Source organism: Panthera pardus, unplaced genomic scaffold (assembly GCF_024362965.1).
Source record: "Panthera pardus isolate Hobbes unplaced genomic scaffold, ASM2436296v1 HiC_scaffold_21, whole genome shotgun sequence".
NCBI classification, from domain to species: Eukaryota; Metazoa; Chordata; class Mammalia; order Carnivora; family Felidae; genus Panthera; species Panthera pardus.
The window spans coordinates 34,799,223-34,871,311 of NW_026526777.1; the positions used below are offsets into that span (position 1 = coordinate 34,799,223).

General features: G+C 46.4%; 1 long non-coding RNA gene across 2 annotated transcripts; it reads right to left on the bottom strand.

The window, feature by feature from the left end:
* Positions 1-23,381: 23,381 nt before the first annotated feature.
* Positions 23,382-33,007, bottom strand: LOC109250644 (uncharacterized). Of its 2 annotated transcripts, XR_002073127.2 has the most exons (4): positions 32,754-33,007; positions 32,052-32,156; positions 29,577-29,740; positions 23,382-23,527 (listed from the first exon to the last, which is right to left on the bottom strand). It is a non-coding gene; the product is annotated as an uncharacterized LOC109250644 (long non-coding RNA). The 2 variants fall into 2 exon arrangements; XR_008424762.1 differs by lacking the exons at positions 29,577-29,740; positions 32,052-32,156.
* Between the last annotated feature and the right edge of the window lie 39,082 nt (positions 33,008-72,089).

Here is a 72,089-nt window from a genome sequence, read left to right on the forward strand (position 1 = left end):
AAAAATGCTTATTTCTATTTGACACAGAGAAAGTGCACGAGCAAGGGAGGGGCAGAGAGAGGCAGAGACAGAATCCAAAGTGGTCTCCAGGCTCTGAGCTGTCAGCACAGAGCCCGACGCGGGGCTCGAACTCACGAATGGTGAGATCATGACCTGAGCCGAAGTTGGACGCTCAGCCAACTGAGCCACCCAGGTGCCCCATCTGGGCTTATCTTCTAACCTCCCCTCAGACAGCACATTTTCTGGTGTATCTTGTTCACGGGGCATTGAACTCTTCCTCCTCACTGGTGAGCTCAGGAGGACCTCGGGTTCATCAGGTGCCTCTCAGGGTCCCATCTGCGTGTGATGGTTTCATGTATGCTCTTCTCCCAAAGTCGTTCTCAATAGTCCTATTGATCTTTTGGGGGCTAACTTCAGTGTGACCTGTTCCATACAGTTTCGCCTGATTTCTCAAGCCATTTCTGGTGTCTTTTTACTTAAACTCCCGTTCACAGAGACTGCACTCTACACCCTAGCCCTCAATCATACCGCATCCTGAAATGTTATTTAGTTTTGTACATTTCTTTGAAACAATGGTGTTAGAGACAAATAGAACCGAGTTTCAAGCCCCGGATTGACCAGTAATTCCCTGACATGTACTGAGCTCTTCCTTACTAGGAAGGGCCAGTATTTCAACTGCTTTATATTGGGCCTCATTTATACTTTTACGACTTTACGAGGAACCGTGTTACAGATGGGGGAAATGTGTCTCCAAGATACGAAATAACATGCCTGCCGAAACGCGGAGGGTCGGGTCACGCGTGAGCCGTGTGAACCCAGAACCATGCTCTCAGCTACTAACTATTGTTGGGTTTCCGTGAAAGCAAGCTTAAGTATGCTGTGACTATTTTCCAGAAGATCTCTTTAATACTCTACCGTTGATAGGAGTAGTGACCAAATCTTTCCATAAATTCTCTTCTCATTCTCTCATAATCCGCCCAGAATGTCTGAACAGAGCCCCGAGAGACCCCAGGCCCATTAGAGCTTGATGCTAATGTATCCTATGGCACGCTTGCCCTATGCCCGCCCCCCCCCCCCATCTCCCCGTTTGGCCTCAAACCATTGTAACCCCTCCCTCCCCCCCCCCCCCCCCCCCGCAAATATTTTATCTTTCACAAGCAGCTGGAAGGAGAGAGGCGCGAGAGCAGCAGACTGGGTCAATCCTGTTTAAATATTGATCACAAACATCGTTAAAATAAAAGTCTATCGACTCCGCCGGTGACTTTGCAGCTTCAACACTTTGCAGAATGCAATATTCCATGTGCGGCGACTCCAAGCTGCTTGCTTGAGTTATGATGTTAATAAGTGAGGCTCCTCCTCCGGGAGAGCGCTGGTGTCCTGAAGGCAGCTGCAGAGACGAGCCAGCCCTTTGGTCTGAGGCAATTACGGTCGTTCCCGGAGCCTTATAATCCCCGTAGGTCAGTGCTCTGGATGCTACCATTTCACCTTTGGAAGCTGAGTGGGCATGCTTCCAGGAGTTGGAAGTCCGTGTCTTTCGTGGCCTTGAAAACACAAGGGTGACGTGACGGGATGGGGATTGCAAGGGATCTGGCAAAACTGGGCTGAGTCCATTCCTCTGCAGCAATTTCCAGGCATTAGTCTCAGCTCGGTAACCTGGAGGACTTGTGAAAACACAGACGGACGGGGCCGCCTCTAGGGTCCGAACAACTGCGGCTGGGGCACCTGGGTGGCTCGGTCAGGGAAGCATCTGACTCTTGATTTCGGTTCAGGGTACGATCTTGCGATTCATGAGATTGAGCCCTGGGTCAGGGTCTACACTGACAGGGCGGAGCCTGCTTGGGATTCTCTCTTTCCTTCTCTTTTTGCCCCTCCCCGTCTCACGCTCACTCTCTCAAAATAAACAAACGTAAAAAAAAAAAAAAAAGAACGACTGCGGCTGGGTTCAGGAATCCTCATTTCTCACAAGTTCCCAGGTGATGGTGACGCTGTGTCTTCAGGGGCCACACTTGAGGACAGTACCAGCGTGAACAAAGACGGCCACTGGGCACCAAACCGGGGTGCCCCCAGCGTGCTTTCGGGTGCTAGGCAGCCTCCCATTTTTCAGCTTAGAGCTCATTGAGCCCAGTGATTTTCAGACTCTTTTACTGAAACTCATCACACATAAGATCCCACGTGGAGGTCCTTGCTGAGAGCGATAGACCGGTCTGCATTGGTCGGAGGGAAAGCAGAAGGCCAAGGACTTCCCAGCAGAGCCCTGTGACTCTGGGGAACCATGGTTTGCTCCAAACGCCCTCATTCTACAAATAAGGCAGCCAAGAACCCACAGGTAGATATGACCCATTTCCCTATTTCCCAGAGGATCTATTACATCTAACGGATAACCGACCACTCCCAGGAGAATAGTTACGGTGGGCGAAGGTACCTTCCAAGAGAAAACGCACCTACTCATCACTCTTGTGGGAAAACCTGTATTTTTCACACTTAATGGATGGAAGAAAGAGGGCAGCGAGGGCTCGAATTTCTGAAGGCTTTCTCAAGTGGCTTGGCTGTGGGAATTCACTCGGTTTCAAGAGTATGTCCAGGCTGCCTATGACTCGGACGTCTAGATAGACAGAGACTGCGGTAAAAGGGTGTAACTAAATGGAAGAATGAAGAGGGGTTGGCAGGCTGAGGCATAGCCCAGGAAGCCGGAGGTCCATCAGGCACGGAACAAGCACATAGTCATAACTGACACAAATTGGACAACGGACAGATTCTGACAAAAGGAAAATGAGAAGTTGGTCTGCTTTTCACGTCTTCCTATGTGGGAATGTAGGTAATTGGGCTGATTGGTTAGGAGTGGCAAAAAGGCTAAGTACCAGAGCAATTCAACAGAAGACAGTCAAGGGGCAAAATTCTGTTGATCTATCTCCTTTTCTCGCTCTGGTCCGTTTCTCCCTCCCACTACCCCTTGGAGTCATGGCAAACCCAGGGATCCTGAGTCAGCACATTCAGATAGTTGCCTTCTGGGTTCCCAGGAGGAAATCTGAGTAGAATCTCATGCATGAAAATTTTCCCTCTAAGAGGGAATGCGAAGACAACAGGAAGGTCACCATTAACTAGTTTAACACTGACAGAATCGCAAGGAGACTGTTCTTTTCTTTTTTAAGTTTATTTTTTATTTATTTTGAGAGAGAGAGAGAGAGAGCGAGCACATGTATGCAGGGGAGGGGAGGGGGCAGAGAGAGAAGGAAAAAGAGAATCCTAAGCAGGCTCCATGCTGTCAGCGCAGAGCCCGAGGCAGGGCATTAACTCATCAACCGGGAGATCATGACCTGAGCCAAAATCAAGAGTTGGACGCTTAACCACCTGAGCCACCCAGGCGCCCCCCAAGGACACTGTTCTATGCCCTGCGGTGCCAAGTGGCCGCGAGCCGGTGACTCAGGTGACAGAGAAAAGCAAGGAGAGTTTGAGCCTCACGTACATTTGTTCTGGGAGGCAGGACTGGCTATTTATGACGCTCTTGCCCCCATATGCGGAGAGGGGTGAGTGGCGTAAGTTGAGTTTCCGTCGTCTGGTTTAGAACGGGGGCTGCCTACAAAAACGACGATAAAGCAAGTGTGTGTGATCCCCCCCATCCAGCAGAGGTGATCCATTTTGTCCCCTTCTACCTTTCTCAGTCCCACAGCCAACCCTCTCTGCTGGGAATTTGTCAGGAGTCCTGCAATGTGTTGACGCGCCTTCCTGCGGCTCCTTTCCCTACGGTGTTTCCAGAAACTACCACTCCACCCTGAACCCTGAAGATAAACCTGGAGTTGAGACCTCAGGCCCAAACGCTCCTTCAGGGGTACGGGGCCCTTATTTAAGACAGCTGACACCCTGAGCTCCGTTTGAATGCCAAGTTTATGCTGCTGCTATATTACTCATAAAGAGTGAATAAATAATAATTAAAAGACCAAATCTCTTTTAGGGAGACCAAAAACAAACAAACAAAAAAATACTGAAAAGGATCCTGAGAAACCATTTCATCTGTACAGGGATGGGTATGCACTGCCGTGCTGGTCTTCAAATACATCAAGCATATTCTTGCCTCAGGCCTTTGCACTTTGCTTTTTTTACAGAACGCCCACCCCCCGCCCTCCCAGAAAGTCATATGTATTTCTCCCTTCCTTCATTAAACTTTCTGTTCAAATGTCAATGCCCCGGAAGGTTTTTCCCTAACCTTCTTTCCTAAAATGGCACCCCGAGTGACTTACTCTCTATCTTGTAGTGGTTATTCTAACACCTCGTTTGATTTTCTTCTTAGTACCTAACATCCCATTCTGTTTTCACATTTTCGAATTCTTTCTGGATCATCTCTACGTAAGCTCCCTGAAGAGAGGGTTTCTTTGTCTTCCTCCGCACAATACCCCGAGGACCTCATGGTGATTTGCACATGGTGGGTGCTCAGTAAAGATTTGTTGAGTGAATGAATTCAAGAGTTATTGCTGTCAGCTCCCTTTTTGGAAGCCTCCAGAGAAAAAGAACCTGCCTTTCTAAACTGTAACGTGCTACATAGATGTATATTATTACTAACGTATTTGTCTCCGGTTTTAAGCTCTTGACGTCGAAGAGTATTCGTCTTTAACTTTAAAGTATTCCAGTCCAAAAAAAATTTGTTTTTTTTTTTCATAAGGGAACACTCAAGTGGCAGTTAGCCTCCTCCTTCAAAGACAATAAGAGCAAACTCCCATTTTCTTACGACAGCTGGCATGTTTGATAACTTGCTTCCCAGTACGAGGGAGGGAGAAGGGAGCCATATTTCCCCCAACATTCCCAGAATTACGAATCACAGAAATGGTCTAATTCCATTTGTATACTACCAGGGATCCTATTTACTCCTCAGCAGCCCAAAGAGAGGCACTATTCTCCTCCTTATTTACTGGGGAAGGAAGCCGACTCGGAGGGCTTAAGTGGGCTGCCCAAGATCCCAGAACCTTGGCAACTGGAAACAGAGCCAGCCACTGGAAAGAAGCAGGCTTCCAACTCAGACATTCAGGCCGGGAGTCCAGGGCGCTTTCTTTCCGCACTGCCTCCTTTCCAGGGAGGGTGGAATCAGCTCTCCATTTCCTACCTGGGCGCTCACCTAAAAAATACCTCTGCATTTTTCTAGCCGCCCTCGGGATACAGAAACAAGCAAACGTTTTGTCTCCTCGCACCAGCCTCTTCAGCCAGAGTTCCAACAGTCCAGAAGGAGACAAGCATCCAGAAATCAATCAGAGACCATTAACAGACTGTGCTTGCTAATAGTCTAACAACAAACAGTAAATCCTGCTTGCAGCCTAGACTCACCATGCTGGCCCAGCAGGGTCATTTCCTCGGCGGGGGGGCTGGGGGAATGGAGAGACAGGGAGTAGTGTCGCTGAGAAGAAAGCCGGGCACAGCCTCAGAGAAGCCAAGGCCAGGGGGATGCCTCCCCGTCAGTGGTGCCCCCTCCAGCCTGGGGTGCTTCCTGCGGGAAGAGCATGAATTAACCAGGCGCGGAGCGGAGGCTCCGTCCCAGCTCCGCCGGGTGTGAAGCTGCTGCACCGTAATTGCCTGACTCAGGGCTTGTGGCCAAGGAGGAGGTCAGGTGCCCGGGGCCTTCTTGAGTTGAAAAGCACAGTTATCGCGGGCGGCTGCTGCTTTCCCGGCGGGTGAGATTCCTTTTAGGAAACGGCTTATCAGGTGATACCCCACACAGTCCGCGGGGCGCCGTTCTTCCGCTTCTGGTCTCCAATATTAATCGGGCAGGGGAGCTCGGTGATGGCCCAAACCCCAGAAGGGACTTGCGGGGGGTCCGAGAGGGAGGCAGGCTAATTTACGGAGGAGACTGTGGTCTTCGGAAGGCAGAATCCATAAAGTGGAAAGTAAACGCTGCCTCTTTTGAATGAGAATCATTAACTGAAGCCTTTGCGAAGACCTACCACGTGTCCAGGAAAATGCGCTATACGCTGGGGCGGGGGGGGGGGGGGGGTGCAAATAAACACGAAGCGTGGCCCTTGCCCTCAGGGAGCTAGAAGACTAGGTAGGGGGAGAAACTGACACATGGGCCGTATGTAAACAAAACACAAACGCAACCCGAGCCCTGAACCGATTCGTGGTAAGTGCCAACATGACATTGAAGAAGCGGACATTTGGCATATTTAGTAAAGGCCGAAAAGATTCAATGAACGGACAGGGAAGGCATGCCTCCTGGCGAGATGTAGCCCACACTGTCCACCTTGAATCGTGGATGAGGGTCGACCAGACGCAGACAGGTGGGGAGCCTTCAGGAGACAGGAAGACAACGATAAGACGAACGGAAGCCGGCCCGATGATGACAGTAGTAAATATTTCGACGGCTTTTTATCGTGTACGGTGCACTTTTATGTATTTAGCCCTCGTAGCTAAATTTGAGATACGCTCCTTTGAGTAGATGAGAAGTCTAAGGCTTGGGAAGTGTAGAAAAACATACTTAATATTACTCAGTTGATAGGTATCAGAGCTGGGGGGGGGGAATCCAGTTCCGTGCCTTTTCCTATAATAATTCAGAAGACGTTCCAGCCTTTTTTTTCCTTTTTTTTTTTTACTACAACCCAGAGCTAGAAATACATTTTTCATCATGACCTGGTACACACATGTTATCGCTTCGTATCCTAGTGCTTTTTGCCTTGACCGAGTGACGCGGTTCCTGATCTACCCTGTTGTAGACCATTGTTATGTCAGATAGTTTGGGTTGCGTCAAGACCACCACAAAACTTAATGGCGTAAACCAACGACTATGTAATTTGCTCATGATTTTGTTGGGTGATTTTTTCTACACCGGTAGTACTCAACTAGGAGTGATTTGACCCTTGGGGGACATATGGCCATGTCTGAAGATATCTTCCTTTTTGTAACTGGGGCAGTGCTGTTATTGACATCTAGCTGGGACAGACTGGACGTGCTGCGAAACATGTACAGAGCAGCCTGCACCCAAAGAATTACTGGGCTCCGAGGTCCACGATGCCAACACTGAATAACCCTATTCTTGACTGGGCTCGGATCCGCTGACCTTAGCTGGGCTCGCTCATGAATCTGCGGTCAGCTGGTTAGGCTAGGGGGTAGGGGGGTAGGCTAGGGGGGTAGGAGTTTGGCTGGTTCTGGATGGACTTCAGTCACATAACAGGTGGTCAGTTTGCAGTCCAGGGCACAGATGACTGAGGCATGTGTCTTTCTTCTTCTATCAGCTTGTCCAGGCTTATTCACATGGTGATGGTCTGAGACCTTTCAACAGCTTCGGAAAAGGACAAGTTCCAATGCCCAAACATTTTGAAGTCCTTGCCTGTATCGTCCTTGTATTGTTCCATTGGCCAACGAATCTCGTGGAGGCAAGAAAAGAATTGTGGGCCATGACTCTAGAAATCTACCACAATTTTGTTAAGAGAAAATGCTGGTCATGACCTATTAAATTTATCTCATGACTTACAAATGGATCACTACTTCTAGACTGAAAGATCCTATTTTATACTAGACCCTTTGCAAGCTATTCAGTGGGATTTTCTTTCTTTCTTTCTTTCTTTCTTTCTTTCTTTCTTTCTTTCTTTCTTTTTCTTTCTTTCTTTCTTCTTTCTTTTTTTTTCTTTTTTTTTTTAGTTTTCAGAATATTGGACAATGTCATAAGCATAGTAGGTGCTCATTATATATCTTATGAATGGCATTAGAAGTTAGAGGTGCCAGAAGAGAAACTTGCCCAACTCTGCAAGATAAAGTTGGCTTATTGAAGCAGAATCAGATTATGGCACCTGTAAAATGCCAAGCAAGGTAATATCATTAATTCAGTTGGCAGGATGAAGACTGGATCTACCAGATTCTTTTTCTTTCTTTCTTTCTTTCTTTCTTTCTTTCTTTCTTTCTTTCTTTCTTCCATCCTTCTTTTCTTTCTTTTCTTTTCTTTTCTTTCTTTCTTTCTTTCTTTCTTTCTTTCTTTCTTCTTTCCTTTCTTTCTTTCTTCTTTCCTTTCTTTCCTTCCTTTCTTTCTTTCTTTTTTCTTTCTTTCTTTCTTTCTTTCTTTCTTTCTTTCTTTCATCCTTCTTTCCTTTCTTTCTTCTTTCTTTCTTTCTTTCTTGAAAGAGAGAGAGAGATAGTGCACGCACGCGCATTCACGTGAGCAGAGGGAGAAAGAGAATCTTAAGTAGGCCCCACACTCAGCACAGAGCCCAACGGGGGACTCATGACTGTGAGATCATGACCTGAGCCAAAATCAAGAGTCAGGCACTTAACCAAATGAACCACCCAGAGACCACTGAATCTATCAGATTCTTAATCAGACTGACTCCTCTGGATTTTGTAGGCTCTCTCATAACTGCCTTTCCCTTCTGGTTGATTTATTCATTAGTAACTAAGTTAAAATTCCTCGGCCTTCCCTATCAAATGAGGATATATGACAAAAAGGAGGTTTTATACCTCCTGACAAAAAGATGGTTGGGAGAAAAAAAAAACTCTTAGAAAGTCAAGAAGTTGTGACCCTGTTAGCTTTCTCAAAGAAAAGTTTTGCTTCTTCTGGAGAAAACATGAAAACCCATGGGTATGAATCAATGAATGCTTTCTGTTAAAAGTTCAGAAAAGTTGGCTTGTGGTTAATGGAATTAAGCAAGCTGTATTTTGCTGTCATGGAGAAGTCAAGAGGCTCTCGGAAGGTGAGAGATGGGGAAAGAGGTCTGCTGTATTCTGGTTGAGCTGTGACCTGCCTTGTATTGTAGGGCAAGCCAGAGCTCCTGCTTAGGCCCCAGTTTCCTCCTCTGTAAAGTGGTGGGGATCCAATGGGCACGAGGGTCCCTTTATTGGGCGGTTTTGAGAGCGCGAGCACCTGTGTTTCTTGCGGCTGGGAAACCTTCTGACCTTGGCTCCTCCCTTCCGTCATTCTTTCGGTCACCAGGCACTGTCCTGGCTCGCGAGCAGAGTGAATTCTTGATGTCAGTCACAATCATCCTGCCTACCCCCTGCAGGAAATTGCAGGCAGAAAATTAACCCAGATCTTTACACCAGACCACCCTCCATACAGCATCTGACAGGGAAGGCCTCCCACTTCCCTTCTGGTTCCCACATGTCACAGAACCTGTTGCCACATGATTCAATCCCCTGTTCCCATTAAACTTAACCATCCCCTTGAAAATGAATGCACAGTTAACAAAGTGATAAGTTGATGCTTAAACTTTAAGCAGATTGCTTCCAGCTAATCTCAGTTAAGTGGCAGACAAAATCAGAGGCACTCTCGGCTCTCCATAAGCCCCGGCGCCCAAGAAAATGAGTGGGTTCCTAAGGGAAAATCTTGGTAATGTTTCTTCTTCCAGAAGCTGAAATGGAGTGGGCATAGGGTGGGGACAGGGAAGACAGGAGGACAAGAAGAGACGGCCTGCTACATTGTGGACAAAGGTAACTGTGTAGCTGCAGGAACACCATTTAACCTCTGTGAGAGTCAACTTCCCTTTCAGTAACACGGGAATAATGATATGTTTGTTTCAGGACTCTTGTTAATTTACGAGAAGTAGACAGCGAGAGAGCAAAGGCATTTATCCGATCCTTGCATTTCCTCATCACCAGTGGAAATCAAAGAGGAGACTGCCCCCCCCCGCCCCTCCCCAAGTGTATTTGAAAGTCTTTTTAACAAAGAAGAGGCAGAGTTGTTTGTATTTTGGGAGATTTCAGATTTTGAAGGGAAATATAGTGTGACTCAACATCTGTCAGATACCATACAAACCATGAGCTCAAGGTGGCTTATGCTTCAACATTAGATTGTGTTACATGTCCTTTGATGACGCTGCATCTTTTTTTAAAAAAAAAAATTAACATTTATTCATCTTTGAGAGACAGAGAGAGACAGGGTGTGAGTGGGGGAGGGGCAGAGAGAAAGAGAGGGAGACACAGAATCCGAAGCAGGCTCCAGGCTCTGAGCTGTCAGCACAGAGCCTGATGCGGGGCTCGAACCCACGAACTGAGAGATCATGAGCTGAGCCGAAGTCGGACGCTTAACCGACTGAGCCACCCAGGTGGCCCAACACTGCATCTTTTTTTATTTATTGTGGTAACAGAAGTTACAATTTTTTTTAACCATTTTTAAGAGTATAGTTCAGTGGAATTAAGTATATTCATGTTTTTGTGCAGCCATCCCCACTATGCATCTTGAGAACATTCTCGTCAACCCAAATTGAAACTCTGTACTGTGGAAGGTGAAATAAAATGGAGTCACTTTGATCAAGGGGTCTGAAATGCAGCTGGGCGACGTGCTTTAGGCAGGTCCTCACTGAGTGTAACTCTGACACTTTGACTGGCAAATGCCCCAAGGACTTTGCAAGAATACCTGTAATTTGCTACAGTAACCGATTTTTGCTTTGTGATAGCTTTGGCAATAAATGATGTTCAGCCAAGTGTAATTTCCTGCCACCAACCCCAATCAAAATTCTTTGTAAACGATGTATGCAAGCATGCCTTCTTTGTCTTTAAACACCCCTGACTTTTGCTTCCAAGTAGGGCACCATTTAAGTGGCTGCCCGGATCTGGGTACCCCCAATTGCAATTCTTTGATCCCAAACAAATGCTTTGGCTTCATTACTGCCTCCTGACAATTTTAGGTCGACCGTGTCTGTTAACGACTCCCATTCTCCCCTCCCTTCAGCCCCTGCTAACTACCGTTCTGCTTTGTGTCTCCATGGATTTGACTACCTAGGTGCCTCATGGAAGTGGAATTACGCAATAGTTGTCTTTTTGTGTCTGGTTTATTTAGCATAATGTCTTCAAGGTTCATCCATGTAGCAGCTCATGTTGGAGAATTTCCTTCCTATTTTTGTAAATTGTTTTTAAATGTTTTATTTATTTTTGACAGAGAGAGAGAGAGACAGAGCATGAGCAGGGGAGGGGCGGAGAGATAGGGGGACACAGAATCCGAAGCAGGCTCCAGGCTCTGAGCTGTCAGCACAGAGCCCTACGTGGGGCTCGGACTCACAGACCGCGAGATCATGACCTGAGCCGAAGTCGGACGTCAACCGACTGAGCCACCCAGGCGCCCCAGAATTTCCTTCCTTTTTAAGGGTGAATAATATTCCATGCTATGTCGATGCCACATTTTGTTTATCCACTCATCCGTAGAGGGACAGTTGGCTTGGTTCCATCTTTTGGCTACTGTGAATAATACTGCTATGCCCGCTGGTGTACAAATCTGTCCAAATCCCTCTTTCAATTCTTTCAAGTATGTTCCCAGAAATGGAACTGTTGGATCATATCATTCTATATATAACTTGTTGAGGAAGCACCGTGCAGTTTTCTGCAGCAGCTGTCTCCTTTTATGTTCCCACCACCCATGCACTGTCACACCATTGTGAAACTGTGTTTATAATAGTTACCACGATCATAAGCAAGCATTACATTAAAGTCAATGTGAAACAGGCAGCAAGAGTAGCAGTTATTTAATCCGACTTCAAGGTCTGAGAGCTCTGCACACGTCCCATCTATAAGTAAGGGTGGTCATTTAAGAATAAAATGCAAATATTTTTTTTTTCTGTCAGTTGATGTGCATTATTTTTAAATGGCTGCCTTTGATTAGTACATGAATATTATTGTTTTGATGTTTATTTATTTATTTGGAGAGAGAGAGAGAGAATGAGAGTGAGTGGGGGAGGGGAGCAGAGAGAGAGAGAAGCCCAAGCAGGCTGTATGCTCAGTGCAGAGCCCGACTGCGGGGCTCGATCCCATGACTGTGAGATCACGACCTGAGCTGATATCAAGAGTTGGACACTCAACCGACTAAGCCACACAGGTGCCCCAGGACATAAATATTATTGCGTATTTAACCTAACTTTAGGTATGTAATAACCTAACTTTAGGTATGTATTTAACCTAACTACTTGATAAGAAACAGGTCTTTTTCTTCGACCTGGAGACACCAAGAAAAAAAATTACGGGACTCTAAGAGTGCCACGAAGTAGGAAAGTCTGGAGACTTCTGGCTCAGAGCATGAGTGTGAAGGAGGCCGTCTTAGAAACCCTGGGGCTTTCTCCACTCTCTCCTCAATGGTTTAGGACAAGGTGCTGCTACCTGAATCTTCCAGAATAGAAACAGCTTCTGTCCCACTTCAAAGTGCTACGAAGCTGAGCGATGCCTGCAAGGCACGGAGCTGCTTTTTCAAATTGGGGCTAAATGGCTCAGTCCTTCTGCCTTTGGTAATTTGGGTTGTACGTGCTAATAATGATTATTAAATTAGCTAATAGTACAGGCAAGTACATCTTAAAACACATATAACCCCTGGGCTCTTTCTTCTGTGTTAGGAGAACTAGCTTTAACTACCTCAACAGCTCCGACTCGATCGGACATAACAGTTGTCTCTCCAAGACAAAGTGTCAAATCAAACTAATAAAAACATATTTCAGAAGTCAGTTTCTCTGCAATGTCCCTCACTCTCCCAGCAGAGAAGTGTGTTTTCTGCACGTGGGCCTATGGTTTTGCTCAGATGCCATTCCGTTAAAACACTTTCTCCACTGTATTTTGTTACTTGTCTGTACATACTTTCTTTTGCTCTAGCAAGTGAACTCCTGGGGACAGAGACTTCAACTTATTGTTACCACTAAGGTCCTTGTTCTAGCAAGTAGTCGTTTAATTATCTGGGGGGAAAAACAGTGGAAAAAAATAGTAACTTTAGACCTAGAAATTCTACTTGTGTAATTTTGTCACAAAGAAATAAGAGGAAATATGTAAGTTTTATGGACAAAGATGTTCTTAGCAGCATTATTTCTAATCTAAGAAAATTATACTTAACTTTAAAGGTTCAACAATAGGAAGATGTTTAATTAAACCATCATACATCTGTGTCATGATCAGGGGGCCATGAAAAGTGGTGTTGGTGCAGAGTTTATAATAACAAGAAAATGCTTATGTCAGTATACAAGTTTCAAAAAGTAGGACTCAAAACTGTGCTTACAATATGGTCTCGATTTTGAAAAACAAGCACCTTTGCACTAGAAGGGAAAAAAACCTTGGGAGAAAATAGATTAAATCTATTTTAACAACTATTGTCTCCAAATAACGAATACTTTTCTTCCTTCTCCCCTTGTTACGTTTATCGTGACTTGTCGAAACACGAGACTTAGTTTATGATACTCTCCTCTCTGGGAATACCTTTCTTTTTCCTTTGTGTTTGTGGACAACTCTCTTGAGTTGGCTCAAACCCTAGCCCTTCTTTCGCGTCTTTTCCATCTACTTCTCTGACCTCTTACTGCTGTTGTCATAAAATTTTGAGCTAAAACGGGTGCTGAGTTTTAGATTTCTCTTTAGTATCTCACAGTCAGTGGAAATGCAAGGCAGTCTGAATCTGGAGGCAGGGTGCCCAACTGTGAATTTTCATCCTCTCACTTATTCCCTGAGTAGCCCTTTATAAGTTCCTTATTCTCTTGGTGCCTCGTTTTCATTATCTGTATATACAGCCTTATCTTGTATCTAGAAATAAGCTTCTTACAGGCAGAGACCATGTCTTCCCTGCCCGTGATTTATCCTAAGCCCTTGCTGTACAAAAAGTAAGAACATGTAAATTTCAGTTAATTACATGTGATTTACCTAGGGAACATCATCGCACTGGCAGTAGACATATTCATAGACACGAACTACTTTGCCGCGAAGTAGATCAGTAGTAATTGCGACTGGCTGTAGTTGGTATTGCTTTAAATCTTAAAGGTCATTATTTTTTATTTACCTGTTAGAATTCATATAACTCCAGGAAGACTCTCATTTGCTCATTTCCTGCCCAAACTTTCTACTGAATTCACATTAGGTGACAGTCACTATTCTAGCTTCCGGGGATGGAAGTGGTGCGAAACAGTTCTTGCTTTCAAGGGACCACTAAATTTCAAGGAATTTAGTGGTCATGGTAGTGGTGGGCACAGACAAAGGTGACAGGCGATTACGATGCAGTGTGATAAGATAGCAGAACTATGCATAGGACACGTTAGAAGCACAGAGGCAAGATCGCTCTGTAAGTCTTAAAGAGAAGCCAGAAAACCTTTCCAGAGGAAGAAGGGAGGCTTGAGAGGAGCCTCAGAATGACGAGGGATTATCCAGGTGAATTGGATTTGAAAATGCCATTCAAGGAAAAGAAAACAACAGGTTCAACGGTTTGGCATTTATTTTTCCACTGACGCTCTATCTTGGGGAGACAACTGTTATTTCTGGTTGAATAAGAGCTGTTGAGATATTTAATGGTAGTGCAACTGACCCAGAAGAAGGAGGCTCAGAGACTGTATATGTTTAGAATTGATTCTCATCGTGAAAATGAAGGCAACTCAAAATGTCTGCAGCATAAATTACTGAAACTGTGGAGATGTGTATGAATGCCATGTTGGAACCTGAGGCTGGAAAGCTGAGCACTGGTTTTGTGCCAAGAGTCCTGAGTCTGAGGATGTGAGTGTGTGGCCCACACAGAAGGTCCTGAGTCTGTTACAGGTAAGCACGGACATATATTATGCTATGGCCTGAGTGTGAACTTGAATAACACACCAAGGGACCTAAAACCGGAGAGGCAACCGTGTGTTCCATGCCAAGGCGACTTGAAGCCATCTCCACAATGAGAACAAGCTTGGGAAAGATTTTAAAAGCCAAGCGCCATCATTGGATTAATTTCTTTGAAAGACTAGGTTGGAAGAAGGGAAATTTACTATTAGGCAATGTTGCGGGAATCCAGGAAGATCTTTTTTTTTTTTAACGTTTATTTATTTTTGAGACAGAGAGAGACACAGCATGAACGGGGGAGGGGCAGAGAGAGAGGGAGACACAGAATCGGAAGCAAGCTCCAGGCTCTGAGCCATCAGCCCAGAGCCCGACGCGGGGCTCGAACTCGCGGACCGCGAGATGGTGACCCGAGCCGAAGTCGGACGCTTAACCGACTGAGCCACCCAGGCGCCCCCAGGAAGATCTTAATAAAGGTAGATGCAGCACAGAGACAGCGTGCTGTCAGGGAAACTTATCTGGGAAATAGTAGTCGAAGTCAACAGAACGATAATGCCTTGAGTGTGGGTGGTTAAGAAGAAACACAGGCAAGTTGTCACAAATATGTGGCTTAGGGAAATGAGTGAACGGCAGCGATGTCACCAAGACAGAAATGTAGGAGGCTTTGTCTGTTTTAGAAGGAAGAGTAAAAGCATGATTTTGAACGTCGTCCTGGGCTTGAGTTTCTGTGGAATATCCAGGCAGAGATATATAGATAGTAGACAGCTGGATATTGGGAGTGTGGAGCTCAGGAAGGATAATCTAAGACATACTTCAGAAACATAACGATCAAATAAGGCTTTAAAGCAGAAGTAGAAAACAGAAATCATAAAAAACAGAGGCAGTGAAAATTCTAATAATTACTGAGGTTGAGGATTTAATTTAGTTTGGAGCTTCCTGGAAGTCTGAACAAAATGGAAGCAGATATTCTGTCCACGTTATGTTTCTATTTGTCAGACTTTATGGAAAAAGTGAGTTTGCCCAATATAATGTATCAGAAAATTTGGGGAAACTGCAGCGTGCTGATGACAGTCCCCTGAAATGAAAGGCTGGAAAATGCAATTTAAGGACTCTGCATTCACGCTACTGCGCTGAAAACACTTCCCGGCAGAGAACAAATATTTGACCCTGTCAGAAGCCATAGAGAAACGTATCAATATGTTGTTTAAATATTTGTAAGAGTTGGATATTTTAGAAAAAAAAAAAGCGATTTCTTAAAAATGCCTTGGAATAACCCTTGTGGCTCTCAAAAGATTGATTGCTGAAAGCTGATTGGAGTTGACCTGGCACCCTTTGTCAAGCCACTAACAGTTCTCGTGTTCTTCTCCCCATCTTCCGACATCTCTTCGTCCCAGGTACTGGATACCGTAATCCCATTGGAAGTCTAGACCCAGTAGGGTGCTCCTGCTGAGGAGACACCCAGCCCGTATCACTGTCATGGCTTAGTTGGGTGCATTTTTGGAAGAGATTCAAATATCTCAACCACTGCAGATGTATGCCGTCCCCTTTATCCTTTATGCATCCTTTATATATCACTTACATATGCCGTCCCCTTCATCACTTTACATATCCAAGGCTGCTATAACAAAGCACCTCAAACTGGGTGCCTTAAACATCAGAAATTTATTGTGGCTCAGATTTCTGGATGCCAGAAGTCCCAGATCTAGGTGGGGGGCAGGCTTGGCTCCTCCTGAGGGCTGTTAGGAGAATCTTGCCCGCGGCTCTGCCCTAGCTTCCGCTCATTTGCTGGCCATCTTTGGTTTGTGGCCCTATCCCTTTGATCTCTGTCTCCATCTTCCCATGGCATGTTACCAACTGCCTGTCCCTCCCTGTGTCCAAATTTCCCCCTTTTATAAGGAACCAGTCTTATTGGATTAGGGCGCACCCTAGTGACCTCATTGTTGACCTGATTATGTCTGTGAAGGCCCCTCTTTCCAAACGAGGACACATTTGAAGTGCCGGGAGTTAGGGATTCAACATGCTTTTGTGGGGATACAGTTCAACCCACTTCACTTTCTGGGAAAGCGCAGGGTTCTCAGATTTCGCTTTTCTTGCGCGTTAGCCTTACTTGAGGAGCAACAAATCTGGGACCCCTTCCTCCTGCTGCCAGGGCAACCTAACCCTTTTCTCTTGTGCACATTGCTATCGTTCATACAACAGCCAAGGGTAGTATGAATCATGTCTTATCTTTCTTTAGGGAAACATTTCCCAACGTGTGCTCTGAAACTTTAGTCATGCAAGATATTCCGCAATAAAAGATTCCACGGTCAATTTAGTATTGGAAAGATATTCACAAATCCCACGCTTAAAACAACCACCACAACCCTTTCACTTTATTGTTGTGTTTTGTTGTGTTTTGTTTTGTTTTGTTTTGACTTGAGAATCTCACTAACATCCCATGGAATTAATGTTCTACAGAGAACATTATGGGAAATGCTAGTTTAATGTTTTACCGTTTACAAAACATATTCGCAGTTATTATCTCATTTGGTTCTCGAAACAGGCTCTGGTGGAGGCAGAGTGGTTATTATGGTTTTATTGTGGATAAACCACTGTTTATAGAGGTCTCATCACCGTCCAGGATCGGGTAGCCAAAAGCAGCGGTGAGAAAGCTCCGGTCTACGCCCTCTTGACTCTTGGTCCAGTGTTTCTTGCCTGCGAGTAAATTTCTCAAGCTAAGCAAAATGTTACATAATCTCTTCCTCCCACTTTCTTTGCTACGGCGCCCCAATTCAAGGCAATTCTGTAACTTTTTCTGAGAAGCAGCCCATCCATTTCTGGGTGAGGGGAGAAGGACAAACCAAAGGGTGGGGAACAAGCGGATGCCCAGAACACCTGCCTCACACTGCCTGTCTCCTCCTCTCCCTCACTCTTTAAAAAACACGTTTTAATGTTTATTTATTTTGAGAGAGAGCGTGTGAATGGGGGAGGGGCAGAGAAAAAGAGAGAGAGAGAGAGAGAGAGAGAATCCTAAGCACTGTCAGTGTGGAGCCAGATGCGGGGCTCGAGCTCACGAACACGAGATCAGGACCTGAGCTGATGTCAAGAGTCAGATGCTTAATTTACCGAGTCACCCAGGTGCCCCTCCCTCGCTTTTGCTTTATATTTAGCAGTGGGTATGCTCTCTTCTTCTCGTTTACCTCTGCCCTCCGGGGAGACACTCGACAGGCTTTGTGTATAATAACCTGGCTTCAAACTCACCACACATTGTCCCTACTCTGATGCCCTCTTTCCCTCTCTGCACCCCCCAACCCCACCTTTAAGCGACCCTACTTCGTCAGTTCCCCAAGATGCTGGTGACTTTCGGAAGACGCCTTTCAGCTCTTAGATGTTGTCTGTTTGCTCTAGAAGTTTGTCTGAAGGGAGTCTTCAGGTTGCTGGGACATGCCTTGTGAAGATCACAAAAGCTCTCAGACACTGTTGCGACTGGCTGGCCCCTGGGCCATTGTCCCCTGACCTATGAGTGGGAAATGCTCTATGCCTCCACCACACCACCCACAACCCACTGCCCAAAGGCAGGGTGAGGGGAAGACATGCCACATGTAAGGAGGAAGTGCCATTCAATTTAAAGAACATCTGTGGGGGCTCTATGACGTAAGGTGCTCAAGGGACAATTCCCAAGCAGGTGTAGAATGGAAGGGGAGTGTATGTGACAGACAGTACGATCTGACTATGATCTGACATGGCCGACCTTCTTGGTATGACAACCTCAGTGTCATCCCTGGGACGGACTCAGCGGGAAGCCATTCTGGGAAGGGATAAGGAGCTGGGGCTGATTTTGCGTGGTGAGATTCCCAGCTGTCAGTTCCCCCATGGGGTGTAGCAAGTCCCCCAAAATCAGTCTCCAAAGGCATCCGCGAAGCCCATTTGGGGCCAACTGAAGGGTGACCAGCCAAGTGGGTATGCAGGGCTTTAAAACCATAGATAGTGAGCAAGATCCAGAGTCTGGGTTGCCGGTGCTTGGGTGACCATGTGTTAACGGGAGCCCTCCAGGCACTTTTTTGGGTCACTGGGAAAGAAATGGGGGTGAATAGGGATTCCAATAAGGGAATCTTTCATATTATATTTCTCCTCCTGTCTCCCCTGTTCTGTCTTGTTTTTGGCAGTTAGTGCAGGGATTTTCATTCTGTATCAACCCTAGGGCAGCGTGTTCAAGTACAGCGCTACAGCTATTTTGGGCTGGGGAAGTCTTTGCTGGGGGAGCTGTTGTCTCCATCGGGGGCGGGGTTTACACACCAAGTGCCAGTAGCAGCCCCCCAAATCGTGTCAATCCCAAACCGTCCCCAGACATTGCCAAAGGATCCCTGGGAGGAAACATTACCTCCCCCCCACAGCAAGTTAAGAATCAGTACTCTGGAGAAAAGGACGTCAGGGTGTTATGAAGAAATAGAATGGGAATGAGAAATGAAGGGTCGAAGAGGAGTCTTGGGGTCCTGGAAGCTTAGTCACAAATATAGAACCCATTCAGTAGGGATTAATGGGACACTTGGTTGGGGCACAGCTGGTACCTGGGACTCGTAGGGCTCAGTCACTCTGGGCGCACGAGGTCCGGAGCTCACAACAGCAAGATTAATCCCAGACTTCACCTGCTGCAGGATAGAAAGTCCTTGAACTTGGTCAGTTGTGGTCAGAATGACTCAAGACTGAGGAGAACAGTTAGGTCTCTATTACCTGCAGCAGAATAGACTCGGGGAAAGTAATAACAAGTATTATGGTGATGGGGATGATGATGATGATGATGATGATAAATATTTATATAAGACGGTGTGCCAGACTCTATTCTAATAACTCTGTCCTTTTTTCCTGCCATCTTGGTGTATGTCCAGTTCATTTCCTGACTTCCTTCCGGTCTCTGTTGAAAGGTTAGGTTATCGGAGAAGCTTTCCCTGGTCATTTTATGTAAAACAGCAAGTGCCTTCCCTATTAGTCTCTGTCCCTTTTACCCTGTGTTATTGTTCCTCAGAGCACCTATCACCATCTGACGCACTGCATATTTACCTTTTAATTACCGATCTCCTCGCTCCTGAAAGTAAGCTCTAGGAGAATGGAAAATTTTCTCCACTTCTGTACCACACTAGGAACATAATTTGAGGGGCTATTACGGGCTGAATTGTGTTCTCCTCCAAATTCATATGCAGAAGCCCTAACCTTTAGTGCTTCAGAATATGACTGGATTTGGAGATAGGGCCTTTAAAACAGTAATTAAGTTAAAATGAGGCCATTAGGATGAGCCATAACCCAATCAGACCGGTGTCCTTATAAGAAGAGAAAATTTGGACATACATAGAGACACCAGGAGTGTGCACACACAGAGAAATGTGCCCATGCGAGGGCACAGCAAGAAGGTGGTCATCTCCACATCAAGGAGAGAAGCTTCAGAAGAAACCAATCTTGCCAACACCTTGATCTTGGGCTCGTAGCCTCTAGGGCTGTAAAAATCCATTTCTGTCATCTAAGCCATTAACTTTGTAATATTGTGTTATGAAGCCTTAGCAAATTAATACAGGGGCCCAGTACGAAATGAAAATGCAAGCCCTTTATTCAAAAAGCAGGAGATGGGGCACCTGGGTGGCTCAGTCGGTTGAGTGCCTGACTCTTGATATCAGCTCAGGTCATGATCCTAGGGTCATGGGATCGAGCCCCACCTTGAGCTCCACATTGAACATGGAGCCTCCTTAACGTTCTCTCTCCTCTCCTCCCCTCTCCTCTCCTCTCCTCCTCTCTCCTCTCCTCTCCCTCTGCACCTCTCCCTAGCTTGGTTTCTCTCTCTCTCTCAAATTAAAAAAAAAAAAAAAAAAAAAAGCAGGAAAAAAGTGCTGTTCAAGGTCAAATATAAAGCTTTTTTTTTTCTTTTTTTCCAGTCTCTCTTGGACTCTCATGGTGGTGTTTCTTTGCTGATTAAGTTGCTCTCTGTCAGGCACAGGCATAGATGCTGAGCCAGTGCAGACCCTCACTGGTGCCCACATGACCACTTTGCGACTCAAGGCACTTGAGGTCCGTGGACTGCCAGGTTCCATCTGCAGGACTGAGGCAATGTGCCACACAGAGGCAGAAATGTCGAACCGGGTCATCTCCCCTTCCCACAGGCCCACTACTCTAATTCATCATGGGCAGGCAACCCCCAAGGGTATTGCAGTCTTTGTGCTGGGACACTCTCTTTACCCGGATCGGGGATGGACGAAGGCCACCTGCCAAGTTACATGTTGGCACTGCGACACCGGAGCAGGAATGCTCAGTCATGCTCTCAGCCCGCATGCTCAGCAGGCACGCCTGGCTCTCTCCAGCTATGCACTCAGACCCCCGCTGGGGGGCAAGGGCAGCGCTGGTTGCTGGATGGGGGTTGGGAGGGGGAGACCAGGTGGGTTCAGAGCCCCAGAGAGCAGGGAGGAGCAGTGGTCCCTCATCTGTTTCTGGGAGACAGGACTGCACTTGAGGCTGAGGCTCGAAGCCCTCGGCATGCTCCATTGTCCCATCAGACTTGCAACATACAAATTGAAAGATACAATTACTGAGAATTTTAAGTCAGCACCACCAGAGCCCTGAACCCCAGGTGGGAGGCCTTTCTTAACACAGGACTCTACCCAACCACACAGGTCGTATACCCAGGAAGCCATCTCTGCTGCTACACCCCCGGTGCCCAGAACCGTGCCTTGTACATACTGGTTGTACATGACGATGCATTCATCACCATGATCACGCTAAGCATTAATCACGAATACCTTTATATCATTCAATCTTCGTAACAGTCCTGAGAGGTAGTGCCTCCATTCAACAAACAAGGGTCTGGAGGCACGTCGAGGTGAATAATTGACTCAGGTACGAGAAGCTGACGTATGAGGTTACGCCAGGGGGTCGTGTGAGAGCCGCAGGTAGCACCTCCTTCTTCTGCTGGGGACATGGAGGGGACGAGCTCAAAGAGTGGTAGGAGAACGGGCTTTGTAGTGGGACAGACCTGGCTCTGAGGCCTGGCTCTGGCACTTCCTAGCTGTGAGATTTATGTGATTTTCTTCACCAGTCTGAGCCTCAGTTTACTCATTTGTCAAACGGGAGTAATGACACCTGCCGCATGCAATTGTTTTGATATTTACAGAATACAATGTTTCACAGCACACTAGGCACTTGGTAAGCAATCAACCAATGGTGGTTATTATTACTATTATTATTACTGGAAATAGCACAGCACTTTGTATGGACTCCAGAGTCTGGCTGCCTGCCTTCAGATCCCAGCTGGATGAGCCTTGAGAAAGCTACGCCTCTGTACCCCAATTCCTTCATCTGTCACAATACAGATAAAAATAGTACCTCTCTTACAGGGTCATTTTGAAGATGAAAGGAACTGACGTTCACAGAACACTCAGAACAATACCTGTTTCACAAATACGCACTCTTTCCATGTTTGTTTAAAAAATAAATATCAGTCTATAGGACAACTCTACCAACCAGCTCTTTTCTGTTTATTTCTCTAAACGCCTGTCTTAAAGCCCCGCATGTGCGAAGGCTGGGAGTGGTCCAAGCCCCGCGTGTTCTCCTGGGTCCCTTACACTCTGCAAAGCGGTGGGCAGAGCACCGAACTGGGACCGAAAGGATCCAGCTCCCTCACATTCGCCTTCCTTACCTTCTGGGTCTCGCTCCCCTTCTCCGGGCCTTGCTCTCCCCAAGTGCGTGGGCCGGGGAGGGGTGGGAGGGGGGACACCGAACTAGCGTTTTTCCCAGGCCCTTTCCAGTTCTGATTTTCTACTTGTCCCATCACTTTCTAAAAATCTCCCTCGCCTTCCCCACCGCAGCCCCAGACGCGAGTGTGACCTACTTGGCTTCTCAGCTTCCATTTTGTGGGAGGGCAAAGGGTGCTTCTGGTTCTGGGAGTGTTTCTCTCCTGACCTGACCCCATAAGAGAGAGTAAAACAAACAGATGGGCTCATTCTCCTGGGATGCAGCTGTTGGGTTTCCCTCTAGAATTGCTGGCCTCCCCCTTTCGTGGCTGCCTTCACTCTGAAAGCTCATTTATAGTATTGTCCTCAGTTCCAAAGATCTGTTTCCCATTTTCTTCCCAATCTTCCCTGCAACCCACCTCTCGCGGACTTCGTCTGTCGGTGCTGGTAATCCCTCCTACGCACCGTCCCCTTGGGGCCCCAACGCCCCCCAAATCCCATGGATCCCTCCTCTGATTCTGCCGGAGGAGATGCTGAGGGGGAGGAGGGTACCCCGAGAGTGAGGCCAGGTTGAAGACTTTATCTGCTCTGTGCAGCTGCATTTTTGTGACTTGCTTTCTCCGGCTCGTCAATACTGCTTCCCATTAAATTAAATAGCTTATTGACTGGTGTGCCACATGGCAATGGGGTTGATGGGATTCGCAGAGACTCCTCACTCCTCCTGCACCCCCCTCCCCACAATCACAGGTCACTGCTCAGTAAATCAGCGGGTAATGGAGTTTGAACTCTCAGAATCAGCTCTGTGTACCCTTTTTATTTGTTTTTAATTTGTATCAATGGTAATTCTGTCTGTTTCAATTTATGTGATGGTACAGGTTGCAGAGCTGAGGAAGTACCCTTTTTTACCCCATTAACCGCAGAGGGGGCAACATCCTTTCCAGGCTTCTTTGTGATAGACCTGCTCCGCTGGGCAGGGAATGTTCCCTTTGCACAAGAGGTCCCCCTTTGTCAGGGGTCACCACTGCACCTCCCTCCATCTCCAGCAAATCCAGGGCGGAGCACTGAATTTGCTTTCCTCCGTTCATGCCCCGGTACTCCTTCATTCAGACGTGCTGTAAAATGAACATAGCATGGAAGTGTCTGGAGGGAGAGCTTGCACCCCAGGACCTGCAGGGTCCTATGGCTGGCCAGCTCCTTTCTGCCTAGATGCTTAGGTATTTTGCATATTGTTTCGCCTGGAAGCTAAGGCAGTGTGACTAGAGTCGCCAGTTTATTTGTCTGCAGGTGAATGCCATTTACAGCTTATTAGTGTCAGGACACGATTGTGAAGTAGATATAGTTTGCTGCAGTGCCCTTTAACTTCCTCTGACCATCGTCTTTTCTCCCCTCTGGCCCTGCAAGAAATACAGAGTTACAGAAGGAAAATTAAAAAGCACATAAAAATGGCCGAAATGAGATGGAGAATATAAATCCACCAGGATTCCCCAAGACAGGGGCGGCCAAGGTTGGGAACAGTTAGTTCGGGGCTACAAAAGGGAAACTGACTTGACAGGGCTGGTCCTAGGAAGGAAGCAGAGGGGTCTGTGTGCTGTGGGAAGGGTCACACATTGATTCCGTGTTTCTTTTTTTTTTCCTTTCCTTTCCTTTCCTTTCCTTTCCTTTCCTTTCCTTTCCTTTCCTTTCCCTTCCCTTCCTTTTCTTCTCTTTCTTTCTTTCTTTCTTTCTTTCTTTCTTTCTTTCTTTCTTTCTTTCGAGAGACAGAGAGCAGGAGAAGGGCAGAGAGAGAGAGAGAGGGAGAGAGAGAATCCTAAGCAAGTTCCACAGTGTCAGCATGGAGTCCAACTCAGGGCTCGATCTCAGGACCATGAGATCATGACCTGAGCTGAAATCAAGAGTTGGACACTTAACTGACTGAGCCACTCAAGGCACCCGTGAGTTTCTAAGGGCAGTGGGGTAAAGGGCATGAGGGGTTCAGCGATGAGATAAGGAGAGACAGTAGAGCAGGAACCACTCTGAACCGTGACCCCACCTCCACCCCCTGTATGATCCCACAGATCCTCAAAGAAAGTAAAAAAAAAAAAAAGAAAAGAAAGAAAAGAAAAGAAAAGAAAAGAAAAGAAAAGAAAAGAAAAACAAGTGAATAGGATGTTATTGAACTCCAAGCAAGAGACAAAACCAAGAATGGCTGCCCGGAATGCAGAGGGCTAGAGGGAGGCATTCAACCTTGGAACTGAATGGTTCGAGGCACAATCACCCAAAGCTTTGAGGAGGCTGGAGCCCCAGCTGGCATCGGGATGGCTTACACAGTGTACAGAGAGTGGGTCCCTGCTCCCCCAGGAGCCCCACTCTCCTCTGGGCTCTACGGCTCCCCTGTCTTGGGATTATCTGCTCTAGGCTTTGGCCAGGCAGAACCACCTCTGTGTCTTTGGGTTCCTTCTTCTCTTCCTCCCTTCTTACCCATGAGAGCTTCATGCTCTATCTTACCTTGAGTCCTGGAAGCTGGCACTTAATGTCCATGCTGTGTGTGTGTTGGGGGGGGGGGCAGGGTATAGGGGAAATATCTGAACCTGCCTCCCAGTTTTGCTGTGGACCTCAAACTATTCTAAAAAACGGTCTTTCAAAAAAAAAAGTCTATGCTATCCCCACTGAGGACAGACTTTCCCTTGTTTAATTTTATTTTTTTAATGTTTATTTATTTTTGACAGAAAGAGAGAGAGACAGAGAGAGAGAGAGACAGAGCATGAGGGGGGCAGGGGCAGAGAGAGAGGGAGACACAGAATCAGAAGCAGGCTCCAGGCTCCGAGCCGTCAGCACAGAGCCCAACGCGGGGCTGGAACTCACAGACCGTGAGATCATGACCTGAGCCGAAGTCGGACGCTCAACCAACTGAGCCACCCAGGCGCCCCTCCCTTGTTTAATTTTGAAATTCAGACTCTCTCCTGACCCAAACCTCTTAGAGTGCTGGGATTTCTCACTGTGTGGTGGTCTAAGGGACACTTCCTGCAAAATTAATTTGGTGGTTCATCATAGTAACTGAAACTCCATTCATCGTGACATTGAATTTTTTAATTATACCAAATACTTTTGGTCCCCGAGTTCCTGGCTCTTCCCATCACCGGCCAGTTTATAAAAACGGACTCAAGGTGCCAGACTCCTATGATGCACCTGTCACAGGGATCCAATACCAATCGGACCGTTGACTGAATGGTGGGGGGTTTGGGATCAAGTTCAGGGTAGACGGAGAGAGAATTTTGGATGGAGGACCCTTTCCATTGAGGACTATCTCGGCATAAGAGAATGTATGGAGAGTGCTTACCGAAGCACATTTTACATCCGATATTTTGTTTACTCCTCATATAATCCTGTGATGCTGACTTGAGGGAAAACTCCCTTTCCCCATCTGTAAAATGGGGATAACAGTTTTTACATGATTGGGTGCTTTTGAGGAGCAAATAGACCACAGCGTATGTGATAAGGGTTTGTAAACCTCATACATTTTACAAATGTTAGTCGACACTATTATTATCCTTCAAATCAAACCCCGCAGGCAAGTGGTAATTTCAGGCACAATTTCATGTCTCTGTATAATTTGCTGCCTCCCTCAGACCTAAACTACTCAGCTCTGTAGTCAGAATTGTGAATTTGATTACATCTCATTGCCTTGCTGTTAGGCACCAACATTTCTTTTGTACATTAAAGAAGGGTGTAATAAGGTGGGAGTTTCTCTCCTAGCTCGGGGCCTGGGGACTAACTCAGCTTCTGAAGGGCACGGTTTCCCAAGTCCTTGGGCGAGCTGGCTGGGTGACCCTCGGGTGGAACGAGTCTTTCCTCCAGCTGATGAGGTCGGCCCTGTTGGAAGTGGCACAGGTTTGCCCATTTGACGCTCTCATATCCGACTCCTGGAAGCCTCTAGCTGCTTAATGGATTCATTTAAGTGATAATAGGAGCCGATCGTATGTCAGGTTGTTAAAATGGCGATAACATATTGCACTAGGAGAGCATTATCTACGGTAACTGCATTATAATGGTTAGGGAATGTCGACAGAACTACATATGATATTCCCATAAACACCAAATGAATTCAGAGTGACTAGGCTATTCAATCCAAGTGTGGCCAAGGCAAGAGGTAACACTTCATCTTCTAGACCCTCGCTTTCCAAACATTGCAAAAGGAGACACATGCAGACAAGTGTTGACACATCAAAGTCAAACAAATGCACATGCTTCTCTGATTCATAACCAATCTGGAAAGCCGCTCACCCGGCCTCAAGGGAGTGTGGGAATTTGCCAAATGTTCTCCCCCCGAGGAACAGAGGGGAACAGAGAAAGGAAGGCATTGGGGAACGATGATGGCCGAGGCCACAGGTTCTGTGTGTCAAGGTTCAAGGTTGCTCTCCTAAAGGATTTATAGGGGGTCGTAGGCTGTGCAGTACAGCGTCAGGATACTCTAGCTGGCCCGCCTCCCCGCTCCCTGTGCCCTAAAACTACGTCGAAAAGAGAATGGTGAGGTCAGTAACGTTTACCTTTGTCCCCCTGCATCTCCAAGATTCCCTTCTGTAACACTGGTATCGCCTCCCCAATACTGGACTGATACCTTCTGCTCTGATGCTCCAGTCTTAAACTGTTATCCATCCCTGGGTATTTCTACCTTAAAAGAAGGTACTGCACCCCCAGAGGGCTGCTTTAAAAAATGCAGCTGTAACTTTTAGCTTCCAATTTCCAACTAGCCACAATAGTAGTCGCCATTCATTCAGGGCTCACTATAAGCCAAGCGATGTATTTACGTTATCTATAAATCTCAGAAACTTCAACAAGGCAGGGTTTACAATTCCCATTTTAGACATGAAGTCACCACGGCTCGGTTAAATCACCAGCAAGAAGGGACGGAACTAGCATTTAAATCCAGTTCTGCCAAGCCCTCGCTTCAGGCTGGTTTGCCCAGTAAATTGCCTGACATCTCCGAGACCGTTTCCTTATTTGTTAACGCTCCGAGATGGTGTACCTCTGTTACAAGGCTATTATGAAGGTCACTTGAGACAATGTATGTGAATGCCCTTTGTAAATTGCAAACATAGGCCCGTTATAAGCACTTCTGCAAAGCGGAAAGCCCTGAGTCCGAAGCTAACAAGTTCTTCAGTCAATCCTTGATATCTTTACAGGCGTAAGGCCTGGGTTTCTTCCCGCGAGAGGGGCTGGGAGCGCCGCCATTGGTTCCCGTCCGCCCACTATGTGCCCTGCAGTGTGCCGGGTCTGGAAGCTTCCCCTCTGTGGTACCTCACAGCCTAACGGGGCAAGTAAACTGTGTAAACAAATAGCTATAATAAAAGGTGCTAAGTGCTGTAATAGAGGTAAGCGGAAAGTGTTCTGGGAGCGCCAATGAGGCCAAGCCCCTCGTCTTCAACAATCTCGTTACAAGGAAACAGATGGATAGTGCTCTATCAAAACTAATAGAATGAAAGATATTGCAAAGGCAATATGTGCCCAAGTGCTTGGTAAACTGAAGCGCTAAACACGTGGAGGGCGAGTTTGTGATTTACCCAAAGAAAAGAATTGCTATCCGAGGAATTCCTGTGCCAGCCCAAGAATATTTTTAGGGCGGAATCTTCCTGGTGCTTCCCGCGTGAGACGTTTGGGAGGCCGTTTGGTCCCTTGGCCCTGCTGGAAGGCCTGTTTCACAGCGTCAACCTGAGTCTCTCTTCCCTCCAGGATAACCTCCGATGATAAAGGGCAGAGAATTGGGACCTGAAATGCTTGGAGGCCCGAGGCTTTCCCATCACCTGGAGCGTTGAGCTCCAGGGACTCCCCCGGGGACAGAAGGGATGGCATTTATGCTTTTTGACAGGATGATGAGATAGGGAGCTCGGAAACCCTGATCCTCTGCCCCGGGGGACCCCAAGGGAGGGGGCGTTTCAGTCAGCCCCTTCAACACTGCGATTCTGCCAGCTTGCCTAGCTGTGATGTGGGGTCAGGGCTATTGTTTTCCACCGCTCACTAAGGGAAATGCTCGCCAGAGAGCAATGCGTTCCTCTGTTAAAACAAAACACCTGTCATAAAAGGCCACATATTGTGGGCTTCCCTTGACACGAAGTGTCCCGAACAGGCAAATCATAAACTTCATAAACAAAGAGAGTAGCCTAATAGTTGCCTCCGGCCAGGCAGTCAGGCTGTGGGTGATGGGAGGGTCGGGTGTGACTGCTCATAGGTTTAGGGTTTCTTTCTGGGGGTGATAAAAGTGTCCCAAAATTGACGGGGCGTGGCGGCTGCAAACTCCGTAAATACACCGAAACCATCGAAGTGTACAATTTAAACCAGTGAATTGTATGTTATGTGAATTGTATCTCGACAAAGCTGGTCACAGGAAAACACAGCAATGCCGAAGCTTTATCTGGGAAGGCACAGAAAGTCGCCCCCTGATGGTGGGAGAAAACTTCGCAAAGTGCTGGGCTCTGACTCCTCCTCATTTTGGTTCCCATTTGGAGTTCCGTTGTTCTTTTTCACCTGGCATATTCAGGAACTTCTGATGCTCATCCAGGACAAAGCCCTAGCTGGCTGGCTCGCCACTCCTCTGCCTATGGCCTAATCTGTCCCAGCCAAGACAGGAGATCTCCCTTTGCAGGGCGATTAAAATTGTTACAGCTAAGCGAAAAAACGCTATTAGTGTGTGTGTGTGGGGGGGGCGGGGATGGGGAGCTATTGTTTAACGGGGACAGAGATTCTGTGTTGCAAGACGGAAAGCGTTCAGGGGACGGACCCTGGTGACGGTTGTGCCACAGTGAATGCCCTTGATACTAGCTGTATTGAGCTGTATGTACACTTGACAATGGTTAAAATGGTTAATTGGACGTTATGTGTATTTTAACACACTTAAAAAAAATGACTATTGTCACCTAATCGAGAGGTTCCCTGAAACGTTATGAGAAGTGAAAGAATCGTGGGAAGGAGGATGCTGTGCAGAGATAGTAGGGTCAGCTTAAGGAAGAGCTAACAACCGATCCTAGCTTAGTGAATTTCACAGCGCAGGCCTTTGGGGGAGTCTCGAAACCCCTGCAAGTGAAAAGAGTGCTTCCTCCTTTCAGGTGTCCTTGATCCCAGAGACGAGTCATGTGCCGTGCTATACTGTCCAGTCAGAGCTGGTAGAACTGCATTCCACACAGGTGCTTTTGAAAGACGTACTGAGAAACACCGATTGCCGAGGAAAAAGGAGGTGAGCACAGTAGATCTCGCCCATCTCACTCCCTGGACCCAACATGCTGCTCTCATCTGACCGCGATGTTTCCTTTCTTCTCACATTGAAATTACGACCACCACCCACCCCAAACCACTTCAGTGTTCCCCACCGGTTCATCCACTCAGTCGCCCCAGCCAGAATTCTCCAGGCAGCCTGATCTCTCCATCACCTCCCGAGCAATTATCGAAGGTCTCTTAATTCTAAATTCAACGGACCTCATGAGTCTGTCTGCTCATTTCCATCGATGCTGCCTCCACACTGGGCCACGCCATGGGGGTCATTAGTCGAGACTCCTACAACAGCTGGTTAAGTGGTCTCCGAACGTGGGCCCCTAGGTCCCAACCCTCCCTTCGTTCTTCAAGCAACAGCCAGAGCGATCCTTTGAGAGATCGAATCAGATTAGGTTAACTCCTGGGAGAAAGCTTCGCGGGCCAGCCATGCCAACAAGAGAAAACAAAATCGTGCCAGTGGCCCGCGGAGCTCTGTATGATCCACCATCCCCCTGCCTCTGTCCTTCACATCACCTTCCCGGCTCATCCTCTTCCTGGCTTTTTTTCCGTTCTTTAAAAGTCCCAAGCTCTTTTCTTGGCTCCTTCCTATGCTTCTTTCAGTTCCGAGCTTAAATATCACTTACGCAGAGAGACCCTTAATTAATTCATTTACTGCTTGTCCATTCACTCAATAAATATCAATCTAGCACATGCTCTAGTGCTAGGCACTCTACTCGTCCTTGAACCTCCCTCCCTGTGTAACTAAGGCCTCCTGTTACATTCTCCCGGGCACCTGCTCTTTTTCTTCATTGCACTGAACACAATTTTTTTTACGACAAATTTGTTGTTTGATTTTTTTAAAAATTTTTTTTTAACGTTTATTTATTTTTGAGACAGAGAGAGACAGAGCATGAACGGGGGAGGGTCAGAGAGAGGGAGACACAGAATCTGAAACAGGCTCCAGGCTCCGAGCTGTCAGCACAGAGCCCGACGCGGGGCTTGAACTCACGGACCGTGAGATCATGACCTGAGCCGAAGTCGGCCACTTAACCAACTGAGCCACCCAGGTGCCCCTGTTGTTTAATTTTTTAAAAAGTGTCTTCTTCGAATGCACTAAGGTCTTTGAGGGTAGACTAGTTAACTCACCTCTGTGTTGCTTCCAGAAATAGCTATTCAATAAATATTTTCTGGGACGCCTGGGCAGCTCAGTCAGTTAAGCGTCTGACTCCGGCTCAGTACGGAGCCTGCTTCGGATTCTGTCTCTCTCCCTCCCTCTCTCTCGGCCCTGCCCCCATTTGCATTCTCTCTCTCCCTCTCTCAAAATAAATAAATACACTTTAAAAAATAGATAAATATTTGCTGAATGAAGAAATCTTTAAATAGAGATCCTTTTTTTTTTTTTTAAATCTGATAGCGTGTGGCATATGGAAGGTTTATTTCTTCCTCTCTCTTCCCAGCTTATTCCACATCATAAAATAACAGCACATGATGCTGAGGGTGGCTAAGTGGGAGACAGACTCACCAAACTCTTCCTAATGAGAATCCGCGTTAGCTAATAAATGACAATATTAATGACTAACATTCGTAGGGTGTTTTACATCTAGCAAAACATTTTCCCATTGCATTCTGCCCTTCAATTTAATAAAGAAAATCTAGCTTTCGGCTGCCCTATAAAAATGAAATCAAAAAGAAATAAAAAGTTTAAGGACAACAGGGATTAAGCTGTTATGATATTTAAAGTCCATTAGTAAAAGATTGGCGAGTTAGAAAAAAAGGGAACACCCTTCAACACAGTTTCTCCTTTCAAATTCTGAGGGCACTGTAGGGGTTTATAGAAACAAAGATATGTCTTTTAACTCTGTTATATCTGTGCCCTGCCAGAGCTTTGGGCTATTTATTATTAATTCTTTTTTTAATGCTTATTTATTTTTGAGAGGGAGAGACAGAGTGAGCAGGGGAGGGGCAGAGAGAGAGGGGGAGACACAGAATCTGAAGCAGGCTCCAGGCTCTGAGCTGTCGGCAGAGAGCCCATCGTGGGGCTAGAACCCAGGAGCTGCGAGGTCACAACCTGAACCGAAATTGTTCGCTCAACCAACTGAGCCACCCAGATGCCCCCTTTTGTAGAAATTCTTTTTTTTTTTTTCAGTGTTTCTTTATTTTTGAGAGAGAGAGACAGCCATGGTGTGAGCAGTGAGCTGCTTATTATAGGAATTGAATCTCATGGTGCCCTGTATGCGATATGATGGATTCCTCCCAGTTTTCCATCAGTATGAGGAGTCCTCCCAAAGGCTCAGGACAAAGAAGCAGCTTTACACGTAGAAGCTGGAGTCCAGGACTCTTAGTTGTTCATAAGGAGCGGGAGTTTTCCCTGAATTGAATGCCCCACCCCTGCAACAGCCATACCTGTGGGGATTACTTAAGCTGACACTTCTTTCCCTCTCCCTTCTTTCCTCCCTTCCTTCCTTCCTATTCATTCTAAAAGTCTTGTCTTTTTACCTTTACTGTGTGCCTTTCTACGTGCAAGGACCCACGATATTTATTAGAAGCAGACACAGGAAGTTGGCTGGGGTATCTGGGCAAATGGTAGTGCACAGCTTAAGTAGGAGATACCCCCACCTTCCTTTACAGCACAGCCACTGTTTTGCTCTACAGAATAAAGGTCCAAAGGTCTTCAACTCTGCAAAGTTCTAATCAGTTTACCTTTATCAATGCACCGTGGCATTTTCAAGGATTCCGCCTGGCACTTTCAATCTGCTTCTCTTCTTGGTATTGATTCTCTGGTGTCATGATCAGCAAAAGGCCAGCCTGAGGGGTAGAGGCCCCCGGGGAGGCAGAGGAGAGTAAAATGACAGAAAGGATAGATCTATCACCTTGAACGTACTCCAGCCCAGCCAATCATGGAGTTGGCCGGAGTCAGACCTGTATAATGTTTGGATAGGACGCCACGTTGGAATAGCAGAAGCTGCAGCCTGAAAGACCAGATGCTACTGGGGAGTCGGTACTGGAACCCTTCCACCATCTGGAGCCATGATTTCTGGCAAGTTACTCACTTCTTCCCCTGCAAACTGAGCGGCTTGATCTATGGTCTCTAGGAGCCCTTTTGCCCTAGCATTCTATTGCCCTAAGTTTTATTTTCTCCTTCCACAAGTGCTCAGAAAATGAGGACATAGTTAATGATGTCAAAGGCTAAAGAGAGTTGGTGGAAAATAAGGCATCAAAGGTGTTCACGGATTTTGAAACGTTGTGCTTTTGAAACTTTGTTGGGGTGGAACAACACACTGAGCTGGGGACTGAATGGAAAGAAGTGAAAATCGTTGTACGGGAGAAAAAGAACAGTAGCCAGAGATATGATGAGTGCGGTGAAATTAGGGAAAAGAGAGATAATACAGATATTAAACATACCTCATCATAAGATGTGGAAAAGCCATAGAAGTAGCCATGTGCTACTTGTAGCTTGTAGGATACTTTTCATTCCTTAGGAAAACATCCACTATTACTGTCTGAAACATGGAATTTCCAAGTGTTTCCATTTTTGTTTCAGGATGACCTGGTGAGAAGACAGCGCTCGTGGAACCAGAGGAAAGTGACTTGTGCTCAACAGGAGGGTGACAAGATCTTTCTAATTATTCCTCAGCATTCTAGAATCCAAGGTGAAGAATGCTCCCCGACAAGGCGGAGGTAAGCAGACATAGGGGAAAGAGTATGGAATCAGAGTGTGACCCATTTGAGTTTCCAACCACAGTCACGGGGACAGTGTGGGACAGGGACCTGCGGGCATATAGGGCAGACTCATGATTTAGCCCGTCTTCAATCTAAAATTTTCAAAACATGTGCCCAACACATATTCAGGGGAGAAGCTGATGAAGGAGAGGGCAGAGAAGGAGCACCACCAGAGCCAATGGCTCAACTCTGGCCCCACATTTACAGCCTCATCCAACGAAACAAAAGCTGACATTTACTCAGAGTTTTTCTTCTTAAAGGTCATTGAGCAGGTTCTTTAGAGGTCTTGTCTCCCATCACAAATGGTTTTTCAAAGTCTTCTGTTCCAGGAGTGTCCTTAAAGATAAATGTATACGTATGTGTGCGTGGGTGTAATTTTACTTGAGAGTGGAAAAAAATACAGTTGACTCTCCTTATTTGCAGCTTTTATGTCCTATAGTGTTGCCATGAACATGACTTAGCGAATACAGAACTGTTGTTCCTAGGGGACTCACAGGGTTAGGTTCCTGTGAGCCCCTGGCCGTGACAGCTTCAGCCACTGGCCAACACCTAATCTTTATCATGTGCGTTTTTGTTTCAAGGCACCTAATTTACTATATTTTGCTATTTGTTCACATTGAACTCACAGCCAACAGCACTATAACTCATGCCTGAGTGAAGCTTATCTAACTAACACACGTATTTTCTCCAGAAGGTACGTCACAGCCTTTTTGCGCTTAGAAACACTGGCACTTAGCATCGTGCTCGGGGCCCTTTTACACAGTGAAATCATCCACAGAAAAGCACAAACGTAAAAAATGTGGCACTAAACAGACCATGAAAAGAACGCTGGGTTACAGTATGAGAGTTGAGACGTGAAGGGAGAAATCACCTCATTCAACCTTATCTGAGAATGTGCACTTTGGGCAACTCTCATTTTTCCTCACACTATGCATGTCCTCAAATGACTGTAAAACCCCCATGAGTATCGATTTGAGGTTACGATCCATTTTATCTGGGAGGCGAATTCTCAAATACAGAATCCGTGAATATTGAGGATCAGCTGGATGTATATGCCTTCAATAGATGTGTGTATATGGATATTGGGCAATTTCCCTTATCTCTTTAAGCCGACCTATGAAATAAGATGAACATTACTTCCTCATAGTGGGAGCATTAACTGAAATAACACATGGGAAGCACCCGCAAAACTCATGGTACACTTTCTGAGACACCGAGGGGGGAGACTTTTACTCTTTCCCCCTGAAGGGGAAAGGCTACCTTTCTCTCCACAAGGTAGCCTCATTTTTGCATCAGGCTGTCTGTGGTGCACAGCTCTGACTTCTGATCTGGCTAGAACATTTTCTCCTTGTATTAAAATTACTTCGGAAAACTATTGAGTTGATTTTCAGTCATCACAGCTCATACGTCTCCTATTGCAACGGCCAAGTATTCAGTGCTTCCTTCGGCTTCTCAGATCTTCTCTCTCACATTTTGCATTTTGTACTTGAAGGTGAAATCCACATCTAGTGAGACAGACCCTTTGTATCCAGACCAGCTGCATCTGAGACTTGAATGCCTTTGCTTTCTCTCCTGTTTTTATATTTTGTTTTGTTTCGCTTCTCCACCTGATCAATACCTTCCCATCTGAAGAAGCAAAACATTCTGTCTGTTCTGTTCCCCTTGCTGCTGATTCTGACTCAAGGGGATTGGGGTGGGTGTGTGGGGGGGGGGAGAGGGTCACCGTCTATATTTAACCACAAAGATAATTCCTTCTCCTTAACACGTCCAGCAGTGCCAGAGAGAATTTGACATTTGAGGGGACTGAGTGGCAAGGGCAATTCTTATAATCGGGCTATTGGAATAGAAGGGATTGGAGCAGCAAGTGAAATGCAGGGGTGAGAAAGTCAGGGATTTGGGGGAGGGGATCTAGCGCAGGAGAAGAGGGAGAAGTTATCCGTCAACACTGGTGGAAGAACCGACAGCAAGACTTAAATGCTGCACTGAGTCGCCTCCAGGAGAACCTCGCAAACGTGGAGCGGGGCAGGGGGCACAGCTGGGGAGGGTCATGGCTGTGCCAGCTGTTTAAATGCTCTGCACCCTAGATGAGCACTTCTCAAACTTCGATGAACACGTGACCCCCTCTGGATCTTGTTAAAATGCAGATTCTAGTTCCGTAGGCCTGGTTTGGTCCGAAGATTTTGCACTTCTAGGCATTTTCCAAATGAGGCTGATGCTGCTGGTCTCTAAGCCAAACATTGGGTAGCAAGGCTCTACTACAGTCTTTTAGGAGAGCACAGGCAAAGAAAAACAAGGGAAGGTGGTTGGACAGCTCTTTCCTCTTCTTCCCCGCCTATCAGTGGCCCTGTCTGGTTTCCAAACCATTTTGGAAGTATTTTATACTTCCCTCCCTCCTGGCCTTCCCCATCTATGCTCAAAGCACTGGGAGATCGGGGGTTGAGTTTTGTTGATCATTGCATCTAAGGCTTTCTCCAGAATAGGCACTTCATAAATATTAAAGTTGTACTTAAAACATCTTTCTCCGTGAGGCTTTGCCAGATCATTCTAGCCCTACAGCACTCACTATCTGCGTCATTCATTTGGCAATTAATCTTATACAGTCTTATGACAGTTTTTGTATTGTTGCACTGGACTGTTATATATCTTTTGAATTGTTATTTATTTTTCAGCCCCTCTGTGTATTGACTCTGCAGCCAGATTGTAAATAAATTCTTTGAGTTGAGGGACTGGATTTTCATTCATTCATCAATCATTTGGTTTGTACCTACCATGTGTAAGGCTGGGGTCTTGATACACAAAGATAAATAAGGTAGGGTCACTGAGGGGCAGGAGAGTATGGTGAGAAGGGCTTAGCTCTCGGAGTCGGAGAGAACTAGGCTTGAATCCCAGATCTGCTACTTTCTGGCTTCCTGACTGCACACAAAATACATAACATACCCCAACCTTGATCTTTTCAGCTGTACAAAATGGGCTAAAACCATCAATCTTATTGTATACGCAGTCCCTGCGATGAGTACTCAGTGGGCACTCAGGAAAATATAATTTCTCATTCTTCAGAGAGTTACCACCAAATAGTTTAGAGAAAACTGTAAATACATAAATAGTCAAAGCACTGGAGAGGCTGTATGAGTGGAGCCTTTCTTGGTAATTCCCACGGGGTCTAGGAGGGAAGGCCTTAATAAATGCCTGGGGTTTGACTAAAGGCAATAACACACCTTCTCCAACACAGGCATCTGAGAGCCTTAAGTGAATGTAATCCAATTTATTAATTTCGACACGACTTACTTTTACAGACTCTTCCTACGATCGAGCCACAGCCTCGACGTTTATAAAGGTATAAGGATCTGTCAGAGGCAGTCCTCGCTTTATGGGCCTCTTAAGATGAGCTCTGTTTATAGACAAATCTGTAATTAAAGGATGTATGGCATTAGCAAGATCTATGATCCGTGCAAAGAAAAAAATAAGCTGAGGAAAGTAACGAATGATCCATTTTGATGATGGTAGGGAGGAAAAGGAGGTGGAAATTGATCAAAAGAAGGGCCTGCGCAGCAGGGCAGACGATGAGAGACAGGTTACGATAGCTTGGGAGGAAGTTAGGGTTGGAAGAAGGCAGCCTACAAGTGTCCCTGTTGCTGTGAAATAGCAGAATCCATGACAGGAAGCCTGAGGCTCCCCAGACGTGGCCTCGTTTGCTCTGACACCCCCATATGAAGGATAATGTCTCCTTCGATCCGGGTGGGGAGCGTGAAGCAGAGGCTAGGAGATGCCTGCCCCTTACAGAGATAAGGCAGCATGAATGTCTGCCGTATCTGTCTGTCAGCCTAGAAATCCACTTGGGTCCAGAGCCTACTCCACTTTGAAATAACTGGAAGGAAAAAGATCAGGAGAATGGAAGAGTACCAAATTCCTTCTGGCTTCTGGGCTAGATTATTGCCCTTGTTGTCTATTTGGACCAAGGCCAAATATTTCTTCCACTCTAGTGTGATGTCTTCCCGAGACAGCACCGGAAACATGAACGGATGAACTATGGCCTCTAGTTTGGGCAAATCCAGGAATTTCTGCCTGTGGCTGCTCTACGGAGGCAATGAACCCAGAGAGGCTAACAACGTAAGTTTGTCTGAGCCATCACTGTGCTCAATGCTTAGCCTCTAACTAAACCCTGGTTCTGTAATACAGCCTGGGAATCCACTAGAATAAACGTGGGCCTGACATATGGTCAGTCTCCCCGCTATGCCTAGGGACATCATCCAGGAGTGGCACATGATGTTTCAAGAAGCCAGGTTGCATCAGCCCTGCCTTTCACGGTGCTACCTCCCTTGGAGAAGATTGGCAGAATGTTCTTCAATCCAGAAAGGCCGCTCGGAAAGAATTTCATCTGGCCTAAATGAGAAATACTTCTCAGAGCTGTGTGGGCTTCTCCAAACATACCTAGAAACTAACAGATTTCATGCTCACTTCTATCACCCAGTAAGCAATCATGGGTCACCAAACCATAAATCGGCAGTTAATGGATTTTCGTCTACATGCTCTGGCCTTTGGTATCATCTTTAATTTGGTTTTAATTTGTGTTGATCTCCCCTTGCTTCTTTGATCTCCCAGCATCTTCAGATTAGAGGATGCTGCAGTGACCACCTCCCCCCAGTCCTAGACGATCTGGAGGGAAGGAAGGACACATGACTTTTCAAACACCATCTGCTACAAGTGGATGGCAGAGTCTACGAAGAAGAAACGATATGTGTTTAGAGGTGGGGGTGAGGAAGAAGCAGACTGAGAGCAGGCTGGATCTTCTTACGCCAACTCAACACAGGAGGAATCTGTCCTGCGATTCATGTGATGTCGGCCTCTAGAGAAGAACACTGGGTGAGTGGTTAGAAACATAAAAATCAGAGCTGGGGAAGCCTTCTGATTAAAATGGGCGGCCAGGTGACCTGAGTGTGGCATCAGCTGAAAAATTCATCTCCAGTCCCCGGCCTATTAAAGACCAAGGGTGGAAATTAACCTCACTTAGCACAATGATTAAGCTGCTGTCAATGGAGCCCTTTTCCACTAGTGCTAAAAACTTACTGATTTTTCTTTTCTTTAATTGGATTAAAATGAAGGAAACCCAAGACCTCGGGGGAAGGAAAGCTGAGCAGAAACCATACACTCTAGGGGCTCCGGACTCCAACAATCATGCCGTTTCAGGTGTCAGAGGGCTGTGTGCGCCTTTGATGCTCAGGCTCAGCAAGCTGGGTACCTGAGTCTCAGTACTAGAAGCCAAACTCTGCTAGCCTGTGGTCCGAAATGGACTTGTTTCAAACCCTAGTGACCACCAGAACCAGAGAGAGAAGTTAGGGTGTCCTTCGGGACAGGTAGTTTCAGCCTATCGCTAAAAGACTTACGACATTAAGTCTTTAGACATTAGGTACCTCTGGCTAGCGATGAGCACCCAACCACATTTGTCTTCTCACTGGCTTCAGGCCTTCCCACATCTCTCTCATTTCTGGAGAAGGCCTCTATTTTGCTTTCATTACCCTGTCTTGGGGTGAGAGTCCTGAAGAGGACCCCCTGTGCCAACACAAGCCTATATAGTATCTCTGAGTCAACCAGAAAAGGTGCCCATCTAGGTGGACATAGTCGCTTGTCCATACTGTTTATTGACCATGTTTGTGCAGAGAGAACAGTGGCCCTTCATGAGAGTGACGATGGGGGTAGGGGGGATCAGACACAACCCTGACGGAGCACTCTTTTGTAAGCAGAAGGCAAGCTGGATTCCAGCCGTCCCTTCCTGCCTCAGTTGGGTGTCCTGGGGGAGGGAACAATCGGCATAACCCTAAGGGGCGGCCCTCATGACAACCCAGGAAGCAAGGGAACAGAATAGGATGCCTCAAGACAAGGCACCAGGGCTACAAGTGAAGGAGGAAGTGTCCTTTACTTTTTTAAAAAAAAGTTTATTTATTTTGAGACAGAGAGGGAGAGAGCAAATGCTTCTCTCTGTCTCTCGCTCTGTCTCTCTCTGTCTCTGTCCATCTGTCTCTCAAATGGTGAATTTATTGCAGAATAGAAACTAATTGTTCTCCTCTTCCTAAGCATTTTTCCTTCCTGCATGTTGCCTCTTCTTTAATATCCTAAAAAAGCATTACCACGCGAGTAGGTTTCAGCCAGCATAATCGGGAGCCCTTTCTGGGGTTTGCCAGATGCTAATCCCATACTCGCGAGCACCAGTTAAAAATTTAAAGCTGTTGTTCATCTCCCTCAACCTCCACCCATCTGCACGCCTCCCTTCTTCTGTGGGAATACAAGTCTTAGTATGGAAACTGGATCTGGGAGTCCCTCCTGAGCGTTCCTCAGTGCCTTTTTTGAGCTGACTTAGCCTGTGTCATCACCTGGGATGAGTTCTCTGTGTATTTCTTCTGTCCCTACCCACCTGAGGACACAGGCCAGTCAGGGCCCTTCTCCAGCACTGGCAACATCCCCTTAGCTAATGTGGATTCAACAAACTACAGTCTCTGGGCTGAGTCTGGGCTGCTGCCTGTTTATCTCTCTCTCTGTCTTTCTCTCTGCCCCTTTCCCCCACTCATGCACTCTCTCAATCTCTCTAAAATTAAAAAAAAAAAAATTGTATACAATTCAAATTTCACTGGCAGAGCAGAACAATCACAACAGCGATGTGATTATTTACAGCCCCAATTATTTACTCTCTGGCCTTTTCTGGCGAAAAGGTTGCCAACCCTGAGCCAACTAACTGAGCTCTGGGTCATGGAGGGAGAACCCTACCAGGCTTGTTTTCTAGGCTCGGTCGGCCCTCGGAAAGCAATAAACCAGGAATAAGAATCCCACTGGAGCCTGGGGTAGGAGATCAGCCTGAAATGGGATAGGGATTTCTGCACATAAGTTCTAGAAATGCAGTGTTGGTGGGCACATGACAGATGCAACCCTCTCCCTCCCCAGTCCAGGGTCTTTAATTCATGGGACTGTGGTTGCACCCCATGTCTCCTCTGTTAGGTCAGGTTGTCAAAGAGGCTTCTACGGCCAATGGCAATGCGGCGTGTCTGGATTAAGACTCTGTTAGTGATTAGTTCATTCCTGATTACTGTGAAATATTCAGGACCCATTTGCTCTTATATGTCAAACAAAACCCACAAGGAAAACAGCTAATCATTACAAGAATACCATTTCCCTCCTTATGTCTGCCTCGTCCCTATCTAACTCCAAATGAGCCTTTGGTTGCTGAGTGCAATTCAATGACTGACTCCTGCGGGTCTCAATCTTGGCTATGCAGCACATTTTTTTTGGGGTGGGGGTGGGGTGAGGGGTGGAGCTTTAAAAAAATACAGATGCCTAGGCCTCACTCATGAGAGATTCTGGTTCTGTGGTCCTCCGTGGAGACCGGTCATTTACATATTCGAAGACTGAGAACTGTTTTCCTTAGAGGTGTCAGAAAGGTCCAGAAGAAACATACCCTGCCCCTTTCGTTCCTCTATCCTCTGCTTCGGTTCTATTCCATTAGTGCATTGAGGGTGCCTTGAGAACTTACTAGAAGTCAGGCCCTGTGCTAGGTCACACGGGCACCAAGGTCAATAAGACACTGCTCCTGCCTCTTGAGAACCTATAGTCCGAGCAGGGGTGGGTGGGGCGGTGGGGGGTCAGGGCCTACCTGAACACTCGCCTGTTATGTGCTCTGTTGGGTCATGCTGCCAGTGCCATAAGAAGCCAAACTGGGGTTGCCCCAGGTGCTGTGACCCACGGCAGAGGGCCTGTGCCTACTTTTTAAACCCACATTCACCCAGATGGGCTCTCAACTGGTTGGGCTGCTCCATCATGCTGCCCCTCTCCGGAGATCTGTCACCTCTCCTACAGCCAGGCTCACAGGGACGCCTGTAATTCTAGGGAAGAGGGATGGTTTAGGGAGACCGGCGAGCTCCCCCTCCAAACGGAAAGAGTCCCCTCTGCCTCACCCTGTCCCTCATGCAAGGGGCCGGAAGGGACGATGAAGTCTGCACGCAGCTGTCGATTCAGCTGATGATGCACGAGCGCTGGTGTGGTTTTCCATGGACGGGCGATATTGGCCCCATGGCGATCAGCTGGGGATGATACATACTTTCTTCTTTTCTTTTCTCTTTTTGTTATCAGTAAATGAAGCAGATCCGCTGCCAGGGTGACACAGAGAGGGACGAGATGTGGACTGACAAGGTGCCCGAATATATATTTTTCTGAACTATGATGAATTTTTTTTTTCCGCGGAGCCAGTATTCTGACCACTGTCCCACGTTGACACTTTTATTATCTGTAGCTCAATTTCATGGAGCAGATTTGGTTTTCTTTTCCGATCGCAAGATTCTTTCAAAACAAATCAGCCTCACTCTCTGGTGGTAGCTTCGTTTTGTTCCTCTTCCTGGGAGGACGTTCCTTGAGGACAGAATTCATGTAGCTCTGTGTAGAATAAAATCATTCATTTTTTTTTTCCCATGAAGCCTCTTTTTTCATTCCCCTTGCTTCCACAAATAACCGAGGCCTTCTTCTTTTTTTTTTATTATGAGAATAACAAAAGTAAATAAATAAAAGGTGATATTTATTGAACGCAACTCTGTAACAGGCACCTTCCGTTTGGCTCTCGACACATAATGGCTTTTGTTCATCACAGCAGCCCTATCAGGACAGTGTTCATATTATCCTCATCATACAAAGCAACAAAGGCAGACCCAGAGAGATCTAGGAAGTACCTTGCCCAAGATCATAAGTTCATAAATGGCAGACTCAGGATTCAAACTCGAGTCCTTCTGGCTCCCAAGCCTGCACTCCTAACCTCCTTCGGACACTAGTCCTCCAGATATAACCTTAGCTTTACTCCTTGGACACTGAAAGCATCTAACACAAAAGGGGACAGAGGAGGAGTTGTGCCTATGGTCTCCTTACATTGTGCTTTTCCTCAGAATTCGTAACGGAGGGAATTGCGATTGGTCATGGGGACAAGGACACACCACACAACTCAGGATGAAGCTACTGAGGCTCCTTCCCTGAAGACCCCGTGATGCCTCCAGCTTGGGTCTTATTTGGTGGGGGGAGCGGGGGGGCACATGATAGCCCCACTGCCTGCAATCTGTCTAGTTAGGACGACAATGTGAATTTGATAAACTCTTCAACTGGCTTTATTGGCTATACATACTTGGCGATGGCTTATGGAGAGGAATAGGAAGCTTTTATCAACACAAAGACACTCAACCTCATTAGGTCTGTAGCTATGATCAATTCATTATGTGCTCTCACCTGAAATTAAAAGCTGTGAGTTATCAAAGCAAGGGTGAGGACGAAGATATAGGATAGTACCTCTGAGATGCCATTAAATAGCCAAGAATATCCCATCAATTTCTCCAGGGAGGACTTCCTCTTTCCCCCCACTTCCCCCTCGTGGCTTCGCTTACTCACATTCTAGCAAGTTACAGCCTGGACATTGCTTACCTGTCTCTGTCACACAAGCTTATTAAAGGTAGTGCTGAACTTCCAGGCACTCGCTGCCCAATCATCTTCCGTGGAGCTCGGACAATGGTTAATCGCCGAGACAAAGGAAGGAAGAGGTGCCAGACCACCTACATGACCGACCTCAAATGGTACCTCCCTCCACCTAAATCACTTAGCCTCATTTACTCCACGCATCCATTCATTTACCCACCAAACCTTTATTCAGTTCAACATACACTGAAAATCTCCTGTAGGCCGGGCTCTTCGCTAGGCATACAAAGTAGATAAGAAATGGTCCCTACGCTCAACATGCTCACAGTTGAGTGGAGTTGACAAGCAATCAAAAAACTGTTATAATTCAATGTGGTTAGGGCCATATAGAACACTCTGGGAGCTCCTGGCAGGAAGGTGAAGTGTCAGTAGGGCATCCTAGGTAGAAAGAATGGGCCATGCAGGAGTGCCTGGGTGGCTCAGTTGGTTAAGCGTCCAACTTCTGTTCAGGTCGTGATCTCATGGTTCCTGAGTTCGAGCCCCGTGGTGGGCTCTGTGCTGACAGCTTGGATCTTGGAGCCTGCTTTGGATTCTGTCTGTCTGTCTGTCTGTGTCTCTCTCTCCCCCTCCCCCACTTTCACTCTGTCTCTCTCAGCTTCTCTCAAAAATAAAGAAACATTAAAGGAAAAATTTTAAAAAGAATTATCTGTGTAAAGACTTACAAAAATGAGAGAAAACAAACACAAAGGGGCAGAAAGTCCCTATTTTTTTGCTATTTTAAACGCTCATTTTCTTCTAGTATCTGGCAGCCTAACACTTCTTTCCGAGGTCCTAGGGGCGAATTTTGATTTGTTTAAGTCAATCCCATTTTCCACTGCTAGTGATCAGTCAAGGAAGGTATGGGTAAGAGACGATGTCCTGGTCAATGATGAGAAGTCTACTGTGGCTTCTGGGGATGTTTTTCACACTTGTAAAAAGAATTACAGACAGTGACAAGCCCCTTTAGCCTTTGAACTTTATTGCGTGAGGATATGATGCTAAGAGCTTCTGGAGCCATTTTTCAGATCTGAGAGGGGATTCCAAGAAAATTGCGGAGAAGCTGACACAAAGCCCAGACATCACTGAGCTGCTAAATTAACCAACTTTGGCACCATTTATTTGATATGGGGGATAATAAATGTCCTTATTAGTAGACAAGTTTTAATTGGTTTTTCTGTTACTTGCAGCCTGTAGAGCCCTACTTGACGGAGCAGGTGTGAGAAACCACCCCATAGGACACTACCGACACACACACACACACACACACACACACACACACGCACGCACACTCACTCTTACCTCACTGTCTTTGCCACCGCAGATGCCTCCCTACCAACTCCACGTCCTACACATTCCATCAGACCCACCTCAAATGTCACCTCCCTCCATGCAAACCAGTATGATTCTCCTTCCTATCTGACTTCATACCCTTTTATAGAAGGCAATGGACACATTCTTGCTTTGCAATGATTTCTGTGCTGATCTGCGTCCTACTACTAGATTGGAAGCTCTCTGAGGATAGAGACAACGTCTTATACTTTTTTTTTGCAACCCCCGAAGTGCTTTTCCAGTGTCTGACCCCAGTAGATGCTCGAGGAATTAAATGGGTTGGAAGGGGGACCTGGGAGAAGTGAGATATAAGCAGAGGAAAAGCTGCGGAATGGTGAAATACAAACTTACAGGGAGACCCATCTAAGCAGAGGCATAAGGCCTGGGAACCTCTAATATCAGGGCATGGGGAATTGTCATGTTTAGAAAGGCATGTTGAATGGCACCTGGGTAAAACACTTGGTTAAGCATCTGACTCTAGATTTTGGCTCAGGTCATGATCTCATAGTTCGTGAGTTCAAGTCCCACATCATGCTCCGTGCTGATAGTGCAGAGGCTGTTTGGGATTCTCTCCTTGTTTCTCAACCCCTCCCCTGCTGGCTCTCTCTTCTCTCTCCCTTTCTCTCAAAGTAAATAAATAAAATTTAAAAAAAAAATAAAAAGAAGGCCATGTCACGTGGCACCTTAGGTTAAAGCTGTGAAAGGGTTTCTGGACCCAATTTCACTGTGTGTGTGTGTGTGTGTGTGTGTGTGTGTGTGTGCGCGCGCGTGTATGTGTGTGCACGCACACTTAGGCTTATGTGTAGGCTTTCCCACAGCAACAAGCAATTCTCCACACCAACAGGACATCCTACAATTCAACTCAACACTGAAGAACGCTACCTGGAGATAGTTGCAGACTCCATAGGCTAAGGGTTTAGTCCCTTGAGACTGCATCACCTTCACCTGACTTCGGATGCCTGTCACAAGCCCAGGTTGTCACCTGTGCTTCTGATCAACTGGCTATAAATCAGAGGTTCCCAGGACTTCCTCTTCAGGTTCAATTAATTTTCTAGAGCGGCTCACAGGACTCAGAGAAACAATTTACTTACTAGATGACCTGTTTATTATAAAAGGCTATTATCCAGGAACAGCCAGATGGAAGAGAAGCACAGGGCAAGGTATGTGGGGGAGGCACGCAGCTGTCATACTCTCAAAGCATGCCATTCTCCCCAAATCTTTATGTGTTCACCAACCTGGAAGCCCTCTAAGTCCCCTGTTTTGGGGTTTTTATAAAGGCTTAATTCTATACGCGTGATTGATGAACTCACTGTCCATTGGTGATTGATCCAACCATCACCCCCTCCCCCCTCCCTAGAAATCAGGGGGTGGGACTGAAATGTCCAACATTCTGTTAATGGTTGGTTCTCTGGCAACCAGTCCCACCCTTAGGTGTTTTGCAAAAGTCACCTTCATTAACATAAACCGGGTTGTTTGTGGAAAGGAGCGTGGTATGAACATCAAGACACCCAGTTCACCTTTTTGGCTATGGAGTGGTTTCAGGATCTGAGGACAAGAGACCAAATATCATAATGAAACCAGCCCCCATTGCTCCTCATGAAATTCCAAGGAACTGGGATCCAGAAACTGTGGAAGAAGACCAAAGATATCTGATAAAAGTATTTTGGTTATCTGAGTGACCAAATACACACACACACACACACACATACACACACACACACACACATACAGACACATATTTCTTATAAATCACAATATTGTAGGCTGATGGCACCACGTTGGGTCCAAGTGGACAGCTGAGGATGAGGGAACTCTGAAGCCGAAAAAATAAGAAGCACAGAGATAAATCCATACATATAAACTTACAGCTCATCTCCAATAATGTCTTTGCACCTCAATAATGTAGGCAAGAGGGCCTGACTTTGAAATCAGGAATGGTCACTCTGATGCATACCTAACAGGTAAGATGGTGGGCAAATAGAAGCATCGCTCATTGCCAGGTTCTGCTCAACAGGCCTTGGGTGCTATGACATCACCTTACAACAGCTGCCCGGAGAGAGGAGCAGCTCCTCTCCTGGTTCATGCTACAGTGGCTTTCAAAATTCAAGAAGGTGTGGGAGCTGCAAAGAAAGTGGTAAAATATATTTGCAACTGAGCGAATTTCAGAACTTCTTGTGACTCTCGAGGCTGCCGGGGAGTGGGCCAGACATGACACAAGGGTAGGTGTGGAAGATGCTGCTTCTACGATCTGAGCTGGACATGAAAAAAATGAGGATGTGAGAGGTTTGAGTTTTATTTTGGGTGGAAAAATGAGAAAGCAAAACTTCTTATTCCAGAGCTTGAAATATAAGAGAGGCACTGGGGTGCGGGTACTGAGAAACTTTTGGCTGGTGGATCCTTTTATTCTGGGTAGACCAGAGAGTTCGTGTGCATCCTTTCTTTTTACATTTGTCATTTTCTCCTTTGTTTTCCTTCTGTCTCTCCTCCTTTTCTCCTCTCTCCCTTCCCAAAATGCATGGCTCCTATATCTGTGAGGCAGTGCAGTGGCCTCAACTGGACGAATTAGTGGCCCAGTCAATTTATGTCTGCATCCACTTATAAGAAAGTTCGTGTGGGAGCCAGCTCAGAGTTGCGGAAGTAGGCTAGGGGGTGTCCAAATTGAAAACTCAGTTTGGCCTCTCAAAGTATGCCTCGTTTATGCTAGCACTTTCCATGATGTATTTGGCTCTTGGTGGCGAATATCTGTGTCTTTGCTGGACGGATGGACGTGCCAATAGACAGACCTGATGAAAGACCACAGAAAATGATGGCTAAGTAAAACGTGTAATATGGGAAATAACAATCTTGCGCTCTCCTACAAAGAAACTGGGTGACAGCCCTCCTTATTTTATAAAGCCCACAGGATTAGAAGTCAAATTCGAGTCTAACTGCTCAGACGTAGCCCTTGGCTGAGCGTGTCACTTCTCCTCCCTGGACCTCATCCTCTTTACCTATAAAGTGAAGGCACTGGACCGAACGATCCTTCAAATCCCTTCCAGGCATTTTACTTGGTATTTCTGTGATTCCTAACTACATACTCCTAGGCTTACAAGGTCGTAATGACTACAGGCAACATTAAAACCCTCATAGTGTACGTGTTTCCTCCAGGGAACCTGGGCCCCTGGTAATTCATGGAGAACCCACAGGCTCTAGATATTCTGGGCCACAGAGAAGGACTCTGCTGCCCCTTGACCCAGGCTGAGGTGAAGCTCCGTATGAATTTTTTTTTATAAAGAGAAATGTTTTATCTGCTAGGCATGTAGCCAGTCAGTGATGTTGAGTGGCCTTAACTTTGTGCTGATACCCTGAAACCCAGGGGTCAAATCGGAGCCATACGTCAAAATGTCGCACGATCCTTAAGCTGTCATTAATTTTTTTTTGCCGTGTTTAGAAAACTGGCCATTGCCCTTCCAAATACCTTGCCCCATCTGCTACTCTCACCCCCATAACTGCATCCAAAGGATGCCTCTATCATGTATCCATCCCAGCTCATCTCCTTTTCACTCCACAGCACATTCCACCTCTCTTTTCCTCAAATTCTCAGCTTCCTGTGTTCCATGGAATTGAATCTAAGTGGAGTTCTGCTCACTCGATTATCTAGTTGTCATCCAGCCTGCAATCCGGGTCTGATTGCATAATGTTCCGGGTTTGCAAGCCAGTGCTGCTTTGTGACTGTAGCTTGTTTACGTTTCATATGAAACACGCGTATACACAAACATCAAGCAATTCACGTTGTGTTTATTTTAAGTGCCGATGTAAACCCACAACTAAAAACCAATTGTTGGCTTGAGCCTGAACCAGGAACCCAGCTCCAAGGTGCATCCAGAAAGTAGCCTTGCCTCTGCCTTCAGCATCTGGGACAATCCTCTCCTCTCCCTCAGAGCCCAGAAACCACAAACGACCATTGCCATCCGGGGACGGGAAGGGACAACAACTTCTCCGGGGCCTACTTGTCTGCACACAAAGCCCATCATTCTCGGCTACAATATTTGTCCAAGGGCCAAAAAGAGCAAAGAGGAACAAACTGGCAACTCCCATCTGCAGCACACTCTACAATTTGCAAAGTACTTTCACAGGGCTCGTCTTTGGGAGGTGTTATTCCCACCCTGTAAGGGTACACAGACGATCTCCTTTGTGTGGGGAGGAAACCAGGGCCCGGAGAGTTTTACTCATTTTTTCAAGGTTTCCTAGTTATTGAACGATGAATTCGGAATTTAAGCCCATAGTTGCCTCCATGGGGGTGGAGGTTGGAGCGGGGGGCGGTGAGTCCATGGAATTTCCATGGTATAGAAATGCTGTGATAAAGAAATATGGACTTTAGGACAGACTGATGATCATTTTACCTGGATTTATTGAACTAAATATTAGTATGCCTTAGAGATCAATGATCCTAAGAAGTCTACTATGATTGGTAATTAGAGGCTACAACATATAAGCTTTCTTTTATTTATCCACTTATTCAACAAATACTTTTAGAATCCACTTTCACTTCAAGGTTTCATGCCAGTTGTGTGTGCGTGTGTGTGTGTGTGTGTGTGTGCGCGTGCACACACACCCTCCTACACACCTCCCTATTTGTCCACACGTGTGCTACTGTTCCGTTTCCACCTCTAGTGGGCCTTTGTTCCAGCCAAGACCTCATAAAACCTTTCCAAGTTACTGCTCAAGGAGTGCTCTACCAAGGGCTACGAGGAAGTAGCTTAAAGGGTCTTCAAGACCCCTGAGTAAGGAGATTCCAGGACTGGATGGTACCATCACCTCCTTAAGGTCCCCTAGTGTCCCCCTTCACCTCTCCCTGGGAGCAGCGCTCTTAGATTTCATTATCTGCAAACAAGGGCATTCCCCCCCACCCCCCCACCCCCAACCCAGCCCCTGCTCACTGTTTCATAGATTACAAGCCTGCCTTTGAGGCTGTAATACTAGTTGGTGGGTTCAAGGTATAATTCAGACTCTAAAGCCGCCGGTCAACACCGGGCCTCGGGAGGAAGGGTGAAACAAGACCAGGCAGCCAGGGAGGAGGAGTTCGGTGGGGGCGGAGGTGGGGAGAACAGGGCCTTCGGGTTCCGCTTTGTGCCTCAAGGAAGGTCAAAGACAGACCATTGTGCTTGCTCAGTGGCTTTCCTTTGGCTTGGTTCCTTTCGCAAATGCTTGACTGCCCGTGGGCAGAAGGGGTTGCTTCCTTGTTTGGGTCGTGTCTTCTTTGCGTTCTCAACAGCACCCATCTACAAAGAAGGGAAGAATAGTTTGTTGTCCTCGTCATGTCGTTGTTGTTGTTTTCAAAAAAAAAAAAAAAGAAGAAGAAGGTTCTTTTGTTTCCTTTCTGGTTCTCTGCAGCTAGGAAACGGCCCTCGTGAAGAAGGATTTTTCAAGAAGTGCCACATAATCCAAAGATAGGTCAGTCTACTTATCTCTGGCCCCACCAACTTTATGATCTAGGTTCTTTCCAGCATCTTGCCCACCACCAAAGAGCCACCTCAAACCTGGGTTCTAGAAAACCCATAAGCAGTCACCCTCATTAGGGGGGGTTGCTGTCCAGCACCACCGTAATTTATTTTTTAATTATAATGGGTAGAAACTTGGGTTTCTGAGCTTTCGCTGATGCTGCTAATTCTTGGCAGCCACAAGGGAGAATTGGCAGGTTCGGTAACCCAAAGACAGGCGCTATGAAGATCTCTCCTCAGAATAGCACCAAAGAAGCAAATGATTTGTGATACTCAGAAGTAGTTGTGACTACTCGACTAGTTCAGGATTTACGTTGGGATTATTTCGTAAACAGATCATCACAGAAGAAAGTCTCAAAGGGAGAATAAGTGGGAAATAAGGGAAGGTGTCGCTCAACGGTGCCTGCCCGACCCTGGGGCGGCCGGGCTGAGTCCATGCGACCTTGACAGAGCATCAAGGCATGGCATTGGATGGTGAGTTTAGGTCCGTTAGAGCAAACGACATGTGGTTTTCGTGTTGCAACAGATTTACTAGATGCTGTCTATTTGGTGTGGCTCGCTAGATGGAATTTTAAACTTAAAAAATGGGAAAAAAATCAATTATTAACAAAGAGTCTGACGTATTGGTAGAAGCAGCCATCCAACCTCGCATAAAGGTGGTTGAAACTCTCAGCTGTTGGATTATAACACGTACTGGTGAAGTCTGGGATCGCATCGCATCATGGATTTTATTCTTTCGTGTAGTCAACATGTGCACTCAGCATTTCGTAAGCAACTACTAGGTGCCTGACACTCTTCTGAGGCTACATGGTAAATAAAGATTGACATATTTCCTATTCTAACGGAAAGCACATCAATTGAAGAGAGACAGATAATAGCCAAATAAATAGGATTATTTCAGATAGTGGTAAATGCTATAAAAATGACAAAACTTGGCAATGTAATGGTAAAAACAGCCATGGGGTCAAGTGTGAGACTCCTTTATCTTGGGTAGTTCGGGAAGATCTGACATTTGAACTGAGACATTTGAATTGAGACCAAGCTAAGAAAAGGTGAACCATATAGAGACTGACAGGAACAACATTTCAGGAAGACGGGAGCATCAGTTGCAAAGGCCCTTCGATGGGAACTCATGCGATGTGTTTGAGAAGAGAGAGGTGGCTGGGGGGACTGAGGAGGAGAAAGCCTGAGGGACTGGTATAAGACAAGACCAAATTAGGGGCGCCTGAGTGGCTCAGTCGGTTAAGCGGCTGACTTCTGCTCAGGTCATGATCTCACAGCTCGTGAGTTCGAGCCCCGCGTCCGGCTGTGTGCTGACAGCTCAGAACCTGGAGCCTGCCTCGGATTCTGTGTCTCCTTCTCTCTCTGCCCCTCACCTGCTCGTGTCCTCTGTCTCTCTCTCCCTCTCAAAAATAAATAAACATTAAAAAAAAAAGACAAGCCAAATTGGAACTAGGACTTTGGATTTTAAGTGTCTTGGGAAACAAGCAGGTGGTTTTAAGAAAGTGGGAAGATATTATTTCAGGTTCAAGACCATCACTTAGGCTGCTATGGGGAATATACCGGCAAAGCGGAGCAGCCAGGAGGCTGGGCAGCTGAGCAGGCAGAGATGAGGGGTCATTACCAACAGTGGCAAGAGGTCCCTTCCGAGAGAGGTAAGAGGATGTTTTTAAGGATTTCCAAATTATGGAATTATCACAGGTGTTACCACTGTATTATTTCTGAATTGGGAAATTAATACTCAAATTAAGTACTTTCCTAACAGTGAATACTTAGCATCAAACTCAACTCCGTCATCAACATCCCCCCACAAACTGGCCCCCAATTCTTTCCCAAAGTAGGTATGTTTTGTCCATAGTACAGCGATTAAGAGTTTAAACTCAAAAATCAAATAGGCCTGCTTTCTTTTGAGAGGGAGGGAGAGAGAGAGAGAGAGACAGACAGACAGACAGACAGAGAGAACGCACACATGGGAGGGAAGGAGGGGCAGAGAGAGAGGGAGAAAAGAGAATCCCACGCAGGCTCCATGCTGCTAGCACAGAGCCTGATGTGGGACTTGATCCCACGAACCACCTGAGCCGAAATCAAGTCTGGTTGCTTAACCGACCGAGCCACCCAAGCACCTCCAAATGGGTCTGTTTTCAAATTTTGGCGATGTCCTGAGATGTTTGACAAATCATTACATTTCCCGATTTGCAATTTTATTAGCTGAAAATGGGATTAATGAAAGTACCAACCTCACCGTTGTCGTGGGGCTTAACTGAGGTCACATATGCAGACAGCCTGGTCACAGACACATTACAAGTTCTTAATGCATATTAACTAATATTGGTTTTAATACTTCTTCCAGGTGGAGAGAGATGCCTTGCTCCTATAGTCCGATTTGTAAGACACATACATGTCTTGTCTGACTTGTATCTTCATAGAGAAATCTTAAGATTTCCAGATATGTAGGTTTTCACTTTTTCTCATTTTTAAGTACAATTGGCATAATCATCTGTACATATTTAAAGTTTATAACTTTTTTGGGGCGCCTGGGTGGCTTGGTCGGTTAAGCGTCTGACTTCGGCTCAGGTCATGATCTCACGGTCCGTGAGTTCGAGCCCCGTGTCGGGCTCTGTGCTGACAGCTCAGAGCCTGAAGCCTGTTTCAGATTCTGTGTCTCCCTCTCTCTCTGCCCCTCCCGTGTTCATGCTCTGTCTCTCTCTGTCTCAAAAATAAATAAACGTTAAAAAAAATTTAAAAAACGTATTAAAGTTTATAACTTTTTTATAATGTAAGTTTTGATGTAAGTATATACTTAGAAAGCCATCACCACGATCAAGATGATGAACATATTTTCTATCCCCCAAAGTTTCTTCGTGTTCTCCTGTGCCACCTCCCTGCTACTCTCTGTCCTTCCCATGCCAGTCCCAGCAACCACTGATCTGCTTCTGTCACTATAGATCGGTTTGCATTTCCTAGAATTGATAGAAACGGAATCATACATTTGGTATTTTTTGTTCTTCTGGCTCCTTTTCTCTCAATGCAGTTATTTCGAGATTCATCCATGATGTTTCCGTGTCAATAGTCCGCACCACAGCTTGTTTATCTGTAGCTTTTGATGGACATTTGGGGTGTTTCTAGTTTCTGACTGTTACAAATAAAGCTGCTGTGAGCATTCTTGTACAAGTCTTTGTGGGGACATGCGCTTTCCTTTCTCTTAGATAAACACGGAGAAGTCGCTGGCTGGATCTTGTGATCAGCATATGATTAACTTGGTCAGTAAGTGCCAAACTCTTTCCCAAGTGGTTGTATCATTTTCTACTGTCACAGCGCACGGGGGACTTCCTGTGGCCCGGGCACTAGGTCTGGTCAGTCTTCTAGATTTTAGCCCTTCTACCGGGTATGTAATGGCTTCCCATTGTGCTTTTAATTTGCAGTTTCGTAATGACGAATGACGTTAATTAAGCATCTTTGCATGCGCTTACTTCTTCTTCCAAACTCTTGAAATAGTTATTTACCTCCAAATTTCATTGGCTTTTATAGGCTCTAAGGTGGAACAACAGTTTAAGAGGACCTCACATCGCGACGCGTAGGACCCCCACTGCCTCGCCAGGCCCTTGAGGGCTCCTTACAGCACCTCCCTTCGGCAGCATGTTGCCCCACGGATTATGCTCAAGGCATGTTCGTTAATTAATTATTCTTATTTCTACGCCTTCTTCCACGATGGCAGGGACCCTCCCATCTGTCTGTTTCGTTCACCGCTGAATTCCTCTCGCACAGCTCAGGGCCGAGAACACGGTAGGCCTGTGTATAATAAACGTTAATTAGACCAGTGAATGGAGGAATGAAAACTGAATGCTGCATAGGAAGAATGTGATATACAGAGACAACCCAGTCAGTGCCAGCACGGAGGCAAGGATCCAGATTTACAGTCACAGCCAGCCGAGGCCACTCTGCCAGCTTCCTCCTCTGGGCAGACATCTGTGCCACGGCTCCCCCAGACTTTTGTTCCTGTCTGTTTGGCACTGATCCCATTCGGGTGCTCTCCCGGGTGTCCTTGTCTCCACCAGAGAACTGCCTGGTTTCAGGTAAAAATCAACAGCTCCAGGGGCGCCTGGGTGGCTCAGTCGGTTAAGCGTCCGACTTGGGCTCTCAGGTCACGATCTCCCGGCCCATGGGTTCGAGCCCTGCATCGGGCTCTATGCTGACAGCTCAGAGCCTGGAGCCTGTTTCAGATTCTGTGTCTCCCTCTCTCTCTGGCCCTCCCCCGTTCATGCTCTGTCTCTCTCTGTCTCAAAAATAAATAAACGTTAAAAAAAAAAAATCAACAGCTCCAAATCCCTCCTCATGCAGCCTTACTGTCCCGCTTACCACATTCTGCGTAATTCGTGATGTCAGAAATGCCTTCCATCTCCCGACTGAGAGCTTCTCGAGAATCGGTGGAAGGTGGTCTTATCAACCTTGTGACCCTCGTGGCCCCACTGTGGTATTAGATACAGAAGAACTCAGTAAATATTTATTGAATTAAATTGAATCCTGAGTCCCTCTAAATGATTCAAGATGTCACTGAAATATCCTTCACCACTCCAGAAGGCAGAACACACACACAAAATAGCCTGTGTTCCTGAAACATGAGTGGTTAAGGTTAGACTTAAGGAAACTTTTTTTTTGTTAGGTTAAAAACCCACACATATAATTTTATATTTGGCAGGTTTTGAAAAATAGAAGCGTTTGGTCTGAAATGGTTTTGAATTGGTCCAAAGAAGAGACAGGGACACGGATGAGAGGACCTTTAAAAGTTGTTTGAAATGTGTTCAGATGTGTCACTGGGCCCTATTCGTAGGCAACATTCTCCATTAGCTCAAGTTCCAACCCCATGGAGCTGCCCGGGCCTTTAGAGTCCCCTGAGGTTCCTCTTAAGAACCGCGGACCCTGCCGCCCTGTCCCAAAGTTTATAGCCACTGCAGAGCTCAGGAACGGTGGCCTTGCATGGCAGGGAGGAGACAGGAGGCAGGTCTGCCAACCAGAGTTCCCTGGAGGATCCCAAGTAAAACCACCACCCAAGGCACGTCGCCTCCGTCACAACCTGTGCTGTGCAGTGTGGAAGAGGTTTATGGCGGCCTTGCCCCAGAGCCGTAAAGTTTATTCCTGCACATTAGCCCGTCCATTGTCCCCTGCCCTGCTGCCTCTTTCATCTTCTTTAGGTTGGCCTGTCAGGATCCCCTTCCAAAGGCAGACCCCACCGGGGTGGGACAGAGCTGCAGGAGAGGGGGGTCTGCTCTATCAACACCTTCAATAAAGGCACTCATGGGGCACCGACCTCACCCTGGCAGATCTTACATCGCTCATTATCTGTTGTGCTATGAGAGTCTAAATAATCTTGGTTCCCCTGCCTGTGCCCTGACTCTGAGGGTACTCTGAACGAACAAGAGGTAGGATAAATGCTAACAAAAGGAAACGTCCTCTCATTGGATGGCAAGTTGGGGGAAAGGGCGTTTGTGTCTGTATTCACAGTTTTATTTGCACGAGGCCCTGGGTTCCTTCCCAAGTCATGATCCCTGAATCCATAAGGCAATATTTGAATGCATTGAGGGAATAAGAGAAAGCAATCGTATTCTTACCCATAATATAGGGATAATAGGCCATCTTCTTCATGGCTTTTTTGAGGATTAAAAGAGAAAGGCCAAATAAGAGTTCCACAGAAAGACCAGCACCCAGAAAGGGAGCCATAAATGTCACGTTGAATCACTATCCACCATAACTATTAGATCCAACGTTCTAGGAAGTCAGTGGGTATGGGGAGAGGGAGAGGGGGGATACAAGAATAGAAGTCTAAATAAGACAACTGAGGACCCAATTCTTGCGGAGAAGCCGTGTAAAGTGGCAAAGAAAGTGCCAACATTGAGTGAGAGACAGACCTTCTATGTTATGGGAATGAAAGGCATGTCAAGAGTCACCCCCCGCCCACATAGGGGATACACAATACATGTTGGTCCTTTTCTCTTCCTTCCTTCTTTTCACCTCATTGACTTGTTTCTCAACAGGAAATTCTTTCCGAAAGCAATTCATGATTCGTTTATCACTAGGCTCAAATCCCGCCGTTGGAGATCCTTTTTCAATCGTGACCGTTCTGGTTTCCAATCCCAGTTGTGCTGCTTATGAAGCGTATGGATTTGGGTATGCGACTTGGCCGTATGGAATCTTAGATTCCTCTTCCAACGAAATGAGGCGTTAGCATCTATATCAGAAGGTTATTAGGATAATTGTATGAGATAACGCACAAAAGGACATAGCATACGGTGGCGCTCAAGAAATGGCACCTTGGTCGGTGCCCATACACATGCTCGGGTACAGGAGCGACTGCCAAACAATTACACTGGGTAGAATTTATGCAATTTTTACTAACCAAGAGGAAAAATAAGTTGCTTCATCCAAAACATTGACGAAGTGAGCTGTAAATGAAAGATGTTCACATCCCAGAGGAGGAGTGCCGGGGAGGGCACTCAGCTTTCTGTCTCTATTCCTGAAAATCTCTTTCATTGTCCCTTTGATGAAATGAAAAACATTCCTACCGACTGACTGCAATACGACAGCCTATCCGGCTTGCTTGTGGCTTCTCCCTGAACTCTCGGAGACACTGCACACCCACTCTCTCGTACGTGGCCCTCATTTGGGGTCATTAGGCTCTTCTCTCCACAGCCACACACACACGGGTAGCTTGGGGCAATAGCTTATGACTTCTGAGAAGTGCTAACCTCGGGCCTTATCCGTCTGGTATTTATTTACCACAATGCCTCTGTTTTGTAGATTGCAGTACCTGAAGCTTCCCGCTTAGAATTGAGCAGGTTAAAGCTCTAATGAGAAAATAACACAGAACGATAGTGAATTCCAGGCTGTTTCCAAACTGCTGTGGACTTTTTGTTGTTGTTGTTTTTTGTTCTTTGTGTGTTTGTTCTGAATCGTGAAAGCTGTTTGTGTTGATTGTTCTAAGACAAACAATAGAGTCCGACATGGGAGTAGCTGGAGGCCGGACCCAGTGTGGAATGCATATGGCGACCACCAACGCCCACAGAACCTGTTTCACCCTGAAGAATAATTATAATTGCAAAAGCTACCTTAATTGTGTTCCCGCTGAAGGCAAGGCTTTAGTCACTTCATCCCTTAGAAGTAAAAGCTGCAGGGTGTTCTGACCCTTATTGATGCTGACCAAGAAGGCTACTCATAACTTGGAAGGAAGGCAAACAGTTCTATCTGAGGAACAGTGATTAAATCCAGCTTGTGCCTACAGAACTGAGGAGCAGTCCTGTAAGAAGGGGCTGTCTTGTCACTCTGCTTGACTCCAATCCTTCCATTTAGGCCTCAGAATGTTCTGGTTTTTTTCCTTCTGTGTAGTCTGTCTCTGCATTTGCCCATGTCCTTGCCTAGTCGGAAAGCTATCTGCTAACCTGGACTGATTGCCCTGGATTCTACACCTTGCCTGCTCCCTCTTGGCTGGCCTGACGTGCTCAAGTCTGAACTTGACTGTCCTCCCTGGATTCATGATACTCATGTGTCTTTCTGCGTTGCTAACTGCTCCCCTGTTTCTGACCTCACCAGTGTTCCAGGGGCATCCATCCTTCTGGCTTGGCTCTGGTTCCTGGACCTTCCAGAACCATCCAGTAAAGCTGCTGGGACAGTCCTGTGCCCCCTGTGCTGGATTCTCCTACACTCTCATCTGGGTACCTCAAAGTTTTTGTCACTTTTCGATGCCCTCGCATTACCCATGAGAAATGATCACAAGAAAGACTGACAGTATAGCAAGAGTACTAGCTGCATTTTGCAGACAGCTAAGTGAAATTCTAAACTGATGAGGCATCTTGGTCAATCAAACCAAGACCAGCTTCAAGACAGCGCCCACTTGCCCTGACGCTCATCCCTGCTTTCTTGTCTGCCAACATTCTCAAGATTCGGGAGGATGATCATGTTAGAAGACAGGAGGTGAGATGCAGAGCAGAGAAAACCAGCTGCCAATTTTCTGCCCAGTGCGGGCGCTCTGACATGACCTGGAAGGAAAAGGAGCAATTCAGTTCTTTGTAACAGACACCATCGTGGGGAAAGTCACTGGATCGTTTTCCTGGTACTGCAGTAACAAGCAAACTGGGTGGCTTGAAAGAACAGAAAATTGTTGTCTCACAGTCCTGGAGGCCAAAGGTCTAAAATCAAGGTGTCAGCAGGACCACGCTCCCTCAGAGACCTGCAGGGGAATCCTGTCTTGCCTCCTCCTAGCTTCTGGTGCTGCTTGCCATGTTTGGCATTCCTTGGCTTATAGATACGTCGCTTGTATCCTCTGTCTCGCCTGCTGTTCTCCCTGTGTCTCTATCTTCAATCTCTATCTCTGTCTCTTCAATCTCTATCTTCACCTGGCTACTTTCTCATAAGGACACCAGTCATATTGGATGAGGAGCCCATTTTACTCCAGTATGACCTCATCCCAGCTAATTACATCCACAATGGCCCTATTTCCAAATAGGGTCACATTTTCAGTTACTAGGATTTAGGACATTCAACCCACCTTTTTTTTTTTTTTTTTTTTTTTCAGGGGGGAGGGGAAGTCAACTAATAAAAAACACTTATGTTAGAATAAGTTGAATTCCTTGTCAGGAGAGAGGGAGGTCATCCAAAAGGCATGGGGACCACAGCACAAGGAAAGAAAAACTCTCTATGTTTATGAGGTTTACATCAAGAAGCAGATGGTCTGTCTTCTGGATCTCCTCCTTGTGAGGCGGGAGAGGCTTACCATCATCAGCTTCCTCTCCGGGGTCCTGATAGGAAGACTGATGATAGCAAAGTCCCCAGGCACATGCCATCAAGTTGGATGTGCAGGTATTTTAATTGTTCTTTTGCTCCTGGGCAAAATCCTGCATTCACACTTTTCTTGATGGCTGACTCACTGGTACACCCCAAATTTTCCAAGATCTGGAGGCCAGGTCTTGGGTTCAATTCTTGGCCCTCCTGCTTTCTCAAAATACAACTTGGAACATGCCAAAGACTCACAGAACCTGAGAGTTGAAAAGGGATTCGAGGCAATGTCCTTTCTTCCTCCTCAGAGCAGGAAATACTTTTATTGGTTTCTTGACAGTGACCTTCTAGCTACTGTTTGACCATTTCAAAGACACAGAAGTCACTACATTAGAGCATCCCATTTCCTTGTGGGTAAGTAATAAGTAAGCTTTACTCATTAGAAAACTCTTCCTTATGCTGAGTCAAACTCTAAGCCCTATTATCAGCCACCCTTTGATAGATCCAACTTTTAGCTTCCAGTGCATGTTTTTCAAAGACTGTTCCATCTGGCTCTGGGATTTCTGGGGACCCCCTCACCTCTGTCCGTGGTGAGAAGAGAGAGCTAGCTGTCTCTCTTTCTCCTGGAACATTCCTGCTTCAATTTGAGCATCTCTTTCTCCATTTTTCCTGCTCATTTTCTTTATATTTCAGTGTGAGATTTTTGTTTGCTGGGGGATTCTATCCAAAAGAAAAAAATAACATGTAAGAATTATTTTGTCCACCTAAGACAAAGTCTTAAAGTCTTCAAGTCGTTGAAAGTAGCCATTATTTCCACTTCCCAATTCTTTATCCCCTTCCTCAGAATACATTTCCCTGGCTTCTTTAATGGGGACTCTAGTTTGACTTCCCAGTCCTTCAGATTCTCCAATCTGTATAGAGACCATGGTCATCTGGACCATCTGTCCCCAGTGAAATAAATGTGATGACACTTTAACATGAAGGTAGTGTAGAAATTATGTAACTAATGTTCTCATTTGTCTGTGGTTCTCAAATGGAGGGCATGCCCTTTTCAGGTCACTTCTGGCCTAAAAAGTTTTTGTGTATGGAATCCCAATTGTCTAAGACAAGACTGCAGAGAAGCATTCCTTACTTATTTGATCTTCCTTAGTTTGATCCTTACCTCATCTCACCCATCACTGGGTGGCATCTTTCCTGTCTGCACCTACCACAGAAACACATCATGCTCATACCAAACCCATGAGTGTCACAGAATTTACTCCCCAAGCAGTCCTGACTCTACATAGCAGGTTGCAGACATTGAAGACAAGGGCTCTGTATCCACACACACCCTAACACAGCGCTTGCCTTTATGGAAGTAGGAGCTCCAAAGTGTGTGGTGAAGAAATGATGGAGTGATACATCATTCTACGTTCTTCCATTTGCGTTATTCTTGGCTTTTTGTCCATCTCCCCCCATCCAGATGGGATCATAAGTAACCTGAGGGGAGATCTGATGCTCTCTACACTGCTGAAATAAACAGAGCCCTTGGGAATGCTGAGCAATGGAGAGTAACGATAAATACTGTTGGTTGATGATCGGAGAGTGAATAGATCAAGCAGTGCCTTGTCAGCCAGGGATCCACGGGTATGGATATGCACTGATTTATTTATTCGTCTTTGTAGACAAAGGTTTTGACCCCCCATACTTCCCTGATGCAGCTTCCTCCAACTCGGTCCCTCAGTCCACGCTCGGGTCATGGAAATGCTTCATGTAGACGCGACAACACGCACATCCTTTATGAGCTCTGGTGACTTGGGTTGCACCTTGAAATTGCAAAAGTGAAAGTTTATCTAATGATTTTTAATTAATTTTAATTACTTGCGTTTTGAATGGTGGCTTAACATTCTGAATCCCAGACCCTCAGATCACTCTGGGACGCCTGCCAATTTCCTCATTACACACTGGTTCCCCTAACACTATTTGATAATGAAAGGCTTTAAAGCAAACCCCCAAAATATTCAATATGTAATGGGGAGCCCCTGGGAGACAGGGGTGGATTACGGCGTGGGGGTATGGATAATATAACTCACTGTACCTGAATTTATGAAAAGACATTCTCAGCCAGGGAACATCCTACTTTTAGCCATGAGGCAGAATGCTTTCTCCTTTCAATCTTGCCCTTGCACATCACCATCCTAACTCTAATAATACAACCCTCTGCAATGCTTGTGATGTTGAGACAATAGAAACAATAGCTCCCAAAGAATCACATGGTATTTCCACCCCCCCCCCCACCCCCCTCCCCCCGCCAAGGCTGGAAAGTGCCTTAATTTTTAAAGAAGGTGACTTCGTTTTTGGAGATAAATCAGAGAAGAGAGAAAGGGGGGAGGGACATATCCCATAACAGGAAGGATTTGGGCAAGATACAAGAAAGCATTTTCTGGTTTTAGATGGTGATACACAAGCTAGTATAGTAGGGGGCCACAACACTCAGGAAAGCATGTGGTCTTTGACACAAGACCAGTCAGCTTCCAAACACTGAGATTTCTCGGCTCCCAGAAATTCGGCTTACACTCCTACACCCATTCTTGTCTCACCAGACAGGGTGAATATTTTATATAGCATTTAGCACATACTGGATGCTCAAAAGTATCCATTTTCTCTCGGTTAGTTTATTCTGGCTGCTGTAACAAAAGTGTCATAGACTGGGTGGCTGGCACACAAGGATCTGAAATGTATCTCTCACGGTTCCGGAGGCTGGGCGGTCCAAGATCATGGCACCATGACGTTCAGTGTCTGGTGAGAGCCTGCTTCCTAGTTCATAGACGGCTGCTTCTTGCTGTGTCCCCACACAGCAGAGGGGGGTGAAAGAACTCTCCGGGGACTTTTTAATAGACGCGCTAATCCTGTTCAGGCCTCCCCCCCCTCGTGACCTAATCACCTCCCCAACTGCCCCCAACCAAAACCCATCACACTGGAGATCAGGTTTCCATATATGAATGGGGTGCGCGGGGGCGACACAAACGTTCAGGCTTTAGCATCCTCATTCCTTTGTCTTATTTACAACATGTCTGGACCGCTCTTGTTTGTTTCAGATCACGTAGGGGGAGCTTTACCTAGAGGCAAGAGAGGATAACACGATTCCTGAGGTTATTTTTAGTGCCGGAATATGAGAAGGCTGTGTGATAAATGAAGAGCTATCCTTTCTGTCTCCACTCTGACATTGGATTCAGAGAGAAGCAGTAGAGGAAAGAGTTCGATCTGCCGGAAGCTGTTAACAGGCTAGACTCCACGGATGATAATCTAGAGCCCTGATTTCCTGGGGATCCTGAGAGTATGAAGAAGTCGTGTTTGCAGTGCTAGTGCTGATGACTACCCTGACCCGGTGGCCCATTCCGGGACTCCTCAGGCTTGTGCAAGACGAGCAGGTATAGAATGGTGCAACCTCCAGCTGTTGCTGACGTACCTAGCTTACTATCAGTGCTAAAAGGGGCGAGGGGGCCAGATTACGCCATTGTGTGGAAGATATGGCTCACTGAGACCCAGCTATTCACGTTTATTCAAAGGATTCAGGAACACCGCTTTCGAGGTAGCAGCTGAATTTTACCCCAAACCCAGATGTTCATCAAGGTGGTTTCCCGGTCATTGTAGAAGGTATTTCCATTTCTCTGTCTTTCTCTACCCACCTTTTCTTAACTGGCTGTTTTTCCCATTTTTCATATAGATGTTTTTTTTCCCTTGGTTAACAACTGGGATTTGTAATTTGAAGTCTCTGTCAGGAGTTTTGAAGTGGAAATGAGTTTAGACGATTTGAAATTAGTATCAAGGGAAAGAAATATTAAGAATTATATGAGTTCGCCAAAGTCGAAGATGTTTGATGTTAGCGGCGTTCTTCTCCTGGACCAACCCCTTTTGAATAGATTGAAGCAGATACGACGGATGCCGCCACCCAGGGATTTGGAAGAAGCTGAACTTGGCAGAGGTGAGCCAAGTGAGAAGTTGCCTATCTCTTTTCTATCCACAGTCTGCATAATTTATGGCTCAGAGATTATACACAATCTCTTATTCATGAACTTTTAAACAGACTGGTTATTGTCATTGGCCCATTGAAAGGAGATTACTTCTACTCTCTCCCCTCTGTCACCTAGAGTCAAAGACACAACGAGAGACCCTGAGATTCTCAGATCCCTAAAAAAGGCAAGCGATCAGTTCCTCCCAAGCCCTTCACTTTGAACCCTCGCTAAGCTGTTGCATATCCACTTTGGAAAAGACCTTTTGTACCCAAACAGATTCTACCATCAGCAGCTGGCTGTGCAAGTGACAGTCTTAGAGTATGGGGGCGGGGGGTGGGGGGCGGAGGTGCGAAGAGAAGGAGAGAGCATACATGGCTGGAAGGGAAAGGTAAAATCGAAGGAGTGAGGTACGTTCATGTTCTCCCTCGTGGCAGTTGAAATTAAACAAACAAAATGAGCGGGTGGTTCCTACGCTAAGTTTCAATTCTCTTCCTCCCTCTTGCCCCATCTCTCCTGTGTCGTCGTCCGCATCAGAAGATGACCCAAGTGTCTGGAATCATTGAGATGAATTTTCTTTTTAATGTTTATTTATTTTTGAGAGAGGGAGAGAGAGAACGCGTGGGCGAGTGGGGGAAGGGGCGGAGAGAGGGAGACAGAGGATTTGAAGTGGGGTCTGTGCTGACAGCAGACAGCCCAACACGGGGCCCGAACCCACGAATCATGAGATGGTGACCTGAGCCGAAGTTGGATGCTTCACCGACTGAGCCCCCCCAAGTGCCCCCGCTGAGATGAATCTTAATTGGTATTTGAACTCAGGGATCAAAGTCCCCGTGAGTGCTCTTGTGTTTCCCCATGCAGCCAGAGCAGGTGAGAAAGGAAGAACAGACCCAGATGGGAGGGTAGTCAGAGAGCGAAGCAGTGAGGACCAGCTGGGGGTGAGGGGGATTCCCATCCAAGGGCAGGTTCATCGTCACCTGTGGCTCCACCTGGGCTTGCAGAGGGGGGCACTGAGGCTGACCCCTCTTCCCAATTGGTTAGAAAGTCGGTCGACCCTTGGGCAGCCTGGATCAAGTTCACCTGCGTGTCATCCTGCTCAAAGGCCGGGCCCCCCGAAGTATTTTGTGTTCCATGCTAAGGAGTAAAAGCTAAGAAGGTACCCTTCCTGCCTTCCCCGTTTAGCCCATTTGTCTGGGGCTTTTATCTCTGACAGCCATCTCATGCTCCTTTTACTGAAGCTTGGGAGGCAACCGAAGCCAGTTCTCAACACCTTTGAGAAGAGACTGGCACTTCTCTGAAATTGAGAGCAGGTTTCTTTTCTTTCTTTTTTTTTTCTTTTTACAGCTTTGGCTCCCCAGTGCTCCTCCGCGATGGTAGGCGACCCGTCTGCGTTGCCCTGCACTTTGTCAGTGTCTGAGAGTGAGTTAGTCGTGAACGGATTAGCAACGTCTCTCTCTAGACCCAGGGGTTCTCTTTGTTTGTCCACCCCCTGCATTTGGTCTATCTTTTTCTTTGGTTTGCTTCTTTCACTTAAATAATAATAATAATAATAATAATAAAGCAAAAGACATTGTAAATGAGTGAGGCAGTGAGGTGCCAAAGCTGGGGCTTCCTTACTTTCCTAAGCAAGCATGGGATTCAGAAACATTTCATATGTTCCATTCAGGTAGCTACCCAGGAGCCTCACCAGGGGAGAAAGCAATAGAAACGGGGAGATCACAGGGGAAGACAATACCGAAGCCGTGTTCAGAGAATCCCGGCTACACCTCTTTCTTCCCTCCCTATCCAGCTCCCCGAGGGGCCGGAGGAGCTCCTATGAAAGAGCCTTTCATGGAATGAAAAGCCAAGAAAACTACACAATCGCAAGGGTCTTGGAGACCACAGCAAACGAAGTGCAGCGCTCTGCTAATTAAGTGATGGAGGTAGCAAAGCGATTCCGGACCTCGGCTGCCCTGGTGCTTTCCAGAACAGAAGTCTCTCCAGCCCGCCTGGTCCCAGCGACTTTGCCATCCGTCCGGACTTCAGGGCGGCATCTGAGCTCTGCTGTGAGTCACCCCCACGGGTTCACTGCCTCGAGAGCTGACAGACGTTCCCTTCCACGGTGGTGAAGCTTGAGGTGTGAGAATCACGCTGCATTTAGAAGCAGGAGTCCCAGGTACTAGGCCTGCTTAGTGTACTAGACAGAACTTACTTCTGTCTGTGGGTTTTTCCGTTTTTCCCTCTGTGAAACGGGTTAGCAGTAATTCTCCCGTCACAGGGCTGTTGACAGCAAGGGACCCAGATACGTATGTTTTATAAACTGGAACAGGCCCTATTACTCCACTGGGACTGTTCCTAATGAGGCTGAAAACTTTCAGGAAAGAAGGCAGATTAAAACTGCTGAGGAAAGGAGAGAGGTCCAAACAGAAGGGAGTCAATTAACAATGTGGTGAAGTCATTTTTCTCATATTTAATATCATCCAGCCACACGTTACCCATAGTATCTTAAAAGCAAGTCCCCGTTGGGGCGCCTGGGTGGCTCAGTCGGCTGAGCGGGCCGACCTCGGCTCAGGTCACCATCGCGCGGTTTGTGAGTTCGAGCCCCGCGTCGGGCTCTGCGCTGACAGCTCAGAGCCTGGAGCCTGCTTCGGATTCTGTGTCTCGCTCCCTCTCTGTCCCTCCCCTGCTCACGCTCTGTCTCTCTCTGTCTCAAAAATGAATAAAACATTAAAAAAAAAATTCAAAAGGTAAGCCCTTGTTCTTTCTGGTCTCCTCACCCTTTCTGTTCTCATTCTTCTCTTCTACTGTTAGTCTGTCTACCCAGCTCTCGAGAGGAAGATAAACTGGGAAGAACTGCTTCATTGTGACGCTCAGTAGTAGGTTGTCAGGGCGCGTTCTGGAAAGTCCACAAGTGGCCGAGAAAGAACACTCTGCTGGATGAAGCCCCCCGGGCACTCTCCTCCAGGCGGGCGATCTGTTTGGCCTTGTCTGAGAGGTGGCTTGCCTCTCGGGGGACTCTGGAGGGTCCTGACCCTTGGCTTTACTGGCCCAAGCTTGCCAAATGGACTTACCTGATGGAATTTCTGCATTTGTCGGAACGCTCAGAGCTCTCAGAGAGACAGAGGAATTGCTTCTCGTGGAGCTTTTTGCTCATAGTGGCTGTATCTGCTTCTCCCCGGAAGCTCCAATGCAACTTCTCATCTCAACGTGTCTACCCCCAGGCTAATAAATCAATCCTTCCTCCTGCTCGCTCTCGACTCTATTTGGTGGTGTTGACACCATTAACCTTGTCAGAGCTGTTCAGCAGGAAAGTCTTGCATTTTTTTTTTTTTTTTCCTTCACAGACTCTGAGAGTCTTTATTTGTTTCTCTCCAAAGGTATGAACTTCCGCAGAGTCTTGGTGGTGTCCACCCTATCATGTACAGAATAACCTAAGAAAACCCAGCCCAGGCTGTGGCGAAAGCCGACCGCCCCCGGATTTTCATTAGTACCCCGGATGTCCGACCCCAGTTTCCTCACGCACGAGAGGTGGGATTGTATGATAGGAGCCGCCCTCCAATTCTGCTGCAATCTAGCATTCTCAGGTTCCTAGAGATGTCTCAGTACAAGAAGTGATTCTTAGGAGGAAAGGAGGGGTGGGAAGGAGACACGCTGATACCTTTCCTGTGTGGAACCAGAATCTCGGGGAGGAAGGACAGGTATGCTGATTTACATAGGATCCTTCAGTGAGACGGCAACCCTGGTTCGGGCTAAACACAACAACTGACCACTGAAGTGACTTCTGAAAACGTGAAACTGGAGGCACCATTCCGTGGCTTCCATCATCTGTTCTGGAACCATACTTTTGCTGCCTCTCATGGTGATAACTTGACTTCAGCCTTGATTCCAAGACCAGAGCACATTCTCATGCCCTTGCTTTAGTAGCATGTTTCTGTATTGTTCCATAGAGCCTCAATCTTCTGTGGTAACTATGTGGGGTTGAATAGTTGAATAGTGTCTCTTCTTGCCCCCCCCCAGTCCCCTATTCCCAAATGCGTGTCTCCCCAGAACCTTGAAACTTATGTGGAAATAGGGTCATTGCAGTTATAAGTAGATAAAATGAAGTCATGTTGGACTAGGGTAGACCCCAATCCAATAATTTATGCCTGTAAACGAAGAGAAAACAGAGACACAGAAACACACGGGGAGAACACCGGATGATGGCGGAGGCAATGACTAGAGTAATATAGCTACAAACCAAGCTCCACTGAGAATTACCAGCAACCACCCGAAGCTAGGAGAGATACATGGAACAGACTTGCCCTCAGCGTTTCCAGAAAGAACCACTCTTGCTGATGCCTACATTTCAGGGTTCCATCCTTCCAAATGGTGAGACCGTAAATCTCCATAGCTTTAAGTCACCCAGTTTGTGGCACTTTGTTATGGCAAGTAAAATGGGGGTCTGCTCAACAACGGCCCCTCCTCTTTTCCATTCCCCTTCCACTCTGTAGCCACCAGGACAGGGGGGATGATTCCCCAACCAGCTTGTGACTGCACCCTGCCTACTAGCTCTGGCAATGTGACCAAGGCCTTCCAGCTCTCACCCCTCCCCATCCGTCTTCCCTGCTGGTAAGAAACCACCTGCCTGGAGCTCATAATAATGCTTGCCCTGAACACTCCACCGTGATGTCCTGTAATAGGCAGTCCAAACCTTGCTGTCTTCACTGACATCATCTGATAGTCTGGACTCCCACCTTCTGCCTGTTACGCTCTCTGGCCACTACGAGCCATCCATCTGGCTGCGGCCAGGTCTCTATCTTCACGACGCAACCCCTGTGTGGAGAAGGGGTCTGGTCTACGTCTGACTCGAGGCTATTCTACCCCGTGTCTGTTAGATAACCTTTTGAGCCTGGCTGTGTTACCAGGGAAGGCAGGCAAGTTGGGGTTTGAATGCTCGGAAGCCTTGCCCCTCCTTCAGAAAGTATTGTTTGACTTCTACTTCCTCCCACCTTCCATTTTATTTACTATGCAGTAAGCAGAGTTCTTCTGTCTGCTGGGCACTTGGCACCATTTAGATTCTCAAATGTGCTGGCAAAAGATTTTCTCTTTCTGTGGGGAGCTTCTTTTGTTCTCCCATCCTTCGACTTTCTTTTTTCTTCCTTCCTCTTTCTTCTAAAACAAAAACAAAGGCATTTGAAATGAGCCAAATCATTGCTTGCAAAAATGGTCTTATCCATATCTTGGTAAGTAATTAGCGGCATCAGAATCCTGACAGAGTATGTTCTTTTTTCTGCTTCCCATTTCACCCCTTAACCCACACATCCTAAAAGCTATAATCTCCAAAATCAGAGTAAAAAGGCACTTCAGCTGTTTTTTGGTTAATGCACAGAAAACGAGAGAAAGAGAAAGACACACACACACACACACACACACACACACACACACACACTGGTCACAGTCAGGAGGCATATACGATGCGACAGCCACGAGAAACCAGCGTGGGTGAGAACCTTCTATATCTGCAAAGGACAGTTGTGGGAAACCAACTTACACTGTCTGTGACACGGTGAGTAGGAAGGAAAATACAGTAAAATCTTGGACTGCGAGTAACTTGCTCTACGAGTGTTCTGCAAGACAAGCAAGCATTTCTAATAAATTTTGACTTGACAAAAGAGTGATGTCTTGCCATACGAGTAGTACCTGACGCTGAAGGTCACATGATCACAACCGAGCCAATGGCACTCTCTCTCTCTCTCTCTCTTTCTCTGTCTCTCACTGCAGTATTGTGGGTAATCCTCTCCCACGCTCAGATGTTCCATCTCAGGCCACCGTGGTTGGCAGAAATCGGTGATTTTTCAGAGCATTGCAAGGTGCCCACCACTGGCACTCGTGTATTTTTTGTCACTTCAAAGCACCTAGGGACAATCCTTTGCTTTTCCATACGAAAGTAAGCTTAAGACTGCTTTGCTTCATTCTAGGCCAGGCTGCCTGCAGATACAGACCCTTTCCTCTGCTGCCTTATTGCCAGTTTCATTAAATACAGTATATGAGCAGAGTTTATTAATACTGTACTCCAGTCAACATCCGTTAGCGTTAGTGAAAGTTGTCCTACGTAAGAACCCTCCTCTCTCTTGTCTCCCTCACACCAGCCACAAAGTTTTTCAAAGGTAAGTGCAGGTTAATTTGTTTATTTTTCTTTATATTTTGTGTTTCCTTTATTGTTTTATATTATATTATATATGATTATTTTATATATATTATATATTATATATATATATATGATTACAGTATTGTAATCATTTTTATATGAATATTTGGGGTTGTGGAACGACTCATCTGAGCTTCCGTTATTTCTTATGGGGAAATTCGCTTTGAGCTATGTAAGTGCTTCGGATTACAAGCATGTTTCCGGAATGAATCATGCACACAAACCAAGGTTTCACTTGGTTTACAAGGTTTAGCTTTGGAGGCGTGCAACCAGGAAGAACGTAGCTTAAGGTTTACGGAGTATTCCTCTTCTATTCAGTGGTATGTCAAATCACAGCATTGTGGACCTAGAGGACCTCTCACCAGAAGGATGAGAAAATCGAGTGCAGAGAGATTACCCGCTCTCTAAGCCACAAGCAATCAAGTATGGCCACTCACATCTAGAAGCACTTTCCGTGCTGAATCGGAATTGGAGAATCCCTGGAATGAAAGAAAAAAAAAAAAGCTCATGAGGTTGCTTTTCTGTTAACATCAATAGGTGGGTTTTAAGGTTTTCTGGCCATTTTGATCACTCACTAACTTTGTTCCAGGTTTTCTAGTGACCTGTTGCATCGGCAAAGTCCGCCCTGGTCCCACTGTCCAGGGAGCCATGAGATGGATGCCTCGCGTCTCTTCGTCCTTCTTCGTCTTCTCACATAATATTTATTTATTCACTGCATATAATAAAGGGAGATTTACTGATGATTTAGGATTGCCAGAAACCATGCTAAGGTCTTTGCGTGATGTGGCAGAAAGTGCAAATTGCCGCTCTATCCTCTTGGATCCTTTGCTGTTTACCAACTTTGTGCAAACAATTTCAGGTGTCCTTCTGCTCCCGACAACCAGGCCCTGAATCTTTGCCAGAGAGCTTCCCTCAGGCTCCAGAACCTTCTTTTCTTGCATGTGCAGAGGACCAGAAGTGCTTGGGAATTTATATCTCTTAGGGGGCCGCCCTTGATGACTGATGGGTTTGAAGATGTCAATAACCCAGTTACCCGCTTCTAGTTCTGGAGAACTCTTGGTTTGCAGCTGACTGCCTGTAATGCTCCCTCGTAGGACTGAGTTACAGTTATTCTTGTGGACTTGTACTTACTATCAAAGTTACATGGCTCCCTTTCCTTCGTAGGCCCCACTTTCCTGCTTCCCTAGTGTTTTTTTTTCCCAGGAGCACTGTGCAGTAAGTCACTTGTACACAAATCGTTATCTCAGCGTCTATTTTTAGAACCTAAAACACAGGGATTTTCTTATTTAATGCTCCCGACAAACCCATGAGGCAAGCTTCTAGAGATAAGACGAGAGAGTCTCAGCATGATGGGGCCAGATTTCCTGCCCAGTTTCCCTGGCGGTTCAGTCCGGACTCAGCCCCCACGCTCGCTCGACTGGGATTAGCCCTCAGGTGCTCCCGCTTCACTGCTCAGGCCCTGGGTGTGGTCAGTCTTGCAAACCACCCTTTTGCCTGGATGTCTGAGGCCAAGATCCCTTGTTAAGTTTTTGGCAGGTAATCCCAGCATGTACGCTGGGGAATTCACTTTTTGCCCGGTTCTGTTTCCTGCGTTTCCTGGACTCCGCAGGCTTTCTGAAATCACACACATCATCATCTCCTGTGAGCACTGATGAATGATTTAGACCCCAAACGGATCTAGGTAACCTAACTTATCTTCAAAATCTCGAACCCACATCCACGTAGACCCTAGAGTTAAATCCATACGCCCTTGGCACTCAGCGTGTGGTCCCCGGACTCAATGTGTGGTCCAAGGACTCAGTGTGTGGTCCACGGACTCATGGCGTTGGCATCATCTGGCAGCCCAGACCTACCGAAACCGAATCTGCATTTTAACAACATCGCCTGAGAGATACATATTCCTTGGGTATTAAGCCCACGCTCCCATGAGCCCAGTGATTTGGATTCAAGGCCAGTCCCCTAGTTCACCACCCTCTCTGGCATGAGCTGCCTTCATCAGTCTGGACAGAACCACGCTGTTCGTGTCTATCCGTTTGATTTGTTAATCTCTCTCATAGCTAAGGAATTCTGTCTCTCTTCTTGCATCCATTTCCATCTAAATCGATTCCAAGTGATTTTTTCCTGGACAAAATGGACTCTCGCCTTGGGTGGGAACATAATAGCTATTTGCCTAAAAGACAGATAAGTTACCTATGCTTTTAATACAGAGGATGCAGCCGGTAAGAGAAAGTAAAAGCAATAGGCTTTCGATTATTTCTGACTTCCAGCTTGAATGAAAAATATCTAGTGCCTTGGCGAGAGCGATGTGTTCTGAGGAAGGAGCCCAAATCCCGTGCACTTCAATGTCAAGTCGTTTGTGAAAGGCAGCTCCTTGAAGTTCATCTGCATCGAGGATAGGCAGAGATTGCTGCATTCAGCTGTTCTCTGTGAGAGCTCTGAAGAGGCACCTGGTTGGAAATACAAACCTTCTCTGTGGGAAAGGGAGAGAAATTTGTGGGAAAACAGAAGGAAGTCATGAGGAGGTTGCTCCAGAGGCTTGTTTTGTAATCTTTATAGACAGTTTTATTAAAAAGCCTTTCAGCCATAATAGGGCTGTGAGTGATGTTTGCCGAGCAAAGAAATAATTTGGTAGATTGTTGGTTCGGTGTACAGGGCACAAGCTTTTGCAACCACAAGGGTAGCTGAAGGTATGGGGATTACTCTAGATCTTTCTGATGGAAAAATACCAGTGGGCCTGGCTTCTCTCCATAGTCAGCAGCTCCTTTGAACACCAGGAGACATTCAGTACAGCTGTGGCATCTGGGTTTCCTTCGTACTCATTCAGTAGGAATGAGTAGGAATGACTAGGAAAAAGTAGCAGGACGTCCCTTTTGATTCTTCCTTCCTTGGCCCCAAGCTGGTGAAAGGAAGAGAGTCCCAGTGTATCTCAAAGAAAAGATATAAAGAAAACACTAAAAAAAAAATTATTAAGCATCTACGTTGACTAACTTCTACTGTCCATCGTATACACGTTGAGTTATTGTCTAGAACAGGACTGAGCAGAGTCTATAAAGAACCAGAAAGTAAATAATTTAGGGTTTGTGGGCCGTAGGGTCTCTGTTGAAACTACTCATCACCCCATTGAAGACAGAAAGTAGTCATAGACCAGACCGAAATGAATGAGCAGCTGTGTTCCAATAAACATTTCTATACAAAAACAAACGGAGGGTGAATTGTATCTGTGTCTCGTGTCTCAACAGATACCCCATGATTCCTTCCGTGTTGCCCATCGAGGTCTAGGCCACCTTTATTCCTTGGGAGTGTGACAGTAGTTTCCTTTTTCTTCCATTCTTTCCACCTTCAAATCCATGTTGACCCCAGTAGAGCGAACTGTAAAACATAAATTAGAACATGTCACTTCCCTGGTGAAAATTCTCGTATGTTTCCATTTCACAAAGCTGTCTATTCTGCCATCCACCTGAGACCCCACCCCCGTTCCCTACCTTCATCTCTGTGTCCATGCAATCCGTGTCTCTGTCACATGGCCTTTCTTTCAGTCCCTCAGACGCCCCAACCTCTTTTCCACCTCAGTCTTCCCATATGTGGTGCTCTGCCTGAAACACTGTTCTCCTTCCTCTGCCTGGATAACCCTGCTCTTCCTTTAGATTCTGGAGCTGATGTCATGTCCCCAGACTAAATCCAAACTCAGCTAAATCTTCCTTGTTATTCTCTCTCGGGGAGGCCTTTTTGAAATGTTTCCAAGATGCTTTGCACAACTTGTAATTATAAATGTACTTATTTGTTAACTGCCTCGACAGGCAGGGGTGAACTCTGGGATGGC